At 41.4% G+C, this 72,089-nt stretch overlaps 1 protein-coding gene across 1 annotated transcript; it reads right to left on the reverse strand.

The window, feature by feature from the left end:
* Window positions 1-7,637: 7,637 nt before the first annotated feature.
* Window positions 7,638-47,041, reverse strand: LOC307250252 (synaptotagmin-9-like; the record flags this gene model as incomplete). Its single annotated transcript, XM_080027281.1, has 8 exons — window positions 7,638-7,715; window positions 13,129-13,258; window positions 13,670-13,841; window positions 14,727-14,847; window positions 27,959-28,499; window positions 28,797-29,014; window positions 29,740-29,915; window positions 46,894-47,041. 8 exons carry the CDS (start codon window positions 47,039-47,041, stop codon window positions 7,638-7,640), a joined length of 1,584 nt encoding a protein of 527 aa, XP_079883407.1.
* Between the last annotated feature and the right edge of the window lie 25,048 nt (window positions 47,042-72,089).

Here is a 72,089-nt window from a genome sequence, read left to right on the forward strand (position 1 = left end):
GAGTGGCAGTGGGCAGATCCAATAGTTTTAAACTTCAACAGACACCCGCCTCCAAGTGAGTGAACGTTTGCCAATTACAGCACTTCCAGACCTTCTGTACAAATTAAATTAAGTACGATGGTCTGGTAGCACCAGGCTATACAATATCCATGCAGTTAAGTACATTGTATACTACAGAATTCAGGTTGTGAATATACTGTATGTGAGAATGGTTTGTCTATCTGTTTAAACCTGTTTAAAGATAAAGAAGAAAAAACACAGCCGAACCGACTGAGGTAGTTTGTAGGTAGAGCTGTTAGCTAAAGCCTCCGCCTGACAGCATATCCAGCTGGGATCAAGCTGTGTCGTCGTGATCACATACATACTTTGATTCAGAGGATGTCTCCCTCTCTCCAAAAACATGTTTCCTCAATTCCTTTCTCCTTGCATCACCTCACGCCTTCAGGCCACACAATTTAAACCTCCTACGACAAAATTTGAAATGTTTATGAAACCGTCTGATGATGATCTGTGACAGCAAACGAGACCATCGGCCAATAGAACACTATTTTCATTTACTGTGGTTACTTTTAATGCCTTTGCTCGGGTCCTATTGCTGTGAAATCCCACAAAACAATTTAAGGCAGGCAGACCAAAAAAACCTGTTACCCGAAAGGTGTGGCTTCAGTTGCTCTCGGGAGCAACAGGAACGATATTTTCTGCCTTTTTTAGATCAAGGGAGGAAACAATCTCCTGCATGGTGTTGTGTTATTGTGAGGCAGCGCAAACAGAGGTTGCTGCAGCAGCCCCAGCACTGGACGGTATCAACAAACATAGACACTGCGAGAAAAAAAAGTGGGGCTGACTTACTACAAACACACACATACACACATTGAGTGCAATCAAATTGTATGCAGGAATGCAAAACATGGTAACGAACAAAACATTTGTCACTGCAAACTTTGAAATTTGTGCTGCGTTCACAGGACTATTTAAAGTCTCATTTAAGGTTGGTGAAATGCGTGTCTTCTATTTCATATCTACATGAAGCAGTATCCAGCAGTGAGGGGTTCCCACCTGCCCCAACTTTACCCCTAATTTCTGTACTGATATCACCCCCCCTGCAAACAACGTGACATATTTGTTGTATACTGTTAGATAAGGCTATTTCTACCTCCCACTTTTTTCATACAACTATTTATACTTTGATCTTGCACTATTTGTACCCTCTTCACTCACACATTGACATGTACAGTAGTTGCACTGCACATATCCACAGGTAAGGACTAGTTAATGAATTAGTTCTCAGGCTATTTTTGGGCCCGGCGAAGAAGTGTATAATTAACGGAACATATCACTACAATAGGCTCCTTTGTGTTTTTTCTGTGGTTGCCATGGTAGCATGTTGAACCGTGGTGGTATAAGTTGAAATAAGTTCAACCATCCGCTGCTTGTTGATTATAATGCACTTGTGAAGTGAAGTGGCCTGTTTACAGCACAATAAACTTGTCTCTCTAAGTTCTGGTTTTCGGATCAGTCTTCTGCAGCAAGTCATGTCGGGAAATACAATTTCCACTGACCTTGCCTAAGACATGTTTAGGCCAATAGGCTCATCTCTCTCTCTGAGCTCCCACAGCAGCCATCACGTGAAGAGTACAAACTATCCACAGAGCAACACTTGCCTCTCCAAAAAAGTGCTTCGCAACAGCTTTAGGCAAATTACCTTTGAGAGCTCAATTGGGATAAATTAGGTGGACAAATTAGCAGCATATACTTTAGTCTGAAGCCAGACGCCTCGCTGTTGGATCATTCCTTGTGCCTGTAGAAAAAGTTGATTTCAATCAAAATGCACTTTTTTTTCTTCACTAATGCGTCTTCATTTTTCAACAGGGCTCAGACCTGAAACACGCTCGGCATATACCCACTGTGTCAGCGTTCTGTCTAGTTGTTGTTTTTTTAATCTATGGCAGTCTCATCATGGGAGGCACTTTTGGCTTCCCCCGGTGCCTTTGTACATTATGAAATTAAAGTGTCATCCCATTGTATTGCTACCACAGGAAGCCTTAGACAGAATATCATCTCGTACATCAGTCACACTCCACATCGCTGCTGCCGCTTTACTGTCACACCGTTGGCTCTCTCTCCCGCCCAAAGAGACTTGTTCCTGCCCTCCTTGCATTGTCTTACTTTCAACCACAAGACAACGAGGGAAATCTCGTTGAAGGCCTCATATATTTTTCATATTCATTTTATTCTCATTTTACTGAACTGATTTGGCAAGGGGGCTTCGGCTGGAACAAAATAACAGAGGGTTATTATTATATTTATATATATTTTTATATGTTATATACATATTTTATATCTATGGTTATTATAGGTCAAACAGCAAAGTACTTGTCTTTGTGCAGCACTTGTCAGTTGTTAATTCAATCTCCAGGTGACTTTTTAATGGTTCACTGTTTTAGTACTGCAGGGTAGCTAGTTGGTTATTCCTTGTAATATGGTACAGTATTATGATAAGAATGGGATTAGAATGTATTTTCTGTCCAAGATTATTCTATTGGGAGTTCATACTTAGACAAGCAATACAAAGGTTAGACTAAATATTTACTGCAGTCCGCCCCCCCCCAACCCAGTCTCACAGTGAAATGTGTAATAGCTACGTTGGTCCACATCGCAAAATGTAGAAGTTTCACAATAACCGTTCTTTATTTCCCTCGATAGTCTGGCAGTTTATACACCGACCCATTTGCACCCCAACCTTTGTCAGATTGTCTAGCAGCCCAAGTTTACCAGCGTCTGTTTCACCTGCCATGTCCAGACTTTTGATTCTCTACCTTACCCCCTACAGGCAAGTTTCCATGTCCTGAATGCCTGCCTGGTCTTGACTTTTCATTGTCTTTTGAGTCATTAAATGAGAACTTTTAACTGCCTTTGATGTCATGCTTTAGGGCAGTGGTTCCCAACCTTTTTTGGGCTGTGACCCCATTTTGACATCAAAAATTTCTGGGGACCCCAGAGACATTTTTGTCTCTAATTAGTTTTTTGATCCTGATTTTTATACCGTGTTGCAAATGCAGAGGAGCCAGGATTAGTGCACAAATTGACTTTCCTGCACATCGTTTTAACCATTTCGATAGCAGCTGGCATATTAATGTCTTAGCAAGTGGTCCGAACAAGGTTATTTAAAAAAAAACTTAAATGAACTGCCACATGATAGGGGCCCAATCACCCTAACACCCCCTCTACGAAGATCATGAGCCAGTCAATAATTTCTTTTTAAATAATAGTTTTTGTGTTCTTCAAAGATGTATGCCAGTGTATTGAGTCAGGGATTTTTTTTTTTTTTTCCACAAATTTTTACTAGCATTTCAGGCGACCCCATTTAAATTCCAGGCGACCCCACATGGGGTCGCGACCCCCAGGTTGAGAAACACTGCTTTAGGGCAAACTCTTGGCCTTCTAAATACTCTTATTCTCAATAATCAGTGTAGTTAGTTGGCTAATTAGCCAGACATGCTTAAGTGTACAACTGAAATCGGTTCAGATATACACTTATCCCATTTCTTTTTGCTTTTGCTTCTTTGTTTGTTTTTTTATTGGGAAAAGCATCAGTAAGCTACAGCCAAAGTGTTAGTCGGATGGTTGAACAGCTTCTGAATCGCCATCTGCCTACACATTGCTAACTTCAAAATATACTAGGTTTGCCTAGATGAAAAATAGCAGGATTCACAGCTTATTTTCACAAACTCTCTCTTTCAATTCACTGAACTTTTTCAGTTTAGTGTGTATTCATACTGTTTTAAAAAGGGGACACACACCAACCTCCACACTAATGTTTTCTTCCTCATGACCAGTTAGCTAATTAATATTGATTGATGTTGATATATTGATTGCATCATGCCCTTAAGTCCTAAATGCGTCATGGTGTTCAACAACACCATCACACCAGTCGCAGATTGATATTTGTCGAGAATCCAATCAGCCGAGTAATCAGCTGATTGGAAATTTGAATCATTAAAGTAAACCTTTGTGCTGCACTGATGAGCTGTAATACTGTGAGTTTTGACTTGCTCGTGGCTGCAGCTGTTTGTGAAGCTCACACTGTTGATCAGACCAGGCTGAACAAATGCCATAGGTCCAATCAATCATACAGTATACCTTTACGAAGGAGCCTTCAGAGTTAGAGTGAGTGTCAACAAAAGACTGACAGGAATGTATTTTTCTACCTTCATAAAAGGCCTCTCCATCTCAAAGTCCTTCCCTGATGAAGGCACGCACATTCAATCTTTTCCTCTGACAAATTAATGCTGTTCTGCTTGTTGCTACACATGAAAAGAGAGAGCAGTAATTTTATGAATTGAAAAAGAGAGAAAGAAGAAAAAAAAGTTTTTGTCTCCACACACACACACGGAATTCAGGAATGTGTGGGTAGAGGGCGATTCAGAAGCTGTTCAACCATCCGGCAAGCCCTTTGGCCAACGCTATTTGTTGCTTTTATTCTGGGGCAGGAGGGAAGAGTTATCCTCATTGAAGAGGCCGTTAGTTGGTAAAGCTGAGGTCAAAACAGGGAGCAGTCTGAGAGAGGCATCACCACAGGGACCCACACTCTAAAGTAAGGTAGAGGGCAGCGCCATAAATCAACATGCCACTGGAGAAAAATGTCATCCCCGCCCTAAACACTGAATAAACTCACCTTGAGTTACCGTGGAAAACAGGTTAACTTTATTAGAACATGTAAATGCTGCCTAGAGAATCTTGATGATGTATCCATAGTTGGTGGCAGATTTTGCTGCAGTTGCTTGTGAGACTGGATCTGAGAGACTGGAAATGAGACACTTGCAATGCAAAGGAACAGGAAAGAGAGCATCAGAATTTCGTAGACTCATGACTCATGAGCGTACTGCTATCATGGAAATCCAGGCCCAAATCTAGAACAATGTAAGGTCTGGCGATGGAAAATAGACCTTTCCAGGAGTGAGACCGAAACACACACACACACACACACACACACACACACACACACACACACACACACACACACACACACACACACACACAATACACATACTATTCTCTATTAAATAATAAGATTACTTAAAAAATGACTATCGGGCAGTGGGAACATACAGGTAGACACCCTCTCATCAGAGCAATAAACAAGGTGATGTAATTTTCTGTTCATAGGTCCAAATCATTAGAGACCGTGTTTTTATATTAAAAACATCTATTTTGAAAACTGCCAATCCCATGTCTACTTTCCACCAGCACACTCACAGACACGTGGACGTTTATTCCTTCCAGCATTTCGGCTGCTACGAGGTTCTGTCTTCGCGTTGGCCCCCTTTGAAGGTGTGTATTCCACAGAAAGTGTCCGTGCGCGTGTGCTGTCAGAAGCACTTCATAGGTCTTTCAATCACAGCGGCCTGTCGGGAGAACTCGCAGCACAGGTGTGAGGTAGATACAAAAGGCCAGAGGCGGGATATGTGTGTGTGTGTGTGTGTTTATACCTTTCTGTCTCTCTGTATCTCACATTTTCTCGCTGTATCTCCCACCTCTCAAAAATCAACCCATGCTCAATAAATATATATATATATATATAGAAATATTTATTAATAACATCTGAATGGACAATTTTACACAGCCTCCGTTAGGTTTGTCATACATCTCGTGTTTACAGTTTGATTAGTAACTCACAACAGAAGAGAGTTTTTTTTTTTAAATGGCTCACATAAAAAGGATGCATGCATTGTACCTACAAAACACACACGGGAAATTTCCATTGAAATTCGGGACAGTGTCCAATACAAAAACTTAAACCATAGGCCTACTTGTATTTATCAGAACTTAAAAACAAAACAAAAAACTGCAGGGTGTGGTCTGCAAGGCAAAGAGCATTAAGTCGCATTTCAGTATAGGATTTTTTTTTCTTTTGCAGAATGGAAACAATAGTCAATATATTATTTCAATGGAGATGGAGAGTGATCTTTCATTATTTATTGGACTTTTTCTAAATGGGAGACTTTACAAAGACCCCGTCAATTGTTCATTAGGAACACTTTTAGTCATACAATAAAGCTTTGTCAAGAGTTTCAGACCTGCTGTATCTGCAGTCATCTTGAAATCATCAAGGAAAGTAAAAACATTTCCAATTCCATCCATGAGTTTTGCTTCTAAAAGTATTCCCCTGTACCCTCAGAGTACTTGCTGAGATCTGAAAACATCACCACAGCATTTGACAGCTAAAAGAGCCACACATTTGTCATCCACACATTTCCACTAATATAGGGCCTTCTCAAACCACACAGTCTGAACCATGGTTCGTTTAAGATCGTTTTTGGTTTACCATTGCAATCAAGCAAGTGCCTTTAAGATCTAGGTATCCCTAAATGTAATTTACTGGTTTGTAAGTGGCGATGCATATGCGTTGTTATTGCTCTCCCACTCAAAGATCCTCTCTCTTATTATCTCTGCAAATAATTTATAATTGTCTTGAGTTTTTTCCAACTGACTGACTTGATGTAAATTGAGGGACCCATATGTGCTCCCACGGCTCATTTGTTTTGTTGCCTTGTTTTGTCATAGCCTTCCTGTGATTGGCCGAAAGTCAGAAACAAACATTCAAACGAAGACACTGTGATGTTGTAGTGATGTTGTCCCGCTACTATATATTTCTAATGACACTTTAATGTTCTTTGGGGCATAAAGGGGGAAGTTGTATTTAATCACATTACACTTCCACCGTAGCCACCAACACTTTCCATTATAATGACCACACCCTGTTAAAAAAAGTATGACAATTGAACATGCAGAAAAATCAAAGACTCTATGTTCCCTCTTTCGGTTGTTTTAACACCTTCCCCGAGCGTTGTTTTTATGAGAAAGTTGCCGGTAGAGGTAAAAACAAGGTCAACACATTAAGAAAATGTATGTTGTGCACTTACAGTATGCTCTGGCTGCGACAGAGCTGATAGGCAACACACTTAATACATACAAAATGCACGAGTGGTTTGCATGTTGGAGACAACAGCCAAACGAATGAGCTGAAACTTTGTCTATTCCGAAATGTCTCATACTGTATCTATGATAACTATGATCACTCACACAAATCAAGGGCTACAGTTTCACACGTTGGTCTAAAAAAGAAATGGTTTTGGTCCGTAAACTGCAACACTTGACATGTAAGATAATATCAAACTGGTAATACTGTCAGTACAAAACTCATTCTGATGAATAAGTACTTTGAGATGTACAGTTGGAATGTAGTTGAGGGGTTTCTGGTTGTGAAGACACAAGAGGAAGAACAGTAAGAAGAGGGGGATAAGCCTTTTGCTGCAGTCTTCGCTCTTAAGCGGACGCACCAGTTTTTACGTAATAGCTGGTTAATGAAGCGTATATTACTACTGGAGTGTCACTTGTTAGTTGCAGGTTGTAGCCTACTGTATGTTTTACCATTTCAGTTGGACTGCAGGTCATCCATCATTCTACCACCCTGAGGGGATTTGTATATCTTTGTGTGTGTGTGTGTGTGTGTGTGTGTGTGTGTGTGTGTGTGAGTGTGTGTGTGCGTGCGTGTATTCTGTGTGTGTGTGTGTGTGTGTGTGTGTGCGTGTATTTTGTGTGTGTGTGTGTGTGTGTGTGTGTGTGTGTGTGGTCGTTCATGGCGATGGTGGTGTCTTCAGAGAATTGGTGGATCCTCCTTGGCTTCCAGTCCCCACCGTTCCCTGTCCGACCCACTGGAGCAAAACGGAGAGAGGGAGGGAGGGAGAGAAATATTTTAATTTATAAAACATTTTTCAAATTCAAATCTTCAAATCTATATTTTCATTTACACCATTTCAATAAAGTTTTGCCCTTTTTATGAGGTCCTTTCTAAAACCGCACGACTCCCAGAAGCACAATCACATTCCCTTACATTGACTTCCGGTGGATTATTTTGTTTCTAGGTACAGTTTGTAGAAGGTATTGGCGTTTTTTTCAGAACAGACTTGGTAGAAATGAAATATATGTTATTCATACGTTTGGTTTAACCAGTGTATAATCGCTATATATATCTACATGTTGCACCCTGATGTTCCTACAGTAGAAAAAGACAAACTTAGGCGTTTTTATATACAGTTTGTATCAGAAACACACTTGTTGGAAGACGAAGTGGCAGTTTTGTTGAATAAATATCTAAATACATCTTCACTTCATCACTTGATATTTGGGAAAGATGGAGGCCATTGTAGATGATGCCATATTCAGTAACTTGCTTCTGTAAATTCTCAGCACTACAAACTTAAGCCCTTTAGAAAATATTTCCAAAATGCAGATCAAACGCCTTTTTGATGTGTGTCCAAGGCAAGCGGATAAGCAGCCGATAAAAGCGAATCCCACTAAGAAAAAGGGAGCCAAATGCGAAGGGGGAAAAATCATCTCAGGAGTTAAATGATGTGCTGTCATTGTACTTCACTGGAAGTTGTTATTTGGGTTTTTGCAGCTTCAATGGCTTGTGTGTGTGTGTGTGTGCGTGCGTGTGTGTGCGTGCGTGCGTGCGTGTCTTGAACGCGCACACATTTTTGGTCCAAGCGGATGGCACTCGAGGAAAGGTCAAGAGTGGCAATATAAAACCGATTTAAATGATTTGGCGCGGGTCAACTGGGCATTTTGACATTATGTTGCTGCTAAATGAAAAAGGTAGGAGGTCACAGAACCATCAGAGTAATCGTATAGTGCAGAGACCTTCCCAGTACATTTGAGCCCAGGGTGAATACGAGCATCTCACCGTGGCTAAAGGTGGCTGAACCTGTCAGAGCGATTACACACATTATCCAGGCGTCATGGCAGCCGTTTAAGGCTTTCAATTTAAATAGATCACTGTCAAAGAATCGGGGATGGCAGCTTGCTTCACTGACTGTATGTAGAAGTATATACACCATGCAGTATATAGAAAAAGCAGATGAATTACAAAAAACCTGTCCAGAAGCCCAAGTTATGTTCAGTTATTGTATTGCTGCATTGGATTGTATTTTCCTCAATGTTTAATCTGATCATTTCCGATTTATAGATATATTGATATTGTAATAATACGTTATCCTTTGTTCAGTGATTGGTGCTTCTGTTAAAACCGTTTCCACAAAGGCCAACAGAAGTAATTGGTAGCTGATGTGTAATTGATACCATTAATCAATAACAACTGCAGTCCATTTCGGTGAGCCAGTTCTGTTGGCCTGTCATTGTGCATGCTGCGCACACATATGCGGCTTCTTTCTATTTCTCAGCATTGTCCAGTTTACTCTCTTGGCATTTTGCTTTGTATAGAGTTGTATTGGAGGGGGAGAAGGGATGTCTGGCCTAACGATCTTGCTAAGTGCTTGCTGATCATTGCTAATGGCAGTAGCAATAGCAATACATTTACAGTTCACATAAAAAAAACAAAGTTGTATACAGTAAATGGTACATATCCTTTTCTGTGGAACCGAGGATGTTAGAAAAAAAAGTCATTAGTGAAACACAGCTAATGAAGATATCAGTTGGAATTTCACTTTGATATTCTGGTGGCCTTAGGGCAAACTATAATGTCTACTGTAAACATGTCTTCAATCTGCTCTTATCAACTTCCCTGTCAGAAAAGCTACAACATGATTCAGAGACGAGTGACGATCCTCTGTGCTCCGGAGTTAACCGGCCCTTAAGCAGCTTGACCTAGCAGGTTACCATGGCAATGCATTTGAGTCTGAGCCAGCCCTTTGAGACTGAAAGAGCCAAGGATAAGAGCTCAAAGTCGGCCTGCAAAAAACGCTTACCTCGCCTCAAGGACCCTGCACTGTGCCTGTCTGTTATTCAGCCCCTCTCCTGACAAAGTGGAGGCAACTTTCCTTTGTTTTTTTTCCCCGCTCAGAAGCAGTAGAACTGGCTCGGAATGACTCTGGGGAATCCAAAATCATTTTGCTGGTCTTGGTGTTGGGCATGTGCGTGTGTGTGCGTGTGCGTGTGCGTGTGTGTGTGTGTGTGTGTGTGTGTGTGTGTGTGTGTGTATGTGTGTGTGTGTGTGTGTGTGTGTGTGTGTGTGTGTGTGTGTCTGTGTGTGTCTGTGTGTGTGTGTGCGCACTCGTCTATGTTGAACTTGTGGCTGAAGACATCAAGTTGGTGAATTATTAATGCTCTTAGTCTCTGGTCAGAGGGTCAGTGAGTCTCACTCCAACACTTCAGAAAAAAACATAAAAGCCTCAAATGGATAGGAAAACCAAATGTGCCTGTGCATTTTATAGAAAGTGTGTGGGTGAGTGTGCAGATCGTTTAAATAAACACAAATAAGCCATTAATCACATGACATCCAACTGGGGAGTCTGACACATCCTCAGTGTGAGTGTGAGTGTGTGTGTGTGTGTGTGTTGTAGGAGAGCTCTTCTAGCCTCATCACTGTTGGCAAAATCAGGGTCCATGACCTTCCAGCAATTCTGCAGCTCCTCTGGTAGGGATAGACCCAGTGTGATAGCCAGTGCTTCATTTAGCCAATACTTCTGCCGTGCTCAGTTGATCACAAAGTGGCTTACTGGGAGAAGTGGGAAGACTCAATCCCAGCGTTCCAATACTCATACTTTCTGCTATTTAGTATGGTAGAACAAAAGATTTAGGATGTACCAATACATGTGGTCAGATTTAGTATGCTTAAAAATATCCGGATGTCTACTACATCCGTCCGAGATTTTTAGTGTCAGCATTCTATTTTGGCGATCCTGATAACAGTGCACAGTGCACACTGAGTCCGACAATCCAGTGTTCACCGGAAGTTTCGTCACATCGACGGAGCCTCCATGAAATCAACCGGGGATGCAAGATCAAGGCACAATGTTTTGATTAAATAAATAAGTAAAAGTATCCCATTGTATGACTACTGCATCCTACCTAGAAAATGCAGGGCTTGTATCAGGATGCAACTAAATAAAACCATGGTGAAGTGTGGTCTAGAAAGCGCCAAATGAGTGTTAACAGAACGTTGTATACTGTATGTATCAGCAAAGCACGGCCATACACTTCATTGGTCACAAATGAATGGGCATGACCTAAATGTGTGAAAGTCAGACTAAATGCTGCTGAAAAGAAATGATAAATGATATTGATAATTTGGAAGCTGGCTTATATAAAATGAACTACATAATCATTTTAAACTCTGAATGGAGTGCCAATCTGGGTTAATATGTATATTGATAGGGATTTTTACGAGTTCAAATTGTTCTTATGGAGAAAATACTTATATATAGCAGCCATCATTGCCCAGCATTAGTATCACTTTGGGAGCAGCAGCACTTGTAACTTAAAATCAGTCGTCTGGATGTTAAAATGATCTAAATAGCCACTCATTATATGGTGGGTTGGCCTGCTTTTAGATGGAAATGTCATTAGGGTATAGCTGAAGAGAGAATCAGACGTGTTCATTAGAGATGGACTAATATTCCTCTCTCGTAATGAGCATCACCAGACATCCACTGCTAAAATAAAATAATGAAGCCTGGAGAGAGGGCTTACGTCAGCAGCCCTCTACACGACCAACGCCAACTGCTAACAAGCTTTAGCTCCCAGCTAGCTCAATGATTTTTCGAATCCTTCAAAAGAGAGGGAAGGCACATTATAGTAGATGCTAATGTGTGTCATGGCTGGGTGTTAAATTTACCAGGACTCTCCTGACCCCCTTCAGCTGAATAGCTTACCAATCGATTTAGCGTTGACGACTCAACACACATTTGCATGAATCAGTGCAGCATCTGTTTTAGTGTGCTGTTTTTTTAATGAGTGTGGGCTGGGAATTCAAAAATAGAAACAGCTCAGTGAATGTAGCCACCTCTGTGTGTGTGTGTGTGTGTGTGTGTGTGTGTGCGTGTGTGTGTGTGTGTGTGTGTGTGTGTCTCTCTCTGTAGGCTAGGTACATGTTTTAGTATGGTCAACTCTTTGTTTAATGATCAAAAACCTACTAAACTATCCCACCAGTATAACCTGTTATTTGTAATAAGTAGCAAATGCCAGCATGCTAACAGGCTAATATGTTGAACAGTGTTGCCACAGTTACTTTGAAAAAGTAATCTGATTACTGATTACTAGTTACTCCTTAAAATAGTAACTTACTTTACTGATTACTTGATGTTAAAAGTAACTAAGTTAGATTACAAGTTACTTTAAACGTTACTTTACAGGCTTTGAAACCCATATATCTCAATTTAAAACATGCACATATTAAGAATCATTGAAAATATATAAAATAAAGCTTGTAGGCTAGTAGCCTATAGGCATACTGTTTTCAAAATAATAAAAATGATGGTTTGAAAAATATAATAAAAAAAAAAAACTTTTTCCCCCCATGAAAATAAATGCATTCCTCCTAAGTGCAAAGACAGTAGCAGTGTCTTTAACGTTTGTTTTGCGCCACAGTCCAGCTTAGACTCGGCCGTAATGCTGCTGCACACACACACACAGACACCACACACACGCTGCATGTCAGAGACGAGGGGCGCAACCAAAAACACGAGGAGCAGTTGGAGCGTTTAGAGACACATGCGCGGACATTTATTTACATTAAATCGCAATCGCAGTCATTTGTGCAGTTATGTAAAATGTTTCACTAAGGAAAATGACAGAAAAAGTAACGCACAGTGACTTTGATGAGTAACTTTAATCTGATTACTGGTTTGGAGATAGTAACGCGTTAGATTACTCGTTACTGAAAAAAGAGGTCCGATGCCGGTAACGCGTTACTAAGTAACGCGTTACCGGCATCACTGATGTTGAACATGGTAAACATTAAACCATTTAGCTTAAATGTGTGTGCGCTCAACAACAAAAACTCCAGTAATAAAACAAAGCCTGTAAACGGGCATGTTTCTAGCTACAGTGGGCCTGCTTTGTTTACATACCAGTTTACAGCTCCTAGGCTATCTATTAACACTGCATTCTTTTTTAGCGCACACACAGTATGGACAGGTAGTGGATCGTGAGGAAATATTCACAGATTATGACACCTAAATCAGAATCTCCTCTTTCCTCTGGTCCTTTGATGATTGTATGAAAAGGATACAGTAAGCGTGTTGTGTTTGCTTTATATTAGTGTTTCTTATGCTCCCCAGTTTGAAACATTTACAGAAATGTATTGAACGGAAGCCGACCATACTGTACCTCTACAAGTGGGTGCCAGTGTGCAATGGGTTTCCGTGGGTATGTCAGCATCTCACTCCAGTGGTCCCGCCCCAGGCTCTCGGCCTCACTGCCAACCCTGCACACTCCGATCACTTCATTATGGCCCACTCTGGCAGATGGAAAAAAACAGAACACGAGGACTTCAGAATATTTAATCCAGTAAATTTACTGTAAGGAGATCAATCAATCAATCAATCAATCAATCAATCAATCAATCAATCAATCAATCAATCAATCAATCAATCAATCAATCAATCAATCAATCAATCAATCAATAACCTTTATTTTCACTCGAAAGACACTGAGGTTTCCCTCATTTACAGTGACGACATACACAACAAACACAATTACAATCATAGCATATAATGAGCAGAGAAAACAGAAATAAAATAGGATAACAATTTATATATATTAATTTAAATCGAATAAATAAATAAAGTATATACATTTAAAAAAAAAGAGCAATAATAAAATAGGATGAAATACTAGATGAACCCTATAAATATATGAAGTGACTGACCGATCGTAGTCCATGACAGCTATGAGAAGGCTGATCTGGTCGATGTTCTCAGGAGGAACATCAAACACAATGGCTTCATTGTATACCGGGTTCAGAGTGTTGCGCTTGGTTGACGTCTTCCTCTTCTTTAGCCTCCGGCCTTCACACATCAGGGACACTTTCACATAAGGATCTGGAGACAAATATATATTCAAAAAAAAACACACACACATACAATCAATACAACCTGACGCACAATACTTCACGGACAAACATTATCCAACAAACTAAGAAAAGCAATCAAGTAACATAAGAGCAACCTTTTTTTAAATCGTGAGATAAGAGAGGGTAACTTCATATAATATTTTTTCGATCATTCCATTTGAATGCAAAGTATTTGAACCTACTCATTCCAAGATCTGTGTGAACAGGACGTACAGCTAGAGTTAAAATGTCCTGTGACCTGACATGTTAAAGTGCAATGTTTAAACGTCCGCAGACAGCAGAGGTACCTAGGTTTTTGCAGCAGAGCTTCATAAATAAACAACATATATGCTGCTCCCTTCTGCTAGTTAAGTAGGCCCATCCTAACTTTTAATATAGTACGCAATGATGAGTTAAAAAATACATAGCCAGTGATGAAAGTGCAGTGCACACTGATCTATACCGGGTCAAGAGGATTCAAGTTGGGGGGAGAAGCGTGCATTATATTCTGACAATAATCAAGCGTAGACAAAATTGTTTATCGTACAATGGGTTTTCACCTAGCAGTAGGTATTTTTTTTTTCTCTATACAGAAATCTAATTTTGAACTTTAATACAGTATGTCTTAAAAGTGAGTCCGGAGTTTTGTAACTTTCAACCGTTCCAATTGCAGCACCTTGAAGGGTGTGGACATGCACAGAAGGCTATAACATATGTCAAATGAAATAAGGATACCAGTATATATTGGCCACGGTAAGCCTTCAAATAAAATACTGTATTGACTAACACTAATAAAGTCCTTAAACACCTTCACGTGTATATATTTGACTACGTACTTCTCTGTGGGAACATAATATTATCCTTCAGCCCCCACCTGAAGCTCCAGTGATGTCCATGGCTTTGAGATTCCTGGCTTTGATCATGGTGATGGTGAGCCTACCAGCCGTGGGAAGATAGCACAGTGAGAACATCAGCTCTCCCAGGTCCACATTGTCCTGTAAGAAAAAAAAAATATTACATTTCTATATGAATACTGTTCATTCCCCTAGATACGTTACAGAGAGAAGCTGTTAAATCCTGTTTTGCTATGGCTGATCCAAGGGGGAGGTAAAACCATTAGAACGACAGTATAACATAGCTATAACCTTTAAAGGTATCATATTTAAAAACAAACATGTTTAAATCTGTATTGTGTACATCATGTACTGTTCATAAGAAGTGGATACGAGACTCCAGGATTTGAGCCAATGCAACTGAACGAACATTGCTCACCACCTGTCTAACCAAGGGATGTGTCTGCCTGGCCCCATAGACATTACATTTACTGTACATTGGTACAATGTAACACACATACAAAGGGCTTTTCTAGGCTTTGGGAAAGTTTGTTCCTGTATAAATCCCTAATGGTTTAGAACATCATAATGTAATATTTAGCCTTGTTTGGGGATTTTCTTTTGGGGTTTATGACTTGTAGAGTTGGCCACTGGGGCAGACTTGCAGTGACATATCCATCTCTCTTAATGTTCTCCATACATGCTTAACATCCATGTTGTCCACCAACAACAGCCATGGATCAGTGAAATAGCCAAAAATGGTAAGCAGTAAAGTGTAACCTTGTAACTCCAGAACTCTACCTGAGAGGCATTGAACTCAATAACCTTGCGTTGCTACATCAGATAAAACAGATATTTGTTACACAACCCAAGATAAACCCAGGTTGTTTCCTTTATTTTCAAATCATCAGCTGAAGCCAAACGCAGAGACACATATAACTATCTCATTTAGGTTCAAACTAAAACCCTGAGCGTGCCAGTTATGACTCGACATCATTGTAAATGAGGGTCACCCCTCAACAGATCTTTCGAGTATAAATAACGGTTAAATTAAATGACATGAAATGATCAAGGAGCGTTATACACTGTGGGACTGTGGGAAAAAACAACAAGGACTTTGGTTAGGCAATCAAAACACTGAAGAAAGAGTTGAGCCAAACCCTACATGTCTGTGGGTATAGATCCAAGAGAAGGCACATTCTAATAATATACAAGAGTCTTTGCACCTCAGATATGGATGACAGATGTAAGATTTCCACTAGAAGCCTATTGGAAAACCATGGAAACCTATTTAATCACGTGTGCGATGTGCCTCAATGGCCTGGCATGTTTAAATGGCCCTGAGCATTTAAATGATATGTAACCTGCTCATGTTTTCCTACAAGAATAACCCTGCTTTCACGACTGATCCGACACCAAAGCCTCTCTCCCAATTAACACATTTGAAAATAACATGTGAGGGCGTGAGAGTATACGTGGTGCACAAACACGCACACAGTTGGTTACAGGGGGGGAACTCTGATTGCTACTGTTATGTTTTTTTACCACACACAAATCTTCAATAGAAAAGTGAAAGGAAAATAGGCGGTTTTGAAAGAGAAAAACCCCAATTGGCACCTGCAAATACACGCCATTACAGTCAGTTATCTCTCTACCAAAAACCCTCTCTCTCTCACGCCTCTGAATTCAGTTTCAACCAACACAGTTGCAAAGCAGGTTAACAGAGTTATCTGATGCGTTGTCTTCATGCATTCTGTCCAATCTGTGATTAATAGACAGACAATTTTAATGCTTTTGTACTTTGTCTGAAGCAAACCAATTAAAGCCACTACGAGTAACTTTGTCCGTTGGCGGCCCCTTTGGACAAAAACGGTAATATTTTTACAACGCCAGCTGTCGTAAAGCTGTTTTCTAGCGCGTGCCGGCCGTGCGAGTGTCAAATGATTAGGACGCAATAAAGTGCATGTCCGTGTGTTGAAAGTGTGAGGGCACCGGACTCTTTTCCGTGAGAGTGGTTGGTGACACTGCATCAACTAATGCCAGTCAGTGACACACACACACACCTGATTGCAATGAGTTGTTGCAGGTTCACTAACAACTTGCACAGAGCTGAAAGATTCCGTGTCCTCACAGAAAGCAAATTAACGAGAGACGGTAGTTTGTATGGATCACGATGAGGTAATGTGTTTATGTTGTTGTAAATAATGATAATTTCAGATAAATAATGGTTATCTGATGATGGTGAAGCAAAGTAAACTTTGTTGTAGTACCGCTCATTCATTTAGGAGTAAACACTGCAGTCTAGTTCGCTCCCGTGAAATTGTGTACACGTTGCTTGGCAACGCCCTCCCGCCTGTCTATCACTCTCCGCTTTTCTTCATTGCATTTTCTTTTTTTTCTTTGATGGCCCTGTTATCAGTCATTATGACGACAAATAACTGTCTCAAACAAGGCTCCCGCTCCCCTTCCCTCACCTGGAGGGATAGGCTTCTCAAATCGCATTGCTGCGCTACACTGAAATCTGCCACCAATACGAATATGTGCCCATGCGCAAACCAAAAATCGGACTGCGTGTGCAACCAGACCAAATGCAGTAATAAAAACTATATAAAAACGTCTTTCTGTGCACTGATGGTCTCGTTTGCTGTTAAAGGTAATTTATGACTATCAGAGGAAACATGAGGCTGTTTTAAAGATAGATGGCTCTAAGCTAGAAAGCCCAGTTAAAGGTCATCTCTTGGGAGTTCACGGGAGAATCATTGTATCACTTAGACATCAATACTTGCTCCTCCTGAAGCTGATTAGGATAAAGTGGAGTCAGTCTAAATGGACAGAGCACACAAACACACACGCACGCACACACACACACACACACACACACACACACACACACACACACACACACACAAGGAAGCTACCGCCCTGGGTCGCCCACTGAAAATCTAATTGGACAAAATTAGTTGATTCATCACGGATGTCAGTTTCTACATGCCCTCAAAGCATGTAAAATAACACATACGCACGCTCACACACACACACACACAAGCAGAGCTGTCCAGGATCCGTGGCATTCCGCTTGTGTGTGATGCGTTGATTCATAAACAACAAGCACAATCCACCTCTGACACTGATACTGCATCACTGTTATGACCCAGCCTCAGGCATTAATGATCTACAGCTTACTGTGTCTCCAAGGCGTTCAGAACACGCTTATGAACTTTGGCACAGTATAGTAGAGGGATTCACCTACTAACACACACAAACAGGCAGGTGCTCATATAAAAAAGGATGGCTGTGTAAACCTCTCCGCTCCCAACTGATAACGTGATACCCACACAAACTCTTACAACACTCATAGCTGTTCAGACGATAGAGTGCCGCTCACTTCTCTTCCAAGCACTCAAACCATGCCTGCGGTGGGGATTGTGGTCGCTTGTTCTCGGCCAATGAAATTAGGCCGATGCTCTTAAGCCCCCCAATAATGCAGAAGGAGAGAGAGAGAGAGAGTGTTGGACAGTCCATCTTATCCAATACTAGCACCTTCACTCCCTTAGGAGAAGCAAGGCTTCAACTGTGAACAAGCCACGCTCTTGCTAACCCATTCTATCTCCTCACAGTCTCAATCTTTTTTCCCCATCCTCCGTGTGTGTGTGTTAATGTGTGTGTGTGTGTGTGTGTGTGGGTTTGTGACTGGGACCTATTACTATTGATCATGGATACATATCACGTTACCTTAAACAAATAAGACCATGCCAGTCACTGTCATTTCCAATGAATCCGGAGAATTGTTTTCTTGAACTATATTAAGTAAATTATCTCATTAAATCGATTCTTAAGAGGGAGACTGACAGGAAGCTTATAAAAAAAATATATAAAATGGGGTCAGCATCAAAGCAGAAGGTATCATCCTCTGGTATTCCCTAGCATGGGTCTTGCTCCAAAACCACTGTATTCTACTTTCTCCTGCCTCTTTAATGACACCATTTGCCTGGTAAAAACTCATATCTTTCAAACACAGTTTAAAAGATGTTGGCGTACCTGTTGAACATGTTTAGTCTCCAGGCCCAAACGGAGCAACCCCTGATGACGTCGTAGTGATGTCATCAGGGTTTGCTCAGCTTGGTTTTTCAATACTTCCCGACACTACATAATACTGAAATGGTTCCACAATCAGTACACGACAAATCTAATTACGACCTTGTTAGTCATTGTGTGCACAGATGAATGATTGCTGTTCACCTTTAAATATTGTTTTGGAGGTGAGACAAAACACTTTTCGGGCTTTACCGCTCTCTACACGCCAAAACAAATGGAATCGAAAATAAGAAGGGAGCCACAAAGCTGTAAGAAGTTGTCATTTTTTGGTGAGATTATTTTTTTTTCTATTTTACTGTTAAGTGGCTACGAGGATCTTTACATTTTTGTTGTTTCGAGCTGCACCTTTGGAAAAAGAAAAACGATAGTGTTTTCACGACACCAGCCCCAAAGTGCATGCCGGTGTATCTGTTTAGGAAGAGAGTGAACGAGAGACCACAGTCGGCATTGTCATGAGGTATTGTTATATTTGACTATGTCAGATTAATAATGGTTATACGACGATGGTGAAGCAAAGTAAACTTTGATTTAGTACCATTCATAAACACAGGATGTTCTGGTCAGCCAGTTAATGCCGTAAATCATTTTGTCTAAGTTCCCGGAAGAGTATACCTGTCCAAAGGCATTAATAACTACATAAATATGGAATTGTTTTATCTTACCGCTGAAGGTCTCGATTGCTGGTACAGGTCATTAACATGTTTCATGAACATTTAAAAAGTTCCTCGTAGGAGGTTTAAGATTGCAGCTTGCATAACTAAAGAACTGAAGTGAGATACCAGTGTGAGGACAAAGAGCAGGCACGACAGTTTGTTCTGCTCACTTAAACAGTGGAGATCCCGTTACACGAGGGCCAATCAACAGTACAATACAGTATATCTGCCTGGCTGAACACGCTGGAAGTAAATAAATCACTGGCGAGGCTGAACTTTAGCTGTATAGATGGATAGGCTGTGTCAGAATCAGGTTAGGCTGCAGGATATTTTATCGCTCTCAGTAAAGAATAGTGAGACAGCTCCTCACAGAACTGTGTGGGTGGATGAGTTGTAGTACATAAAGTATAAATACATGACACTGAATATGCTTTCAAATATTTGTTTTAAATACTCCAAATGTATGAATCTAGCTCAGATGTTGCAAGTACTACTGTCTCATTAATGGGCATATCAATTTAACAATGCTTATCTTATGTTATACTGTATACACAATGGTAGATAGAAAATAGTGTGATGTATAGCATATCAAAATGTGTCTTCTAGTAAATGTGCAAACTAATTCTACTAACAACAATTCATTAAAACATTACCACTGTATTTCAGAAATATGGGTGAAATGACTGCAAATAAACCAATCCACTGCAATCATTGATATCATGATAAGCCAGATCAAATAGCAGGTAGCTTTGCTGAACATAATGACCAGAGAACAGGGTGACACAGCTAGTGAGGAAGTGAGAGCCGAACCTACACGCTTATAGTAAACATACAAAATGCACCAGCTAAGACAAAGGAAATAATGTACCCTTGCTTCATCTGTATACAGGTTCTACGTGTGTTTGGGTCTCCCACTGACTCAGTTGACCATAAGCATCCAGAGAATCACATTTCTCGATAATGCCAGACCTTTTTATATGGTACCATTTGTCACTGTTGTGAAATGGGAGCCTCCTTTACCGAATTTAACCCACGCACACTGCGCACACACAGGCTGACCCCATATATCAAGACCCTTATTACCAGACAACCAGACTGCAGTCAATAGTATTGACTGGTTCCTGAAGGAGCTGCAGGTTACTGTGTGTCTGAGCTCTTCATCGCATTTGCCGCCAAAAAAAATCTCAAAGTGAGGAGGACGGAGGCAGGAAGGGCATGTAGCAATATGATACATGTCCAGCAGCTAATTGAAGCAGGCAATCTGGGGAGTCTCTTGACATTCCAAAAGCATCTTCACATGATAGAGAGCAAGACAGAAGGGAACTTTTCATTGTCATTTTTGCAATACTGTATACTAACGGGAAGAGCACAGGGAACAATGCATTTATGATGTGAACGTGAGCTGTACTCTTTGACCAATCAGAGCGAGTTTCCAATTATCCGTTCTTATTGGCTGTTGGGACTGTCCAGTCCCTTTGGCACTGACGTTGTTGGTGTACAGCGTGTCAGGGAGGGACCAAAGAGAACAAGTGGAGCGGTTTAGGTATTTGGATTCAAATCTCTATCCCAACTGCTATTTTCTCCCCAAATCATATACCCCAGCTTTAAGTTCTTTCTTTATGAGTTTACAAACACCTATACTATGATGTTGCATTTCATTATGGCCTTTATGATCCCATTTATATTGTCAAGATTCTTTGCCTCTGTTTAGTTTTTTGCCTTTTTTCCCGTCTGCTTGTCTGGTTTATTGCAGGGTTGGAGCAGGTGTGTTGGAGTCAGTTCAAGCACTCACAGCTGCCAGCAATCACCAATCAACCGCCCTTCATATACCCGGCCCGACCTTCCAGGTACTGCCAGATTGTAGTTTCAGTTCACGCAGTCAGTAGCGCTATCTCTCATTACCTACCTGTTTGCAGCTCCGTTTGCATTTTTGCCTCGTACTCATTCTTGTTGTTTTTCCTGCCACAGCTCTCCCGGTCTGACTCCCCCATCGGCTCCAACCTGCACCAGCGAGCACTTCCCTCCCGGACTCCTCTGCCCGCCTGCTCTGGTTTGCTCTCGCCCAAGCCCCTGGACATTCTCCGGTGCTCTCTCCCTGGAACCCTCCCAGGACAGTTGGATTTCCCCTGGATCCCAGCCCAACCCCCAGCTGATTTTTGTTAGATAAACCTTCTTAAACTGGTACTGTCTCCGTGCCTTGTCCGTGTCCTCCATGTCCAGCCGTAACATATATGCCAATGCCAGAGAAGCATCATGGGACTATAAAGTGTATGACATATGCAGGGCAGAGTTGAGCAGGAGTTGTTCGGAGCTAGTAAACATACACGTGGTTCCTGCAGATGAATTTCAAAAACAGTTTCAGAGATCAATTTGTGTGTGTGTGTGTGTGTGTGTGTGTGTGTGTGTGTGTGTGTGTGTGTGTGTGTGTGTGTGTGTGTGTGTGTGTGTGTGTGTGTGTGTGTGTGTGTGTGTGTGTGTGTGTGTGTGTGTGTGTGTGTGTGTGTGTGTGTGTGTGTGTGTGTGTGTGTGTGTGTGTGTGTGGAATAGCATTGAGGTGCCATTTATTTTTCAACACACACTTGGGTTTGGAAGTTTAAGTTAAAGTGCATCAAAGTTCACAAAAGGCATGTGAAAATTGTAAAACTGTGAACAACAATTACTGATCTTTTAATGACTTCACTCCCAACAGCAACAAACCTTAATGTATTCTTCTACAAACATGCAGCTCAGACATGTGTACAGTTCAATACATATGGCCAGGGATAACTAAAGGCTCCTTCTGTGCCTGCAGCAATGATTAATGCACACGGACTGGAGACTGGACAAGCACAGAGCCCTCGATCTGTAAACCCAAGGGAGCTAACCTAGTTCTGCTGGGGACAGCCTGACAGAGATATGGTAGAACATTCACATATTTACATATCTTTTGCATATCCCTTATGCAACATGCTGGGACATGAACACAAATCAGGTTCGAATCACTGTATTGTCTTTGATTTGCACATAGGCGTACATTAATATTGATACTGGTGAAGGGTCAGTTTCACTCTGAGCATTACTCAAATATGACTAGGTTTAAAGCTAATCCTTTTCAAGCTCACATATTATACACTTTTCTGTCAATATTATATGGTCTTAGAGGTCCCTAATACGTTTTTCTTTAGTTGTTTGCTGAAAAAAACGTTCAGATCATTTATTGTAGTATGCCTCTATACCCTGATGTTCAGCTAATCTCATGATGGCCTATTTTTTAAACCGTAAATATACAATCTTTGAGCTGCCCCTTCCCCTCTCTGGAAGCGACGGGTCCATAGCCTGTAGTAGTAGCCTGTCCACAGTACCTGTACTGAATTAGTTAGCACGGAAGCTAACGGCTAAAAATATCACGAAAATCAGTGAAAAAAATTAGCTTCAAAGTTAAACTTAAACTCTATTACCTTCCTATGCTTTGTCTTGCTAAAAACAAGGCTTTGTCAGACTGCTGTGGGGAATATAAACAGCGTGTTATGAGCAAAAGCTGGTTGCTTGTCCCAAAGCTAATAGCTATACACCAGGCAGTCAAAAATACCAATAAAAACAATTATTTTAGTTTCACCGTTTAAAAAAAGCACAAGTAGCTTCCTATCCGTTGTTATTAAAAATGAGGCATTAATAGACTGCTGTGGTTAAGATAAATTAGTGGAGTATGAGCAAAAGCATTCTGTGTTGGTGTATGTAACATTCAGGCTTTACTATGGGCATCTTGTCGCTTAGCGGGGAAAGCAACATGGCTGTTGCTCGGAAAATTTTCGGGGCCGTGGACCAATAAGAAATGGGGGGGGGGGGGGGGTTATCATACGGTGGACGTTTCTGGTTACTAATGTGGGGGGAAGCATGGGCATGTAAAGAAAATATGGGGATGTGGCTGTGCCGACTGTGACGTAATAGTCGGCGAGAATTCTGACTCGAGTATATTGGGGGGGAGGGGTGGGGGTTTCAGAAAGGGGGAGAGTGAGAAAAGGAGAGATTGTTAATTTTTTTGATATTTTGGCAGTCTCTAGGCACACCGTGGACCCATGGATATGTTAGAACACATTTAAAAAGTGCATTTAGCATAATATGTGACCTTTAATGTATTTGGGGATGTTAATTCATGATCTGGTTGTATTCTTTTTACTTACAATAAAACAGAAAAGAGAGCTAATCCCTGCCCTCTGTAAAAAGAGAAGAGAGCCAGACACAGTGACATAATGACAGTTTTCTCCACTCAGAGAACGCTGGTTACTCAGTGTGACTCTCCTTAATGAATAGCTAACATGGCCGTTAGAGATAGGAGTTATAATGAATTGAATGGGTGTTAAATAACAAAAATATGGTTATGATGTGTTCATTGTCCACATTGCAAATTCACAATCTCTTACAAATAACAGAAATAAAAGAATACCTAATTTTAATAAGGTTAAAGGAAAATGCCTTTTCATTCTTGAAGCTGGGGTATGTGATTTCTGATTGGTCAAAGTTAATACGAGCTGTACACTTTGACCAATCAGAGCGAGGCTCCGATTCTCTGTTATTATTGGCTGTTGGGACTGTCCATTCACATTGGCACAACGTTGTTGGTGTGTAGAGCGTGTCAGGGAGAGACCATAGGGGAGGGACCAAAGAGAACAAGTGGAGCGGTTGAGGTATTTGGATTCGAATCTCTATCCCAACTGCTATTTTCTCCCCAAATCCTCCACCCCAGCTTTAAAGAGCCAATCGGTACGATAGTATGTATCTTCAATTATAACATATGCTATTGATTCAAATTGCAAAAGTGAATTGGTGATACATGTTTATTCTCTTGCTTTGTAAGAACAAGCATCACAATGTTGCTTAAGGCAAACATATTACATTTCAAATATATAAATAGTTCAGTAGTCTGCATTTCTGATTAAACTCTGTGCTGGGTAAAATTGATGGGAGGGTTATATTTAGAATGTGGATTTTTCAGACTTTGACACAAGAGGAAGGACAGCTAATAGTTCACAAGTGAGAGGCCTCAGAGGAGGTTCTAGCCCATTTATGCTGACCTTATTTAGCTGTTAGGAGTCTGTAAGGTGTTAAAACAATATAAATGAACCAACACAATGTGTGTGCGTGTGTGTGTGTGTGTGTGTGTGTGTGTGTGTGTGTGTGTGTGTGTGTGTGTGTGTGTGTGTGTGTGTGTGTGTGTGTGTGTGTGTGTGTGTGTGTGTGTGTGCTTGTGTGTGTGTGCGTATGTGTTAGGAGATGGTAGCGTCATCCCACTGGATCTTTGCATGACTATAGTTAGCGATGCAATAACCGGTCAGGACAGGCTGAGTGCTGACCCAGCTAACGATCATTTTCTGGTTTTGGGCTTTGAACTGATTTGCTTCATGCACAGCAGCAGCTAGTGTTGTTGGTGTGAGTTTCAAAGTCTCTCTAAAAAATGTGATACATTTTTATCAAAGTAATACAACAAAGAGAAAGCACAAGACAGTTTTAAATCGGCAGAAAATACTGCTGGCCTCATTTCTTTGTGAAAAAGAAATTCACTGGACCTTGTATCCTCCTCAGCCTTGACATAGTTGTCTACATGACTTGAGCACGTGTTCTTTCAAAAGGTCTTGTTGTGTTCAGTTCAGGAGTGCATTTCTTAATAAAAGGAACACACACAAGGGAACACGGTTTTTTCAAAGGCAGAATAATATATTTATAAACAGGCCTTGAAAACGTTGGATACAAAGTCAAATTCATATCACCGCTGAACAATCCTCATTATATATGATTTCTACAACTGGGAAAACATGTTAAAGTTTGTCGAATAATATTTTATTTTATTTTATTGTGATGTTCTGGAATAGAAGTTGGAGAATTGTACTTGTCTGTGTGTACTTGTGTTTTGGTTTTGTGCTTATCTGTTGTATTTCTGTATTTTCTTTTAATTATTTTCCTATAATATAATAATAAACCTACCAGGGGCCGCGGATCAAATGAGCCTTTACGGCTAAATCTGGAATATTTACATGTTGGACTCTGGCGCTCATGTTGATTAATGTGTATCATCCCTTTTTTAATAAAAGAAAAAGAAAATAGCAAAACATTAAAAAAAACAGACACAAAATAAAGGTGGAAATAATTCTAGTTCCTCAGAAGGTTGCAGAAGGAGTAGAGCTTCATGATGATCATCAGTTTGCAACCAGCTCTGAGGTAGAAAATAAATACTCCTGGTACACCCTGGTGGCTCACCCAGTATGTGTATGACATTAAGAGTCCTTGTCACATTGGCCCGGGTTTGACTCCAGCCTGAACCATTTCCTGCATGGCATCCCCATTTCCACTTTTCACTAATCTATCAACTAAAGGTTAAAAACAAAGAAACACCATATAAATGCCAATTAGGCATAGAACTAGACGCAAAGCCCTGTACTGACTTACACTCACATTCTCATACAAGTCCTCATTGCCTGTTTTTATTGTCGCAAATCTATTTTAATCAGTTCCAACAGCTCTCTGCTGTTACTTTATCCTCCTACAGGGAACGTTTAAATGTTTATGAAACAACAGTCTTATTGTTCCTCTGATGATCATAAATGACCTGTAACCGTAAACAAGACCATCAGCGAAAACCACAATATTTATATATCGTTGTTAATGCCTTTGCTCTGGTTCGATTTCCCGGGGGAACTTGGACAATACAATAAACGTCGGGCAGAGCGGAACATTGTGTGTTTACCAAACGGTGCTAAATCTAAGTTAACCTTGCTTCACCATTGTCATGTTACAATTATTAATCTTTTATAGTCACATATACATCTCTTTATTGTACACTCGGAGGTCCCTCTTCCACACGCTTCCTAAACAAATGCACATAGCAGACACTGCATTTGTCCAAGTGGTTGCTAGAACCAACAACGACTGAACGTTTGTATATCCATTTAAATGAATGGACAACTTCACAAACTACAAATTTGATTATGGAGTAGGTTGCATGTTTGTGTGAAAATTTGCTGAACAAATTCAAAATATGTCAATCATATTCTGGGATGTGTTTGATGTGACTTTGCAGATGGTTATTCCAAAACACTGCAATTCACATAATTCAATAAGGAGAGCCTAAAATCACCATTGATCCGACCAGCATTGGTGAACAACGCTCACAAACGTGTGAAGTCATCAACTAATATTATCTCAAAGGATTGCAGTTCTGCACTTAAGCTTTATGATCCACTAACAGTGTTTACACAGACCACACAAAATGATATTCTTATTCCAAAGGCTCATTATATTAGCCTGGAAATCCAGAACTGTCACTGGCAAATTTAAATTTGCTCAGCGTGTTGGTCTGTTCACGATCCATTGGAGCTCATTAACAATGTCGGAAAATTCTGACTTACCAATCAAATCGTTCTATCTGATATAGGCGGGCCCCTCTGGGGCTCTGGGGCGGACGTAACCGAGTATGTTGTTTGAATTTAAAAAGGCTTTGGCTTCGAAACTTAACGTTTTGGAAGAAGGCTCTAAAATCTTTCATTAGCAAGAAAGAATAATGTTCTGTTTTGCCGATCAACCACGGCAAAAGTTTAATTTTACAGTAAACCCTGTTGTTCGCTAAACAAACAGGGTTTAATACGTCACCTTGTTCATTGCTCTGATTGGTCGTAGTGTTATCCAATTATGTGCAGTGTTTTTTTAAATGCACGCGTAGGTGCCACCCCTTGAGTTGGTAAGGTCTATTGATCGTGGCCAGACCCTCTATCGTTCTAGATATGGGTCTGGATTTCCAGGCTATCATTATATTTGATCATGCACACACAATCTGTATACTCTTAACTGAAGCTGATTGTTGAAAAAGAAGAACTTCTATCCCAAACTCATCTCCAACAAACTGCAATTCTCATTCAGCAAGACATGAAAAGCATGAGGAATTCCCTGTCAGGAGGATCTAACTTTCTTCACGATCAACTCAATGTACCAACGCTGTAGATTTATCCAAGTTAATAATGCAACATAGACAGTGCTGCAATACCTCCAGTCAAACCCTCCCCAGTTGTGTGTCAGTCTAGATCTGGGTCACTATCCCCCAAGTGTTTCCCACTACTTTCATTAAACATTAACTCTGTCTAAGTATATTTTTATGTCTATGCTTCTTGGAACCACTCATGAGTTCCACTTGGGGGAGAATGAGATACAAGTCAATTGATATACCTCCCCCCCTCTCAGCTGTTTTGAAAGGGTTTCAAAGTTGTTGTTTTATGCTCTTTTTGATTGTTTGAACAGAAGCCGGCAAGACTGATGTAAATATATGGGATTTGGGCTTGTGTGTGGATACCGCACGTCTGCCAGCTAGAGCCTCATCTGATACAACAGCAAACATGTTGCAACATGCTGGTAAGTTGATCACTACTGACAACCATGGTGCTCACAGTAAATAAATGGGCCGCTTTACTGTTTGAATAAATATCAGTGGTATGAATGAGAAGGAAAAATAGGTCAGATAGTTATAGAACCAAAGAAAAGTATGGGAAAAGTTGGTATCTCACCGAGGTTACATATTGTACCTCCCGGCACAGTTTGGTCTCCCGGGGAAAGTCGGCGAGATCCAGGAAGTTGTCCACCACCACTTGGCCAATCAAATCGTGGCGAGTGAACCGGTCAAAGTCGTAGACGCTGAAGTGCAACTTGCGGCTGGACAGCTCGGCGTACGCCACAGGGAAGAGGAACACCTCGTCGAACACCGGGTTGAGTGTCTTGCGGTGCACCTTGGTCTGGTGCTTGGTCTTGCGGTCGGGCAGCAGGTAGATCTTGACGTAAGGGTCGGAGGTCCCTGAGAAGTCCTTGGCGGGAAGGTCCTGGGCCTTGTGGATCTTCACGATCAGCTGCTCCAGGTCAAAGTCAAACTTGAGGACGAAGAGGAGCCGCCCACAGCTGTCGGTGCGGCGGCCGTCTTCAGCGTCCATGGAGCGCTGCTTGTACAGTTCTGGTTTGATGCTCCCCAAACCCGACAGAGACTCCTGCCGCTGGAACTGAGCCGGGTTGAAGTCCGGATTGGACAAGTTCATCTGACGGCGGATGGAGTTGTGCCTGTAACAAAATTGGATTTTTTTTACTGTGAAGCAACTGCTGAAGCCACTGTGTTCCCTTATAGCTATAGTGCGTAACTTTTTCATATAAATGAATGACGGTTACATTCAAGCCAATCGCCAAATGAGTTGACACAAGCTGATAAAGCCTATGGGCTCCACAAACTATTTCTCAGTATGGCAGTGTTTACAAAGGGATGTAGTTGTATCTGGCAGGTTAACTGTGTGTGTCCGACTGTGTTTGACATGCCAACATCAAAAGTTTGACAGTAGCTTGCGGGGATTGGTGTGTACTGACCGGACAGACGAGGTGGGCTCAGTGATCTGTCTCTGGACCCTCTCCCTGGCCAGAGTGTGGACCTGTTTTTTCTCGGCCTTGGCCTGGGCCTCTAGCGGGATGTCAGGCGATGTGTGGCTTATCTTCAGGGCTGACTCTGGAACAACCACAGCCGACGGCGGCCCCCAGGGCTCCTTCACAAAACCATCCTCACTGTACTCCCTCTCGTCCCCATCCAACTGCACAGAAGAGTGTTTACAGTGTCAGTCAAACCTATTGTAGAAAATGTTTACTCAAAAAGAAGATGTAATGTAAGGGGCCTTGAGTTGTAGCGCTCCGGAAGCCCTATACAGACAAGGAATCAATCATTGTATTTACATCAGAATTCTGACTTTAAAGTCAGAATTATGGATTTCTGAGAATAAAGTCAGAACTCAATTTTGTTTCTTATGTGTGGCCCTAATCCTCTTCCGTAGTTAAGGGTTTCTGTAGTAGTGATAACAAATTGTGTATTTCTATTCAGAATGAATACTGTGCTAGGTAAACTAGTACATCTTTATTAGAGACATGAAAAAATTCAGGCAACACCAAACTTCCCTGCAGTGCGACTATCTGAAAGCCTCTATTGTCCTTTATCATTTTAATTAAAAAAGATATTCAAAATACCCTACCCTACCCTGTGTGATGAGTGAGTCAGTAGGTAGTACAGGTAGCGTATCATGAGGTAGATATTCACTGATTTTGACAAAAAGTGACTTGACAACAAACATTGTCTAGAATCGCTGATTTCCACCTTTAAAGAATAGTTTTGAGAAATAGGCTTATTAACTTTTCTGTATGTATATAACGCTAATGTCAGGAAAGCAAACGGCTCATCTCAAACAATGAGCCGGGGATTACTGGAACAGTGAAGTCAAAGAAATGTTGCTTTGACATTTGACTGTGAGTCTGAGCTGCTGCTAACCTCTGCCAGGACAGGCTGCTGGTCTCCCCCAAGGAAGTGCGCCCCCTTGAGGACATCTGGGAGGAAGCGGTCGCTCAGAGGCACCCAGCACAACTTCCATGAGACGAAGAGGGAGACGCTGAAGAGAGCTAGACCACAGGTGGTCACCAGCAGGGAAAGTAGGCTCACCGATACATCTAGAGAGAGAGGGGAGGGGGAAGAGAGCGAAACTCAGTAAAATAGGTGTCATTCATGTGAAAAATGATTGCATAGAGATAAAACCTGGGTCCCTTATGAAAAAATACTGTGTATTCATAATGCTGAATAAGAAGAAAAAAAACTATTACATTTCCTTGCCATACGGCCGAAAAGAAGTTGAAAGGAAAATAATCGTCCAAATTATTATCCATTAACCATTATCCAAATGAATGGGAACAATTATAGACAACAACCTAGTCTACACTACAATACAAAACTCGCTGTAGGCCGTCAATGATTTGGCTGATAATGATATGTTTGGCAGTATCCTGTGTTCATGTATCCATTGTTTATTTTTCAGTAACGTCCTGTTGTATTTCTTTTCATCACAAGCTGTGTAAAGCACAGGGAAAAAGAGAGTGACTTGAAGCCTTGTTGGGTGTCTTTACTGCTGTGTGTACCATGTGTACAACATCTACCTTTCTTGTGATGTGGAATCTTTGAACATGAATCTGCTAACAAATGAATTCAATTAGCCTTATAGCAGAGGAAGCAATGTCTTCAACACTAGATGGGCCTGCCCAATGTAAAATACAATTCTTTAAAAAGCCAGAAGCTGTCAGACTGGCCCACTGACAGAGGAACACAGTTGCTAGAAAATATGTAAATAGTGCTAAAAAAGAAGAAGTATGGGATAATTTCTGTCTTCCCTTCACTTCAAGAGCAAAACAGTAACAGAGAGAGAGAGAGAGAGAGAGAGAGAGAGAGAGAGAGAGAGAGAGTCGTTTGGAATCAGACTCAACAGAGAGAGAATGGTATGCAAGTGTTTGAATGGTATGCAAGTGTCTGAATGGTATGCAAGTGGACTGCGTGTCCTTGTTGGATAGAACAACCCTGAAGACACCACGATATATACTGACAATATCACCGAGCATTCGAGGTTTTTCACTCATGGCACACAGTCACATTATCAAAATTTTTTAATAAATGCCCTCTGTTTTAACAGCTGGTTCATGTCATATTCATATTGCTTTTGGTTCGGGTTTTCAACAGCGTTTCTCTTTATAATGTGTCTTCAGTGCTAAGAGAGCTAAGAGCATCTCTTAATGGGACAGCAGAGAGTGCTTAGTGCTTGAATATAATGTGAGATATAGTGCATGAGCTCATTTAATAGATGCAATTAGGGTGCAGTCCTTGATGTCAAAAGAAAATAATATCTTCATATAATAATACCCGATCCAGTGAGCTGCTGCTTTTAAAGGTTCCCTCTTGGAATGCCCTTCAGAGCAACTTCAATATGACCATTCTCCCCACTTTTTCTTCTTTTAAATCTATGATTTCTGGTTTTCACCATCACCACTGCATTTGTTTTAACTGAATTAATTTTTTAAGCTCTTTTATTGTAATTCTTTATTTCTTTTGATCTTTTTTATCTTGCTAGGATTTTGTGTTTCTCTGTTTTATTCTGTCACTCTGTTGTTATTGTTGTTGTTGTGTTTGTTGTGCGCTCGTCGGCGTTGTAAATGAGGGGAACCTCAATGCCTTTCGAGTTTGTTTAAATAAAGGTTTTCATTCATTCATTCATTCATCTTTATTACACACACACACACACACACACACACACACACACACACACACACACACACACACACACACACACACACACACCCACATGAAATAAGGAGGAACTCCTGGTAATTAACTGAATATATGGTCAAAAGGGAGATAGCCTACTAAACTGCAATTTGGCAATCAATGCTACATACACAAAAAAGAAGGAAGGAAAAGGAAAACACATGTATTGCAAAAAGATTAAACATAGAAACCATGAAATGACTTAATTACACATGAATCAGATCATCCGTTACCAAAACTAGGTATTCAATATATTTCCCATTATTTTTGTTTAATTCAGTTTACTAAAATGTAAAAAATCATATCTACAATACAACAACGTGTGAAAAGCTTACAAAGCCATTATTGCAGCTCGTTGCCTGCTCATTACATATAATCTACACAGCCAGATTTAAAGATAGGTCACCTAGACAAGGTATAGAATCTGTAATGAAATGATGCAAGATGAGGGAGATTATAGTGCTGAATGGCATAGCAACAACAATCAGTGGCCTCGCCAAGCAAAAGCAGCTAGCTGGCTGTGAACATGGGCATATGTATGGGGGCTCAGGATCTGCTCCATTCATTCACAATGCAGAGCTATGGGCACTGTGATGATGTCATCGGCCAGCTTTGATCGGTTGTCACAGACCTGCTGTGGCAGAGCTGATTAGGGTGTGCGGCTAACAGGACTGAACATGTCAGGCCACAGAGAGCAGTGTAGCGACAGTTCTCCTGTATAATTCAATGTCGATCTATCCACACAGATTAAAACACATCCTGTGCATGAAAAACATCTTGTGAAAGGATCGGGTCTCGGTGCTACTCCATTTAAGTAAGAGAGACAACTTTAAAGAAAAGTTCACGTATGTCAAAAGGGATATTATGTAAAGATATTATAGGTTATTGTGCTTCTCCTCACTGTACCATAGTGTCAAAGCCCGATCTTGGAAACAACTTCAAATTAAAAGAATGAAATCTATCCTTTTTTAGTCTGTGGTTGATGGAGGCCACCGGCTGCAATGTGTTGTTGGAGCGTTTTAATATTTCAACACTCACTCCTTCTTGACAAACTTTGCAAGTAAAGCTCCGAATGCCCCTCACAGGTTCATCAGACCTTAAATGTCAGGAAAATGGCACCAACTCATTTTCTTTTTTCTTTTGGCCCACTTGGGCCTCTCCAGCCAAAGCTTAGTTAAAAAGGTTAAGCTGCTAAATGCCTGTTGCTTACTTGGTCGGTCTGCTGTTGATGCTGGACAGTGGGCAGGGAGTGTAGTAGGGTGGGTTTATAAGAGCTTTTTTTGGCTGAAAAACACTGCCAACTGCAGTCCGCACCAGTAGAGAAAAATAAAATTGTTGAGCGGACAAGTTCTGAGAGTTTTGCATGATTTTTCTTTTCTATAACAGGGTTATTTTGCGAGGAAAGCTCCTTAATGCATCGTTATATACATAGGACATTAACATTGGTAATACCTAAAGGAGTGTTACTATTTTTGCATGCACTGTGTTGTACAGTATACGCTCATTAGACTTTGAGCACAGTCAGCGCTAAAAATCGGTGCAATGAGGCAGGTACACAGCAGGCCCTCCTGTGTGCAGCTCTGACCCGACTACCAGCTGGGATGAATTGAAAAGCAGTGGAAATGTGGATGTAGATGTACATACAGCATGTGTCCTAACATAGTGCAGGGCTTGTGTTCTCAGCCAGCACAGACAAAGTGAGTGTGTTTGTGTAGCTTGTTCCACTGACCCAATAGCTGGCTTTAATGTGCCGAATAGATGATGCATTTTCTAAATTTAAAATATCAGATTTGACATTAGAAATTAAATTACAGCTATTACTTCTCTTCTCAACCTTAGTTTTGTCTGAGGCCACCTTAGTTCCTTTCAAACCACATTCCTATTTAATATTTTACAAAAAAATAAAAAAAAATAAAACACTGTTGCTCCTTCTTTGATAAGTTGGGCTTTTTTATGGGCAAAACACTCCAGAGAACCATGTGGCTATTCAATTACCTTTTGTTAGAGCCTTTTTTTTCTCAAGCCACAGGGTGTCTCTGCTTTTCACGTCCCCCTTGCAGGGTGCAATCAAGGCCTGTACAGCTGCCGGCAGTTAATTGAATTCAGTGTCAAATAATCAATGAGCTCCCCTCCTCACAAAAGGAAGTCAACACTTATAATTAAAAATAAGGTTAGAGATGTTCTGATTAGTCGAACGTCTGCGGTGGGGTTGCTTGAGTTTAAGTGTGACTTTGCATAAAGGAATAACTAATAAGTATAAAGTGTGTAATACCGAAACACAGCTCTGAATTTAATGTTGTCAAAATTAAGCCGGGAAAGAGAGCTCACTGCAATGCCTGCATTACCACAAAAACCTATGGCTCATCAGTTATATGCTGTTTTGTGCTGGTGGGCTGCCATGCCATATCTGTGCAGGTCTTTTATGGTTGTCTGATTTGTTATTCGCTGTATACAGTGTTTGTTAAGATGCTTTTCCAAAGCTTGGATAAAACTATAAAGAAGTCAAACATAAATAATTTGGTCCCAGTCCTTGTCCTCAAAAGCATTTTCTCTTATACTCAAACAATAAAACTTCATCTAATCTCATCAAGTATGTAAGCTAGATATATTTGTTAAAATCAAAGAACAGCCTGGCCATTTTCCCTTGTTATTCTAACAGAAGTAGTGGCTGATGTGGCCAGGATAATGCTGCTCATTCCATCTCGTCTCCATGGATCATTAACTGGTGAGAACGTGCAGCTTAAGCGCTAAGTGCTTAAGTGCATTCAAAATGAGAGGCAGCTTTTATCTGCCACTTTTCGTTAAATGAAGGACCCATTGTTTTAAAAAAAAACTTCTAATAATATACAGCGGACACGGTATGAACCTGCCACCGTTCTCGTTGCCTTTGAGCCATATGAGATGTGTCAACACCCAGTCAGAGAAAGATATCAAAGTCAAGACATTAAACGTCCATCAATACAAATGGTTTTTTGGAAGCCTTGGCAAAGCCGTTCTCTTGCCTCTGAAGTGAATCAAGCTTCAAACCTCCAAAAAGTGAGTATAGACACAGAGATGGCTGCTTTTATTGCAGCATTGCTATAGCGGAAAGGTCTATCTGTAATGAACCTCAACATATGTATCAACTGAAGCAGAAAGAGACACAGCGTTAACTATTGAACTTCAATGTCCCTTGCCGGTTTATGCATGTTTCATTTGGCATATGTGTTATTGTGACATGCACTAGCTCTCATACGGTCAGGCACACAAACACATTTGTCTGCTGTCAGGGGCTAGGAGGGTTAGCAGGCAGGAACACATATTTATTCATTAACATTTGAGAGTGTGAGTATCCATCTGTCTTGTGCGCGGCTTCATTCTGTATTTATCACTATACGGGTCAACAACTGCAATGAGAAGAAAGATTGCCTATCTTCTCTCTCTCAGTAAAATCTAAATGCACTGTTATGCCTAACGAGGAAGTGTAATAAGTATGGATATATGGATGTTGGCCTCCCTAAGGCCACAGTGACAACTCTGGTTAATAAAACATTGTAGTTGCTAAGGGATATGAAGCTTCACTGTATAGCATGATGTGCACAATGTATTATTTATAAGATTATTGGCAAAGTAACTAAAATGAGGATTGTTTGTCCTGACCGATAACCTTGTCTCCACTGTGCTGTGTTCCCACAGAAATGAAGGTAATACATAGCAGCTTACTGATTGCAGATTTATTTAGTGTCCTGTCTTTTCATATTTCCTGCTCTATCCCTCTTTTCTCTCTCTCTATCTCTACCACAACTAGTTCTTTTTGCCTCAATTTTCATCAGAAGTTGCTTTCCTCTGGTACCACATGCCTGCTTCTGCAGATTGCTGTTATTTGAAGTTCATGTGATTGCCGGTCAAGAATCAAGGACATAAAAGACCCATACTAACAAGACTGCCTCCTGAAATCCCAACATTGTATCAAACCAGTTCAAAGATTTTGCAGGGAAACCCACAGCAACCTGCAAAGATGTGAAAAGATTTCAGAAGTTAGGCCTGGGACACACATCCTGCGTCTACTGCACGTCTGCGTCTGCCTTTTTTTTCCGGCGACCATGTTAACACACTACAGCGGGGACACATCCAACCTCCGACGCCTGATGGAGGCGTGCCTGCAGTGACACACCACTTCACCACAGGAGGATCGCCTTTTTTTCGAAGAGACGCGCGTCTCTCTCGGGTCTCTCTGCTTCAACTGATAGAGAAATACTCGGTTGACGTATTGACTTCATACCAGCAGCTTTAGCTGTAGTTTTACCATTTCCTGGTGTCATTTTCAAAATAAAACTTCCCACAAGCGCAAATGTGAAAAAAAAGTCAATGAGGCACACATTCATATGGGAATTATGTATGGAAACTCTGTAGAAAGACAAGGCCTTTAGAAGCAGCGCTGCAGCACCTGCATCAGCTGATACGTTGCATATATGGCCGAAAACAGCAAGGTGGTTACCAGTGGAAACAGGCTGAAGCAGGCACAACACAATCTTGCAGATCTGTTTAATGGGCTGCGCCCTGTACTGCACATTACTGTTGCCTTCACAGTTTTGGGGCTTGCTGTCTCTCTGGCTTCTATTGAACTTTCTTTCAAATCTGGCATAGCAGACAGCTGTTCCTCACCTTGGGAGGGATGAATTATGAAAAACTAAATGTCAATTCAGTTTGACAATCAGGTGAACCTGTGGTACAAAACAATCTTTCCTTTCAAGATAATGTTGATATAGTGGCCCCTGATTACATCCATTGCCATTTCTTCTTAAATACAAATGCTAACATTTTAGAAATCTTTTCTTTCCACAATAACTGTGCATGGAACCTACAGTATGGTGAAGGTTAGGCAAAGACTGTGGTTAAAAAAACGTGGGAAATGGACATGGAAAATAAACCATGGATTGGGGATGATGGCTAAGATTGTAAAATAGATAACATGTTTGATAAATTGAGTGAAATACTGAGCTAAAAATAAGGGCTTCGGTAAGCAGACGAGACACAAACGGCTGTCCACACTCACCCGCCACCAAGACCTTTACACCTTTACTTTTCACCTTGCTGCATAAAGGTCACACTACTTTCTGCATTGCCTCTGCACATAATGTGCTGCTGATCTGTCTGATATGAATTCCAGGGGATGGTATAAACAAAGACTACCACACAAAACCTCTTTGCACTCCGCTTAGTTTTTTTTAAATTATTAACTCAGTACGTCATAATTATAACCATGAAAGCTATTGGCTTCAGGCAATAAAAAGGATAATCTGGCCTGTTTTATTGATGGTTTTATTTTTTTTGTTTTTTTCACTACTGTATCATCTCTTTGGTTGCAAGCATAAATGGTGATTAGTGGATACCGAGGTCCCCGTGCCGTGCCACCTAAAGAACTTTTACTATAGCGCCATCACACCCTCTGTTTAATCCCTGAGCAAGGCCAGACACACCGATCAGAGACTCACAAGATACTTGCAATGAAGCCTGTTTATTCCTGTTTACTATCCACTACACCTACACAGAGAATAAACTGCAATTAAACTACTGTATTGGTGCAAACATTAAAGATGAATAGCTGATGTTGTGAGGAAACGGAAGGTTCTCCGTGAGAATGGTGACTGATTCCCTCACTGCAATCTGGTGTGTGGCACTGATTGGCTGATTGGACCCAGGTGTGAGGAGATGATATATGCCCTGAGATCCCAGTGCTCTGTGCTGCTCATTATCTCACCTTAAGAGGTAGTGAGAGGTTGTTTCAAAGTGCTCTCTGTGTTAAGTTTTTCTAGTCTTCTGCTTTACTTGTGTGTTTCCGTTCAGCTGCTTGGCAGCGGTGGTTTAGTTTGTGCTTTAGTTTTTCTATATTAAAAGGTAGCCTGTGTGGCCCTTTCTAGCCTTGTGCTTTTTGTTTTCTCCCCCTCCCCTTCTTCGCGTTAGCGATTTAGTGGTTATCCCTCCGGGGATAACTTTAAGACACCCTTTGGTCCGCACCTGTGCCCCAAACCCTCCCCCCAGTCCTCACAGAATGAGCAGCCCAATGCAGGGCACAGCGGACCCCACTAGTGCTGACAGTTTAGAGGTCCATAGGCAGGCAATTTCGGCTCAAGGAGCCATGTTGGGCTCACACGACCAAACCCTACGTGCCATTGTAGAGCAACAGGCCTCGCAGGACTGCATGCTTCGGGAGATACTGGCCCGTTTACAGCCACCTGGGCCAACCCCTACCCAAGCACAAGCACCTCCAGTTCCACCCCATGACCCTTTTGTAGGCCAGGAGACCAAGCTGGCAACCCCAGCCCGCTATGACGGGCATCCAGGGAGGTGTAAGGGATTTATAACCCAATGCTGTTTAGTTTTTGAGTTACGACCCTCTATGTTTAGCACCGACCGAGCCCGGGTCGCATATATAATATCCCTTCTTTCGGAAAAGGCCCTTTCATGGGCTACAGCCTTGTGGGATAGGCAGACTCCAGTCTGCGCTGACGCGCCCCTCTTCATGGCGGAGATGAGGCGCGTGTTCGACCACGATGTTAGTGGCCACGAAGCAGCCAAACGCCTCCTTAGGTTACGTCAGGGCTCTGCAAGCGTTGCAGAATTTTCAATTAAATTCCGGACTTTAGCTACGCAGTCAGGTTGGAACAGGGAGGCTCTAGTGACCACTTTTAGTCATGCCTTGTCTGAGAGAGTTCAGGATGAGCTCGCTTCCCGTGAGGTTCCAGATTCACTTGAGGATTTAATCTCATTGGCTATTAGAATTGACAACAGAATTCGTGAGCGCAATAGAGAGAGAAAACAAGCGTACACCCACCAGATGTCTGAGGAGTTTAGCATCCCTTGTGAAAGACCTACCCTGCCTGAAGGGTCCCTTAACAATGATGATCAGGAACCCATGCAAATAGGACACGCACGGCTTACTCCCGTGGAAAGACGGAGGCGTATGAGCAGTGGCGTGTGTCTATACTGTGGGAGTGTGGGTCACTTCATTCGCCAGTGCCCCTCAACGCAGAAACACAATAAGCAGGGAATCAGGGTAGGCGTGTCAGACCTTGGGGAGGTCTTGCAGAGTCGTAATAATTCCCCTCCCGTGGTCAGTAGTTGCACCCCTTTGCCCTTTGAGTTATTATGGGATGGACACTGGCGCACCTTCTCTGCATTTGTTGATTCAGGAGCAGCAAGTAGTTTTATGGACTCAACCCTGGCCCGAAAGCTCAATTTACCCATTTATGATCTTCCTTGTCCACTCGCAATTAATGCAGTGGATGGGCAACCATTGGGTAGGGGTAGGGTTGAGAGGGTCACCTGCCCGATTTTCATTCGCATCGGCAATCACACGGAAGAGATTAAGTTTTTTCTTATTGATACACCTCAGTTACCCCTCATTCTGGGACAACCATGGCTCAAGGAACACAACCCTCACATCAATTGGAGGACTGGGAGGGTGATGAGCTGGGGTCCAAACTGTGCATCTCACATGATGGAATCAGACTCTGTTCAACGCCAACCTGTTGGATGTGAGCCTCCTCCTGCCACCAGTGCCTCTGTCTCAAAATCTCACAGTTCAGTAGGCCTTCCCTGTGCTACCCCCAGTGACCACCTGACTCTCGGGGTTATTGAGACCTTGACTCCCTCTGATTCTTCGCCCTCTGTGTCTCTTCTTGCAAATGGGGTTCCTGCAGAGTGCGCTGAACTTAGTGAAGTCATTAGTAAACATAAGGGCCGTCCACGTTCGAGAAATCAGAGGCTTAATGCCTTATCTCTACGATTCCAGTGTTCAGATAGTGACAGTTCTCCAGAGCCCTTTGTGCCCCTTACCCACATCTGTGCCCCACTGACTGGGGAGATTGACACAGTGGTTCAGGGGGCTCAACAGCAGGAGCCGGACCCAGGAGGGGGGCCCCAAGGCTGTCGGTATGTTCCGGCACGAGTACGATCACAAGTGCTTGAGTGGGGCCACTCCACACACCTCACAAATCACCCTGGTGTTCGTCGCACTATTGGTTTTCTCAAACGGAGATTCTGGTGGCCCCGGATGGGTAGAGATGTGAGCGAGTTTGTGGCAGCTTGCAAAATTTGCACCCGAAACAAGACGTCACAACAACATTGCCGCCCAGCCCCAAACTATCGGGTGGGTCAGAGGGTGTGGCTCTCCACAAGGGATCTCCCACTGCGGGTAGAGTCTCGCCAATTGCCGCCACGTTTCGTTGGTCCCTTCAGGATCATTCGAAGGATAAACCCCGTCAATGTTCGCCTCTTGCTTCCTCGGTCCATGAGGATTCACCCCGTGTTTCATGTTTCCCGCCTCCAGCCAGTCTGTTCCGATCCACTAGCCCCTCCAGGGAGGCCTCCACCCGGGGTGGGTGGGGGGTCCTGTTGGAACGTCAGGTGCCGTTCCTTAGAGGGGTGGTCCTGTGAGGAAACGGAAGGTTCTCCGTGAGAATGGTGACTGATTCCCTCACTGCAATCTGGTGTGTGGCACTGATTGGCTGATTGGACCCAGGTGTGAGGAGATGATATATGCCCTGAGATCCCAGTGCTCTGTGCTGCTCATTATCTCACCTTAAGAGGTAGTGAGAGGTTGTTTCAAAGTGCTCTCTGTGTTAAGTTTTTCTAGTCTTCTGCTTTACTTGTGTGTTTCCGTTCAGCTGCTTGGCAGCGGTGGTTTAGTTTGTGCTTTAGTTTTTCTATATTAAAAGGTAGCCTGTGTGGCCCTTTCTAGCCTTGTGCTTTTTGTTTTCTCCCCCTCCCCTTCTTCGCGTTAGCGATTTAGTGGTTATCCCTCCGGGGATAACTTTAAGACACCCTTTGGTCCGCACCTGTGCCCCAAACCCTCCCCCCAGTCCTCACAGATGTATTGCGTCATCAACTCTCATTACCTTTCCATCCTACGCATAATTTGTTTTTTTTTCATTCATGACTATTAATAAAGGCTATATAGGACACCGATGTGATGTGATCACAAAAGCCCACATGATTCTTTTTTTAGCAATGCTAACTGTGTGAATCAAGGGATGGCAATTCTAGATGGCCGGACGAGCAATCTACCACTTTCATATTGAAATATCTCAACAACTCATGGATGGATTGCCATGCAATTTAGTAAAGGATTTGTGTCCCTTTGTAAGGATTAATTGTAATAACCTTTGAAAGCCTCTAATTGTCCTTCTTGTTCTAAAATCAGGTCACATTTTTAATCCGTCAAATACTTTGGTTAATTACCAATCTGACGTTCTAATTAGCCTTAGCTGTACATTGTGTTTAGTGCTAACTGGCTGATGATAGCACACTGTCATGAGTTAAGACAGTGAGCATGGTCCACAGTGTGTTCTATACAACAGTCAGCTTTGCTAGCAGAAGCAGCCAGTGTGGCTGTTGACTCCTAGTCGTGTTATATTTTCACGCCTGTTGAAGGATTCTGGGTTATTAACTTCAGTTAATGATGCAAAACAAAACGTTAATCATAGGAACAATCAACTCTATTGACAACTTATTCCTGGAAGGTATTCCATTACAAACAAGATGAAGCCACCTTCAGGTAAATAGAATTATCCAAGGCGGATCAGGTAAATAACGGCTATAATTGTGAACAAGTTATTGTTTCCTGCAGAATCCAATGTCTACTGTCAGAGAGCTGAGGGCCAGAGAGCCATTCCATTACACTCTCTGATGGAGTGTAGTCCTTCCTCTGAGGAGCACAGCACCGAGTACAGGTCAATAAGCTGCAACAGCCTAGCAGTGGGTCGATAAGACACAAGAGCTTAGGTGAAAGGGCACGGATGTGTAGGTCCAAAGGAATGCTTGGGGGATAATGTCCCGGAAACAACTTTTACAGTGCGGAGAGGAATAATATGGGGATACTCGTGCAGGGACAAACCTGGTGGAATGTACAGTACTTCCATGGGGAGGATCCAAGAGAATGTTGTGGATAGGTGGATTTCAAATTAAGAGGAGAAAGAGGCCATTAACTTTATTGAGCTCATTCAAGAATATCACCAGGGGCTCAACGTTATCCAACCAAATATCCAATGTTATGTTGCCTGGCAACAGTACTGTGAAAATGCAATCAAGGGTGTAATGAAACCTAACCTATTTTCCTCAACATTTAATCAATCCTCATCTTGGAGACCAAGAAATGAAAGTGCTCTCCGTGTTTCAACTTTCCAGGGGGATCATTGTTCCTGAAACTATGACATGTAGCAGTCTCTTTTGCCTTCCACTGTAAGAATAGGAAGCCATCAAATTTCATTCAGGGGCAGACATTGTTGTGTGGTACCAGACATAAGCATGCCAAGATGAGTTTCCACATGCTGTCAGCTATGAGTTTGCTTTTTCTTTGCGTATGTACGTTGGGTACAACCTTTGTGACCAGAAGCCATTTCCGCCAGCTGTTCTGAAGTTCAAAATTAGACTTAGTTTGTTCAATTAGTGAAAATGTATGCATCATTCCATTCAAATGGGTTACATCACACAACGTGGAGTTCTACAGATACTAAATATTTTCACCCAGGAAGTGCCAGATGGAAGTGTTGTACAGGTAACTGAGCAAAATGAAAAGTAAATAACCCGGAATGGGCGACCAACACACCTTTTATGTTTAATAATAAAGTAATTGGTGAAGATTTTTAAATATTTTTTCACAAAAAGACTATGATACCTTAAACTGTTAAAGGTGCTAAGAGGAACTTTTGAATATTTCTGAAGCAGTCTTTCATTAATTTCATTTAATTTTTCGTTGGATGATCATAAACTACATGTAACAGCAAACGAGACCATCAGTGTTGCTATTTTTATAAAGTTTTTCTTAATGCCTTTGTCATGGGTACGCTCATCCAGGAACAACAGCAGGCGTAATAAAAACACTCCCACTTTTGTCCAAAGGGGTGCAAGAATTGCTGTAACACAAACTCAGGTTTCCTCAGAGCACCTATTAAGTAAAGTCAATAATGTTTAGGTAAATGACAAAATATCGTTGATTGGTTATGCATAATTGGATATTTCTCTATCAATAAAAACTGCATGAATACTAGCAATGACGCACTTAGTTCTCCATGTATGTATACATCCATGTCGAAAGCCATACCTTATTCTACAGAAGAATGTCCGTTCAGTTTATAATATTAAAAAGTAATTTTGGAATTTAGGTCACACATTGACTTCCTGCTTAAATATTGGATTACTTTTGATTGGACAGAGGAACTGATGTGGCCTCGCAGCTTTCCTCACAAATTTGTATTGTAGCCAAGTGTTTTAGCAGTCAATACAACAACACTGTGCTCTATGGTAAGAAATAGTTTGTTTGACACAGCACTTCGATATACAGTCCTGATAGTCACGTTAATTTGACTGAATGCAATGCGGGAAAACACCTAGAGAAACGCTTGAAAATGGGGACGCTTTTGCATCACATTACCATTATTTTGCATTCCAGTAGCATAAATCAGCATAGATTTAGCAGCTTGAGCAAATCTGTCACTGACCTAAATTGTCATGTTTACGTCATGTTTACATGTGTAAAAACATATTTATTTCAAGGCTATGTGCATTTGATAAAGAAGCAAACTGAACATTTGTTACACAGGTGAGATAGGTCAGTTTGGGTGAGACCGGCAAATGAGGCCAGGAAAAAGGCCCTGTCACCAATCTAGCACCCACAGCTGCTGCTATCATGGAGGTCCAGGGAGGTGCAGGCTGTACATCCAAAAATAGAGGAGTACGTCTTTGCACTTGAGAAGAGATTTCACAGAGGCATTGTAACAGGCACATATAGGTGATTTGATACAAAGTTACAGAATAGTGTCTGACAGTAATAGGCTACACAGTAAAGCCATGATGCTCTTCAGTTTAATCTCAGATAAAAAAAAAAGGTTCCGCCTGTTTTGCTCAGCCCCGTAAGACATTTTACTATTTAAAGTTGAAGTAGGTAAAACAACGGTGGATTGAGCATATGACCCGCTAATGAAGGCTCCTTTATTTACGACTTGGCTGTGGCGACTTTCCTGCGCTAAAATCAAATGCTGAGCGCACAGTGAAACATTTTATGTCAGCTAGCTGGGGTGTGTTCCATGTACTCAATAGGACCAGAACATCTTGACTCTGAGTTTTGACTCATAGGTTGTGCTTTCCATTCCATTTTAAAATTGGTGAAAAGCTCATTCTACTAATTGATCTCTTTGTGCACCTCCATGTTTGAAGTTCCAGCTGTCCCAGTACAATGGAACACAGCATCGGGCATGCCCAGGTGAAGCTTGTCACTGCCCGATGCCACGGCCATAACGCTGCAGACTTGCTGTTATGTGTCCGACCTGCGCAGCTACTTTATATTATATCTTAGTTACCGCGTGTGATCAGGTGTTTGGTCTTCCCCCAACGGAGCCTTCAAGGCAGCGCTGGTTAAGGTTAGGGTTTGGGTTAAGGTTAGGGGATAGGGCCTTCAAGGCAGCTCTGGTTAAGGTTAGGGTTAGGGCTACGGTTAGGGGATAGGGCCTTCAAGGCAGCTCTGGCTAAGGTTAGGGTTAAGGTTAGGGGATAGGGCCTTCAAGGCAGCTCTGGTTAAGGTTAGGGTTAGGGTTAAGGTTAGGGGATAGGGCCTTCAAGGCAGCGCTGGTGAAGGTTAGGGTTGCTGGGGGCACAAAACACCATCAAGCGTTCCATGATGTCATACAGTCGACACTGTTGGGTTAAGAAAGGAACTCTGGAAGATGAGGTCCAAGGGGCGTGCCTACATTTAAATCAAAGTTGCCACTAGATTTAACCTGACTCGAATATGATGGATTGCAACTTTAAGCTGTGTTTATGAGGTTAATAGCTCAGTATATAACAGTATCTGCAAAGGATATTTCACATTGTGATTTTGGAAGTAGATTGTCTATTGTTTCCTTCAGCTGTTCAACCAAGAGGTAATATTTTGTAAATCACACATGCTGAGAGTTTAATATCAGCTCTTTCATTCACCAGTGAGGGGAGGTTAAACAGAAGAACCTTCATGAACGAGTGAGTTAAATACATGGTGTGATTACATACACTGGTTCAACTTAACAATTTAGTGTTCAATATTTTGTTTGAGGTCTTTGAGGAGTTGAAGTGGCCAACTTTTCAATAACTTTGATCAAGTTAAAATGACTAAAACTATAACAAAAAGTGAAAATCCATTATGTTTTTTTACAGGTTTCTCTTCTACGAACAAAGGCAACTGCGTTCAATGAAATGTGCAACCCAACTGAAACTGCATGTTGAACGTCAATCGTCATTAAAAAAAGCGATCTGCATGAAGTATGTTTTCAAGGCAGATTTTTCAGTTGATAAACACTATCTGTTTACCAGAGTGTTTTTAAAACGTAAGAAAATACCTATGATTTTGCAAATGATTACTAAGTATAAAAGATATATGAGCGTATTAAATGATAATGGCCTACAGTAACAGCTACTACATGGTGGACTATACGTTTAATCACAATTGATTAGTTCTAATTCATACCTAAAATTATAAAACACAATTGTTGTACATTTGCAGTGGATGAAAAGATACACATGTGGACCAAATTGTGTGGCTGTTATGGTTCCAGTATAAAACATTCATTCCTCCTGTGGTTCTGTCTGTCAGTGTGAAAACACTTGTTGGGGGGTTCTGAACTGGACGGGGCCTTTCCCAAACTGTTGCTTCCACAACTCTGAGTATATAAGGAAAGCAGCAGCAGGGCTCCAGTCCCTCCATTCTAGACTAGGAGGGAGAGTTGTTTGTTGTGGATCAATCTGTGTTTGTGTGTGTGTGTGTGTGTGTGTGTGTGTGTGTGTGTGTGTGTGTGTGTGTGTGTGTTTATATATATAGAGCTGTCTAATACAAGAGGAAGTGGGTCACAGCTCGGGGGAACTGCGCTGGAAGCCTGAAGTTCCCCTTTATCATACATGTTTAATGATGGATTTTAGCATGTTTAAAGGCTGCGGCCCAGCCACAGCTGCCATTGACAACAACCAACATGCATGTAAACATTCACACACACACAGACACGCGCACACACATACACACACAAAGGTTGGGAGAGAAATAAATCCACAAGTACGCCTCCTGTACACTTCATATCATATGCATGAGAAATAAAATCTAATAACCTACATGCTGTGATATATCCCTTGTGCCCTATAACACACATACACACACACACGCGCACACACACACACACACACACACACAGTACCGAACATTCTATCAAAGATGGGAAGACCTTACTTATTTTGTGGATCCTCACAATAGAAGAAAACAATACAGAATATATTCTAACATTCAGGGACCAATGACCATCCCTCAGTAGCTATTTTTTTTCATTTTTTTTGTTTTACAATATGGTGCGTCTTCTTACAGTGCAGTTTTGTATAGTACAGTACAGGTGGAGCCTTTTTTAAAGTTTCAAAATGTGCCAGAATGTGTTCCAGACATCCTTCTTTGCTGTCAAGCCCTTACTGGCAATTGCAAATATTATGTCTAACTGCCAGTATTGATTAACAATCACAGGCTCCTTACCTCCACTCAAAGACTGGGAGTGGATCACTGTGCTATTTGTTTTGCTAGATCCACAGCTGCAAAGTGCTGGGAGCTATTGGGAATATCGGGGTGGGGCTTTTTCTTTTATTCTTGATCACTATTTTCTCCCTCTAAACCAGCCAAAATACTATGCACAGTTCTAGAGAACTGGCAGACAATCACACAGATGTGAAATGCTGTGTGTGTTCTGCTGGTGTTAATGGATGCAAGCAACAAGTTTACAGATCACACTCTTCTCACATTGAGATGGAACAGCAAAACTTAGCGCGTGTGTTTATGCCATTTATTTTTTATTCCAGAGAAACAGGTTTTTCTCTTATTTTCTAATCAGACTAGTAATCACTATGGGAATACGTAAGTCATTCTGTAATGTAGACCTTTGCGCACATCATACATGCAAGCATCCTTTAAATCTGCAAGAGGTACGATACGATTTTCTTTACATATATTGTACCGTACGATTTTATTATAGGGCAGAATAAGGAGTAGCCTATAAAAGAAACGTGTAGTGCTTTAATTTGGTCTATTCAATTCTACATTCATTTGGCCTGTGTTACTCTTCAATCGAAGCTTCGGGAAGTTCCGGTGAAGATGTATACACTTGTGAAAAAGAAATAGCTGTTCTAAAAATGAGTTTTTTTTATTTTGGATCAGCCCACTGCTAATCATGGCGACCTATCAATTGAACCTATAGCCTGGCTGCAACTGCTTATTTTTAAGATGTTGTTCTGTGGGAGAGTTGTTTCAGTAAATAAAACTTCAAACTTTTGCCAGCGGATAAGATTGCAATGTGGAGCCCGAACCTGAGTCCGTGTAGCGCGGTCGGGCCAGGTCCCTGAAGTAGTAGATGAAGTCCAGGCAGTGGTCATCCTGCACCTCTCCCTTGGAGCACAGGTCGGAGAGCAGTTCCAGCGCCTTTCGACAAATCTCATCCTCGCGTTCTGCAGGCATTGCCCTCCAGCATCCTCCTGACTGGTCTGCCACACCGTCCGCACACACGCTCTGTCACAAGCTCACTCACTCACTCGCCGACTCGCAGCCTCTTTATAGCCTACCACTACCACCAGCAGCGCAAAGACGCACGAGATGGGAGAAGCACCGCGCCTATTATTACACTGCCTTTAGGGTTAGGGTCTGGTGCGCTCGATGCGTCCGCGTTATTGCGAGATTCCTGGGGTAAATCCGAAATGAATTTGGAGGAAAAAGCTGAAGGATAAGAGAGTGGATAAGATTTTTTTTGTCGGTTTCAAATAAAACCTCCTTTGCAATGTTGTTATTGTGAAATAAGCGCTCCAATCAAGCGCGCTCTCACTCTTTTTACATTCTTTTCTTTTACTTTCCTCCTTTCTATCTCTCTTTTTCCCCCTCCTCTAGCTTCTGTCCGCGGTGCTGATGATTCGCTATTCAGCCTCCAGGCTTCAGCAGCGCTCTGGTCAAGGTCCTTGAATGAATTCTCGGCTTTCACTGCGTGCGCTCTCAATAATTTTTTTCTCAATGCAAGACAGACAGGAAGCTCTTTCTCTACACCAACCCCTCTCCACCACCATCGCTCTGCTCTACAAAGCTACAGCCTTGTAATACAGAGTTCTGCGTGCCAGCCGAACATTGCATGCATGATGCACCTTTATACATAGGCTAGGCCTACTCCTTTGCCAAATAATGCATTCACACTGTAGGTTAACTGTATGTTCTGGATATTTAAGAATCATATTATTTCACCAACAAATGCTTTGAGTAATTTTGAATTTCATATGTTTAACAACAGTGTAATCAGCACATAACCTACTTGATTTAATCCACTTTGACAAAGTGAATTTGACACCCAACATTCCTTTTTTCCACATTAAACAACCCAATAAAACCAATTTATCAGACAAAGACGATTATATTATTATTAAACACATGTTTGCCTTAATAATCTCTACCATGTATGCCACTTTCCTCTACAGCTAGACTGCATGCAATCTTCGGCAGGCACGCAGAACTCAGCATAACACCTGAACCTTCAGCCCCCCCATCACTGTGCAAATGTCATGTAACCCCTCCGTTTCCTCTTTTTCCTCATTTGTCTAATAAGCAAAGTCAGATGGAGTTCCTCTCTCCACGGGTAAACATTCATGAGTAATGAAGTAATATCCCCATGTGCTCCAGGAAACACCTGAGACCCACGTGCACGAACCTGACCTTTAATGATACAAGTAATGAAGGCTGAGGTAGAACGACACACAATTGTCACATTAAACTAGCCGTGGTGAAGGAGCTAATGAAAGCCCACCTGCTGCAGTCTTTCTATCTTTTATCTATCTGTGTGTGTGCTGTGTGTGTGTGTGTGTGTGTGTGTGTGTGTGTGTGTGTGTGTGTGTGTGTGTGTGTGTGTGTGTGTGTGTGTGTGTGTGTGTGTGTGTGTGTGTGTGTGTGTGTGTGTGTGTGTGTGTGTGTGTGTGTGTGTGTGTGAAGTCTTAAAGTGGATCAACAAATAGCTCCAAGCATCATAAAAATAACTTGACAGTGAAGCTTCTCTGTAACATCTGTTGGCACTGTTTCAGTCGCATAGATATACAGTATAAGCCTGGAATGTCTTTTGTATTGGCGTAATTCTGTGTGGGATCTGGGATGGGCCACTTAGTTAGCCTGTTAATCCAGACCCACATCTAGAACGATATAGGGTCTGGCCACGATCAATATACCTTCCCAACTCAAGGGGCGGCACATATAGTGTGCATTTCAAATACCACTGCACGCAATTGGATAACACTACAACCAACCAGAGCAATGAACAAGGCGACGTATTAAGCCCCGTTCATTTATCGAACAGCGAGGTTAACTGGTAAATAAAACTTTTGCCATGTTCAGTTTGCAAAACAGAACATTCTTTTTTCTTGCTAATGACATTTTTGAGTGCCGTCTTCCAAATCGTTAAGTGTCGAGGGCGAGGCCAAAGCCGTTTCAAACTCAAACAACATATCACCGCATCCATCTTTGTTATTTACTATCACGGCTTCGACAGCGCATGCCCAGCACTGTCGTCGTCCGGTTACGTCCGCCACAGAGCACCAAACATAGGGCTCTGGCCCGCCAATATCAGATAGAACGAGGTCAGAATTTTCCAACATAGTTAATGAGCTCCAATGGATCGTGTCCAGACCAGACCCAGACCTGTGTTGTCTTTCATGTACAGCATGTGTTCTTAACACAATACATACCTAATTCTATAAGCTAATTTATTAAACCAATTACTTTTTACTGAATTACATACCGTAACCTAGTTTTTAAACAATTGCCTGCAAGTATTTCAAAACACTCAATGAGAAACTGATATTGAGACAGTGAATGAGCAAAACAGCTTTGTGTTGAGAGGAGTGTTTCATCAGCGTCTTAGCCTGAAATAAACCAAGAGAGCTTTGAATGTTGCTCTTTGTGGTGTAAAATAAAATATAGACAATAGAGATACAATGCAGGGAAGAAATAGGCATGATCATTGGGAATGTATGAACGTTTTAGAAATGGTGAAAGAACCAAAAGTGTCTCCTTTAAAGCACTTTGAATAGTATGGTTGTTGAAAGAAAAATGCTTAATTCTTTCTTTCCATAAATTCTATAAATATATATTTTTAAATGTCATCCCATTTGTTGGTTGTAATAATAAAAGTGTATTGTCAACGCTAAATCATATAATATCTAGTAGTAAAATGGGAAATAGTAACCTGAAAGTAACATGAAAGGAATGGTGCTGGCAATACAACACACTTCTTAATTGATCAGTTAATATCAAATGTGAATGGACTTCTCCCATGTCTGCATGCGTTTCATTTACGTCCAAGGGCATGCAGATTAGATTTTCCTGAGATAGGCCACAGACACGAACAAAATAGTCCGTATGTGCGATAAAGTATGATAAAAACCATCAAAACAGACATTGGGAAGGATTGTACCTGCTCCGCCATTGTAGGCGCAAAAACATGCACCCCTCTGTCGCTCTCTGTGCGTGCACCGGCAGTGAGACGTCCTGGATTGTAGCATTCCCTCTTCTGATTGGATATCAGGTTTTTGGATACTCGACAAGTTTATTTGTAGAGTGGGTGACTGAGAGACCTGTGTTATGAAGTGTGCATACTTTATAAGTGATCACTAGAGCGATTTAACACATATATTAACAAAAATATATTGCTCACTTCACCTTTAACTAAAGTTCTCAAAGTTCATTAAATAATGTTTTTATTTATTGTCTAGCAGTAATGCTAACGGACAGGCTTCTTATCCATCATTTTCTGAACCTAATTATAAGGATGAGATATGTCTTGTTGTGTATGGAGATGCTCAAACCCATACTGTCATACAATAAGAGATATTTGAAAAAATCCATAGCATTGCATAAACAACTGACCTGCTTGAGTTGGTATAATATTTATTATTAAAATTTGAATGTCCTTAAAGCCACTACGAGTAACTTTGTCAGTTGGCGGCCCCTTGATGAAAGTGAGGCAAAGTAAACTTTGTTTTAGTAGGCTACCGCTCATTCATTTAGGAGTAAACACTGCAGTCTAGTTCACTCCCGTGAAATTGTGTACACGTTTTTTGACAACCCCCTCCTCCCGCACGTCTATCACTCTCCCTTTTAGCTTTTCTTCATTGCATTCTCTTTTTTTTCTTTGATGGTTCAGCCCCGTTATCAGTCATTATGACAACAAATAACTGTATCAAACAATGCTCCCGCTCCCCTTCCCTCACCTGGAGGGATAGGCTTCTCAAAAATAGCGTTGCTGCGCTACACTGAAATCTGCGACCAATACGAATATGTGACCATAGAGCATGCGCAAACCAAAAATCGGACTGGGTGTGCGACCAGACCAAATGCAGTAATAAAAACTATATAAAAACGTCTTTCTTTGCACTGATGGTCTCGTTTGCTGTTAAAGGTCATTTATGACTATGAAACATGAGGCTGTTTTAAAGATATCCAAATGTTACTCGTAGTGGCTTTAAATTTTCCTCATACAGGTTTATACTAGACTGTTACTCATTGGGTGTATCTCAATCGAGCGGCCACAGCCTACGAAGGCTGCATTTGAAGACCGACTGCGTCATAGCGGCGCGCAAAGGCTTGTTCCATTTCGAAGGCTCCTTCATATGCGGCCGAGAAATGCAGCCTTCGTTTCACGGTTTTGAAGGGTCCAACAGATGTGTCCTTTGCGGCCCAACATATCCCAAAATTCATTGCGTTTTTTTCAGAGATGGCATAAAATAAAATAAAAAATAACAAAACAGCAACGTGTTGCTCCATCTTCTTAACTTTTATCTTCCTTTCTTATTTTCTTGTATTTTTTTTCTTTTCGTCTGGTAGGCAACTTCTTTTTCTTTTTTCCTCCGTCTACAAGGCTGTTTCCGTTGGCAGCAATCAGGGTTGCTAGGCAGCACAGGAGCGGCGAGTCGTCACGCAAGGTAACGGCTTGTTACGCAAACCGGATATGCTCGTAAACGGAGACCTGCGGAGACCGTCTTGTTTAACAACGCTCGTTCGGCCTTCGAATCGGCCTTCACAGGCTATGGCCTTCATAGACCGCGTAGACCCTTAAATAAGACACAGGCTGTGTCTTGATTCAGAGACCACGCACTTGGTAGGACGCAGTCTCGCGGTCTATGAAGGCTATAGCCTATGAAGGCCGATTTTAAGGCCGGTTTTAAGGCCAACGAGCCTTGTTAAACGAGACGGTCTCCGCAGGTCTCCGTTTACGAGCATTTCCGGTTTACGTAACAAGCCGTTACCTTGCGTGACGACTCGCCGCTCCTGTGCTGCCTAGCAACCCTGATTGCTGCCAACGGAGACAGCCCTGTCAGCGGAGGAAAAAAGAAAAATAAGTTGTCTACCAGACGAAAAGAAAAAAAAGTACAAGAAAAAAAGAAAGGAAGATAAAAGTTAAGAAGATGGAGCAACACGTTGCTGTTTTGTTATTTTTTATTTTATTTTATGCAATCTCTGAAAAAAACGCAATGAATCTTGGGATATGTTGGGCCACGAAGGATACATCTGATGCAGCCTTCAAAACTGCTTCAAAACCGTGAAACGAAGGCTGCATTTCACGACCGCATATGAGGAGCCTTGCAAGGAGCCTTGCAAATGGGACAGCCTTTGCGCGCCGCTATGACGCAATCGGTCTTCAAATGCAGCCTACGAGGCCGGTTCCAAGACCGCAACCCCTGAATCAAGACACAGCCACAGCCATTAAGTCCCTTAGTGACATATACTCAACATCCTGGTGTGGTTGTCATGTGACAGCCATGTGACTGTGACAGGAAGTGACTTCCCAAAGATTGCAGTGTGACAGGTGCACACAATTGGAGAAATTAGCACATTTTAAAAGCTTGTGTTTTGTTACTAAAGGTGAGTTAAAACCCTTTTAACAATTTGAATGCTTTAATAGGGTGTCCTGTATTACCTTTACCTAGTCTGACTGTATTTCATAAACACATTTATATAGAACAAGTTAGGAACCTTGGCAACTGGCCACTGGGCAGGTAAATCATTTATAAATAGACTAAAAAGCACTTGAACATGTATTGAAGCTTGTGGTATGCCCCTGTTGTTGTACAAAAAGTATGACATTTCTTGGTTTATCCTAACACACTCATGGGGATATGAACTAAACTACTTTGGTCTTAAGCCAAACTGTTGTTGATGAAAGAGTTGATTGGTTTCCATTTGGTCAAACAAGTATGCCGCTATAGTCTTCTCAATAACCTTAGATAAAACAGGCACAATAGAAATATGGCGATAGTTAAAGATAACATCATGATGTTCTGCTTTAAAGACCGGTGTAATGGTTGCTTTTTTTCCAGTTGTGAGGGAATTTGCAGGACATGATGGATAAGATGGGTCCGAGGTTTTATCAACATGGAGCTACATTTTTTTAATGACACTAATGTCCAAATTATAAATGTCTTAGAATGTCTTGACCAATCCAATCATCATTTATCATGTGCCAGATGATATATCAGTTTATATAAATTAAGTCCAGTGTGCCACCCTCCCTTCCCCTCCCTTGGCCCACTTACGAAACCAAACCCTGCACCCATGGCCTGACCTGAACTGGATCCAGTTGTCTGGTAATAATAGCATCAGTGAAATGAATTGAGCCTTTACCAGCTCTCTCTTGTACAGATCCACAAAAGATTCATGAGCTCTGAATGAAGCTGATCAACCTATTGGAGGCACAATCACCTATTTTCTCTCACAGTTTGACGGAAAGTGATTTTTCTTTCCTCCCCAAAAAATCTATTGACAGATTATGTTAGCCATTATCTGCTAGCCAAATGATGTTGTTGACGCGGCATTGTATAGAGGCGATTGGAGTGAAGCCGCTTTGGTAACTGCTCCCGTGTGACACCACTTAACCTTTGATTTTCTGATAACAATCGGTGGTCATGGGGAGGTCTATTTTAGATACCACAGCATGAAGCTGCTGCCAGCATACACAAACATATTGACACACTGCTACTGGGATTAGGCCAACTGCCAATCCACTATAGCGATCGCTTGAGATAAAAGATGTTACCTGAGTATGAGCCAGATGATGAAATACTGTCAGTGTGTGTGTGGGGGGCGGGGGGGGGGGGGGGGTGTATCTATGTACACTTGAGCATGTTTGTTTCTTCATTTCCATGTGTGTATGACTGGGGTGTGTATGTATGTATGTATGTATGTATGTATGTATGTATGTATGTATGTATGTATGTATGTATGTATGTATGTATGTATGTATGTATGTATGTATGTATGTATGTATGTATGTATTTATTATTCTTTCGGACAATTCCACACAATACACAATTTTCTCTTGCAAATATTCATACATCATACTTTGTGTTGTCCGAAGGGAGACGGTATGTATGTATGTATGTATGTATGTATGTATGTATGTATGTGTGTATGTATGTGTGTGTTTTGATTTAGCATCATTTGGTAGGATTGGTCCAGGCTGGGAGCCAGCCCAGCTGGCTTAGGGAAACAGAGGGCATCTGTGCAGCCTCCACACCGGTCACTCTGTTTCTTAAAGCTTCTCAGAAAGGGTCATCTCCATATTAACTCCCCCACTGTGGTTAATGGGATAATCACCATGAATTTCACTATCCTGGGCTCAAAATGGTAATCTTAATAGAACTGGTACATTTCTTTTTCTTTATCAATATACCACATTATTACTTTACATGCTGCAGACTTCTGGCTTTCAGTACTTACATTGAAGGCTGTGCTTTGAGGAACTATTGCATGCAATCATTGGAATGTCCGAGTCACACAGCAAGAAGTAATGGCATTTAACTGAACTGAGGCCGATGCAATTTGCAGAATACTTAATGCACCTTTACCATAAGACACACATACATAGTCTATTATCCACAGCTTGCATTTTGGTTGACTGTGGTCTCTGGTAAAAACTGTCAGGTTTTCAGAGTGCCAGCATCTCAAAGGTAATGCTATCTATTTGCCCACTAAAGCTACAGTCATTTATCTCTTTGGCCATTTGGGCAGCAGCAAAAGGTACATCCAGAGCACTGTCATATAGTATCATCACCTTATAAAGTTGTGTAGGTTAACAAGTCAACTTTTGCATATTTACACACACAAACATTGGTATTCATGTGGAGCCATGGTCCAGGCTGCCTGTTGAAAGTATAAGTCCGATAACCACTCTCTTCACCAACTCCTGAGGGAAATATCTGACCAATGACTATGGATATTCTACCATGGATTCTGTGTCTTAACTGGTCCCAGCAGTTCTGCACCCATTTACTCAATGAACACACACAATCAGAGATAGACAAGGTAAACAGTGCCAGCTGTCTATCTGTCTTTCAGCTCTGCGTGTGTGTGTGTGTGTGTGTGTGTGTGTGTGTGTGTGTGTGTGTGTGTGTGTGTGTGTGTGTGTGTGTGTGTGTGTGTGTGTGTGTGTGTGTGTGTGTGTGTGTGTGTGTGTGTGTGTGTGTGTGTGTGTGTGTGTGTGTGTGTGTTACAACACTGTCAATTCTGCATAATAATTGAAATGAACAGTGCAGCTCTGTGGTCTCAACCACATTTCGAAAACAAAAGGTGCCAATGGTACCTCGACTCACTCACTCTGTGTAGACAGAACATAGTTTTCTCCGTAATTTCTTGTGATTATTTTCTGCATTCACAAATGTATATCCACTGATGTTCTGTTTGTCTTGTGTCTATCTGTCAAGGAAGGGACATTTAAGAGACGGGGAGGGCGGAGAGAGAGGAGAACAGTGTGCTAGTATATTCAGAGGTGGCTGGGAGTCGCTGAACAGACAAGTGAGTCTTTGAAGGTCTTGGCATTTGACTGCAGGACGCAAGATAGAAGAGAGAAAGATGTGAGGGGAAGAAGCTAAATCGTTTTTTTCATTTTACGATGGAGATAAAGTATTCAGAAACAACCCGTGGACCTTTTCAGAGCATTCATCAGTATATAGAGCATTTCCTGTTTGAGTCAGACCAAATATCAACAAACCTAGCTTTAAAAAAACGGTCCTGTTTGTATTTTTTCAGCATTGCACCCTGTTTTGTCCCACTTCTCAAGAAACACTTCTCTAATGATTGTATCACTCAATGGCCGTTATATAATCACATTAATTTAACTTTAAACAGTGAAAACCATGGAGCAAAGGGAAGAAAAGGTGTATTCAGAAATGCTAGTTTTATGCTATTTTAAATATGATACCTATACTGACTTGTGTTTTATTGAGAATGACAGGGGTGACAATGTATGGTAGCAAAAAACAGCCATGGTGCCAGCCACCCGATGGTAAGGAATATACCTGCCAGAAAAAGTGTATGCTGAACTTGCAACAGTTTCAGAAATAGCAATGATCTGTACATAATAGGACATACAGTATCTAGATGGATTGTGTGACTACTGTATATATTAAGAGCAGAGCTGCCATAATGAGCTGAAAAATGACAGGAGTTGAAGAACCTTCCAATGACATTCAGGCTAAGCTCCTGGATAGATTGGGATCCTTCAAACTACTTTCTCTGCAACTGTATTTATCCACAGACACAGCCAATGCAACTCACCTGATTTCAGGAGTTCACCATCAATGTGAAAGGAGAATAGTGACAGCGCAGTTGCAATGGGAGATATAGGCTGTCTATAAGAAAGCCTGATCCGCGCACTGTGTACTGCATTGCCAGGCCCTTGCATCCGAAGTTTACGGAGCCAAAGCGACAATAGTTAGTTCCGAACACAGTTTAGACCACAGGAAATTGTATGAAATCAACAGGATTACAGTTACGGTTGATTGGCCAGCTTTGCAAGGAGTTGGGTGCCATTCACGACGCACTACTGGTTCACTCTGAAATGGAAGGTTGATGATGCATGTTACTGGGAGGCTGATCCTTTTGCCCCATCTGCAACAGCTTCAAGTAACCCTACTGGTAAGACAGCGAGTACCCATGCTATCACGGGTGCTTGTAATGGAAAACCACCTTCAAAAAAGCGAGTAGAATTGAGGACAGTACAATAGAGTCAGTGGAAAAGTGCCATTGTGAGTTGTCTTTCTCAACTCTGACTGCAATAAAGCATGCGGAAAATGGCACTAGAATCTTCCTGTCAACCATAAGTTAAATAATTTTTGAAAAAGACAAGTTGTGAACAACAAACACAAAAAAACGCCCCACCAATTCCCGGACAAGCTGCAGTCATTGATTAACAAGATGTGTTCTGCAACTGATTTAATATCATTTGAACGATGTACTCGGTGTGATGGTGGGGGGATGTAAACATGAACAGCTATCTTTAAATAGTCACAAGTATATGAACCAGTGGGGTAAAGGAGAGATTTCTGATGTATCATCTAACAGTATAGTTCCCTCAGAAAAACAGAAAAGAGTCAAGGGATTGTGAAAGCTTTTTAAAAAACTGCTGCATGTCTGGCAGCTCTTTCTTGGGAAACTCTTCACAGCTGTATTAAGAAGTAATGGGTTTTACATTACACTAACACATTTGGAGAAGAGCAGCAACAGTCCCATTTACTTGGAACAAACTGGGTCGTAGGAAGCAATACAGCTGTTCTGACTGAGCGGGCGAACTGACAACAACACACAATTTTAAATGAAGAATCCAAAGAGTATTTGTTGTAGAATTGTTTAGAGCATCTTTACATTGTTCTTAATTCTAATATTAACATTTAATTCAGTGGAAGGGCTTCTGTGTCATTTGTACTCATTCTAACTGCTGGCCTTGAGTCAAGGATGAATGCAGAAGATTCACTTTTTCCCCCCAGACTATCATATAACTGTTGAGGGCAATTTCCTAAACGTGTGTTTAATTGGGACAGAATTTAGCTTATCAAAGGTCTTAATCTAAATTAAGCTATAGGTGCAGACTTGAGTTGCTTCTTTGACTTTTAAATAGGTTTTTCTGCTGTAGCCCCATCATTGTAGCATTAAATTATTAAAGGGGTAAATCAAAGGCAAATGGCAAACGGGGGGGGGGGGGGGGGGGCAATCTGTTGGTGGTGCACGATGCGGATCAGAGGACTTTAAAGCATGTTGTGTTTCTATCTTTTCCAGGCATGTATTGTAGGTGTAAAAAAACTTCCTGTAAGATCACTAATTGACTGCAACCTTGAAATAAACTCTGAAGGGAAAGCCTTACCAGAGTGGCTAAAATATTGTAGGGGGCAGATGCAGAAAAATATGTTCAGTTTTTTACAAAATGTTTTATTTTTAAAAGTGAAAAACAAACAAAACCAGTTGACTTGACATACCTTAACTCTTAGTAACACAACCTAACGCCACATAATGTGCACACAGCTACACCCTTAACAGCCAACAGCAACTGCATACTGTAAGTATTACTATCTAATCAGTATATCAGGCCATACAATTCCCGAATGTTAATATTTTACCTCCCCCAGAAAATTGGAGGTCAAGTTATTACTTTTAACAAACTTAAATGTTCCATCATCCGCGCCTGGTATCGTTTTTGGCTTAACAATGTCCCTGGGGCTCCGGCACAGGACTTGTGGCTCCAATGCTTACAAAGAAACCTATACCATTCAGAGAGATCTTTCAGAGAGATGATCCAAGTGGCGTATAGGCATCCTGTCCGCATGAGACGGCCTTCAGCGCTATCAAAAGCCATTAATGCCTCCTTCTATCCCCTCAGACTGCAGACGGACTTGGACAATAGCCAAAGCATAACCGTTCAATAGCTATTGACCCATGTCTCCACTTACAGTCCCCTACAAAAGTATTGGAACGGATCGCATCTGGATCTGATAGACAACACATAAGATAACATTATTTTTAAAAGAACACCACATTTTAAGGTGAGCAAAAGTATTGGAACAGATCAACATAAAATAAATTAAAGTGAATAAAACGTAATATTTTGTTGCAAATTCTTCTCTTGCAATAACTGCATCAAGCCTGTGACCCATTGACATCACAAAACTTTTGCTTTCTTCTTTTGTGATGCTTTTCCAGGCTTTCACTGCAGCCTTTTTCAGTTGCTGTTTGTTTTGGGGGGGTTACTCCTCTTTAGCAGGTAAAATGCATGCTCTATAGGGTTTAACTCTGGAGATAGACTTGGCCAGTCTAAAACCTTCCATTTCTTGACCCTGATTAACTCCTTTGTTGTTTTTGCAGTGTGTTCTGGGTCATTATCTTGCTGCATCATGAAGGATCTTCCATCAGTTTAGTTGCATATTTCTATGAATTGGCAGACAAAATGTTTGTGTAAACTTCTGAGTTCATTTTGCTGTTGCCATCATGTTTCATCAATGAAGAATAATGAGCCCGTCCCAGAAGAAGCCATGCAAGCCCAAGCCATGACATTGCCTCCACTGTGTTTCACAGATGAGCTTGTATGTTTGGGATCATGAGCAGATCCTTTCTTTCTCCAAACTTTAGCCTTTCCATCACTTTGGTAAAGGTTAATCTTGACAACAACACAGTAACACATGATAGCAGCAGCAAAATGAACTTAAAAGTCTACAGAAACATTCGGTCTGCCAATTTAAAGAAAGATGCAACCAAACTGATTGGAAGATCCTCCATCATGCAGCAAGATAATGATCCAAAAAAACTGCAAAAACAACAAAGGAGTTCATCAGGGGCAAAAAATGGAAGGTTTTAGACTGGCCAAGTCAAACTCCAGACTTAAACGCTATAGAGCATGCATTTTACCTGCTAAAGAGGAGACTGAAGAGAGTAACCCCCCTAAACAAACAGCAGCTGAATGAGGCTGCGGTGAAAGCCTGGAAAAGCATCACAAAAGAAGAATCCAAGTCCCCTCGCTCGTCCCTACGTCACCACATTAATGCACTGCCTTCAAGCAGCGAGTTATCTAGAATCATCTCAGATCCATAAGTGTGATGAAACAAATTTAAAAACCATCAAAACAGACATTGGGAAGGATTTTTACCTGCTCCGCCATTGTAGGCAAATAAACATTCACCCATCTGTTGCTCTGCGGTTGCACCGGCAGTGAGACGGGTGCCGGTTTGTAGCGTTCTTTCTTCTGATTGAATACCACTTTCGGGATCCCAGAGAGATGCAGAGCGGGTGACTGAGAGATCGGAGGTATGCAACGTGCACACTATATACAGTCATATGAAAAAGTCTGGGAACCCCTCTCAGCCGGGATTATAATTGACTCTGCTTTCACACAAAAAAGATAAAAGTGGTATGTCTTTAATTTACCAGGAACAGCTAAGTACTGGGATGTTTTCCAAACAAAGATTTTTTGAAAAGCAGTATTTAGTTTTTTGAAATTAAATAAAATGTGAAAAACTGGCTGTGCAAAAATATGGGAACCCTTGTGGTCTTGCTGATTTTAATGCATGTAACAGCATGTAAAACTGAGGACTTTAAACACAAAATTGGTTGGATTATGTTGTTAAGCCTTGAACCTCATATAAAGGTCTGTTTAATCATGATAAAAGGTATTTTAGGTGCCTAAATGCAAGTTCCACTTCTCTTTGACTCTCTGCAGAAGTGAGACAGAATGCGATCATCAAAACAGCTCCCAAAAGATCTTAAAAACAAAGATTATTCATTGTCATGGTTTAGGGGAAGGCTACAAGAAGTTTTCCCAAAGGTTTCAATTGTCAATTTCTACTGTAAGGAACGTTGTAAGGGGATGGAAGGACACAGGCACAGTTGCAGTTAAACCCAGGTCTAGCAGACCAAGAAAAGTACAAGAGCGGCATATGCGGCGGATTGTGAGAATGGTTGCACACAACCCAAAGATCACCTCCAAAGACCTGCAAGAACATCTGGCTGCAGATTGTGTATCTGTACATGGTTCTACAATTCAGTGCAATTTGCACCAAAACATCTGTATGGCCGGGTGATGAGAAGGAAGCCCTTTCTGCGCCCACGCCACAGATACAGTTGCATGGAGTTTGCAAAAGCTCATTTAGACAAGCCAGCTTCATATTGGAAGAAAATGCTTTGGACTGATGAGACAAAAATTAAGTTATTTGGTCTTTATAAAAAGCAGATGTTTTGGTGCAAATTGCGCTGAATTGTTGAACGATGTACAGATACACAATCTGCAGCCAGATGTTCTTGCAGGTCTTTGGAGGTGATCTGTGGGTTGTGTGCAACCATTCTCACAATCCTCCACCTATGCCGCTCCTGTTTTTTTCTTGGTCTGCCATGCCTGGGTTTAACTGCCACTATGCCTGTGTCCTTCCATTTCCTGACAACGTTCCCTACAGTCGAAATTGACAATTGAAACCTTTGGGAAAGCTTCTTGTAGCCTTCCCCTAAACCATGACAATGAACAATCTTTGTTTTTCAGATATTTTGGGAGCTGTTTTGATGATCCCATTCTGTCTCACTTCAGCAGAGAGTCAAAGAGAAGTGCAACTTGCATTTAGGCACCTAAAATAGATTTTCTCATGATTAAACAGACATTTCTATGAGGTTCAAGGCTTAACAACATAATCCAACCAACTTTGTGTTTAAAGTCATCAGTTTTTCATGCTGTTACAGGCATTAAAATCAACAAAACCACAAGGTTCCTATATTTCTGCACAGCCAGTTTTTCACATTTTATTTTATTTCATACAACCAAATACTGCTTTTCAAAAAATCTTTGTTTGGAAAACATCCCAGTACTTAGCTGTTCCTAGTAAATTAAAGACATACCACTTTTATATTTTTTTTGTGAAAGCAGAGTCAATTATAATGCCGGCTGAGAGGGGTTCTCAAACTTTTTCATATGACTGTAAGTGATCACTGTATGAATATAGAGCGATTTAATACTTATATTAACCTAAATATATCGCTCACTTCACCTTTAAGTCCACGCTAAAACCGCCCTTTTCTCTTATTTCTTCTTTGAGTTCTTGTATAATTGCCTTGTAAATATGCCCGACACATTGAATTATCACGGATGATTGAACCCAATAAACTAATAATATAGCATTAGAATAAGCTGGTATGCTATGCTATGCTGTCTTTTTCTATTTTTTATTATCTTTTGCATTTCTGAGAAAAAAGCTTAGACACATCCAAACATGTTCTCCACTATCAGACCCAACCCACACGCGATTTGATTTGAAAGTTTTTTTTTTATGGCCTGGAGTGAATTTATGATGTCATCCGTAGAGGATTTGAATTAGATTTTCCTATTAGCCATTCACCGACTGAACCAAGACATCTGCTTTGAATCTCGCCTGGTGCAATATAATTATCTCTGAGTCTGTCTGTCTGGCCCATGTCTTCCTCTCCTGTCTCTTTTTCTTTTTCTTCGAATATTACATAAGAATCAGAAGGTTAGCAAGTCAGTGACAGTTGCCAATGGGTTCATACTTACTTCTCCTTACTTCCATGTAACTATGAAAAAAATGAACACCTCCTGAAGGACACGGGGGACTAAAGCTTGTGTTGTTTTGTCAGTGTATGGGGTCAAGGATCACTCTTTGGTCTCTGCCTGTCTTTATTTCTCATTGTAAAGAAAATGTGGTCCTACTCCAGTTATACCCCTTTATGAGCATGAACAGATTCTTCTTTCCCGTAACATGTATATTTCATTGTCAAGACTTTGAGTGTATTTCCTGCCACTGATGATCATTGCTTCTCAAGTAAAACATTAGAGACTGCAAGTCAAGGGGGCTTTTAAACCATTTAAATGTTTAAACATCTCAAAGTGTGCACATACTCCATCATCTTAGGGCTTTCTTTACAGCATGTACACTTTGCACGGCAATAACAATACTTGCCTTCTAGTATGTGGGAAGCACTTCAAAATGTATAGCCAGATCGTTATCGGGGGGTTTCACCCTTGTTCAATAAGACAGATCACCAAGATTTGCTGTCTCCATTTACAGACACTCAATATATTGTCAAAAGTGCAATAACGGATGATTAACATAATTCTTTAATTAATGCCCAGTTCTTTACAATTATCTTGTTTTAACACTCATTTGACTGAAATGATGTGAAACAAACTCAAAATTGTCAGGTGGGAGGGTATTTGCTCATATAATGATAAAAATTTGATGATCCATTACTCATTCTATTTAATGAGCATGTTTCTATGAACATGGTTTTGATCTAGATAAACCTTTCAGTATGTGTTGTTTTAGTATAGGATTATCATACATACACAAAAAAAAAATTAGGTAGTAAAAATATTTTTTTTTATATTTTGCACTTCATTTATGTTACTTCACAGTGATGGAAAGGAATGGAAGTGGTTGTTCAGAGCAGTAACTTAACGTTTTTCATACTGAACCTAGAAATGTGTGGATTTATAGGTTGTTATTTCTGTAAATTAACTTAACAACCATACCTACAGATGTGTCGATTTCCTCTTTAGTTGACATCGCTGTCACTAGTTTTCATCTATGATGCAAGGTGCCTAGCTACTGTATATAGCTATATAGGTAAACCATGACGGTGTGGCAGTGAGCCAGGCTGGCGAAATACCAGGACCTTGAAACTGAAGCAGCTAAAAATTACAGGCTGTCATTTTTAGCTGCTGTCAGCCATCATTACTTTAATTATTTACACCAATGTTCTTGGGTAAACATGTGATCTGTTAAGTGACAACAAATCCCACTAAGAGGAAATATACACATATCTTTGACGCAAACCATGTCTATGCAGCTTGTAAAAATCACATTTCTCTCTTGTGGAACTCAATGGTTGTCAACAATCCATTAAAAGCACATAAGGAAGCCATTTATTTTGATAGTGGGTGACATTTTCATTTCAGTATGAGCAGACTGAGCATACTTTATTCTTCTCAGCTTGTTATACCAGGATCTATACTGTAGTATAACAGTTCCCCGTGCAGACGTACTGCCAGATGGACACTGCAGCTCCTGTCTAGAGACTCATAATACTGCTGGAGAGCTTTTAATGAAAAAGCTATGCAGTGAAGAAAAGTGTCACTCGAGTGCATTATGTTTGTCTACTGTCTGTGTTTTTAATTACTTTTTGATGATAGGCTAATGTGTTTTGTGGCTTTGAGTAGGTAGCTAAGCTTTATCAGATAATGGCAACACAGACACCGCCCTTCTTATGTCGCACCACACACAAATTAGAAGAAAAAGAAACTAAAAGAAAAACAAGTCCAAATGAATCATTTAGCTTTACATACCCAGGGAAACTCCACCGCATGCCAAAACAAAAGGACCAAGCAATCACTGTTGATAGCTCACATGTCATGAGGTGGAAGTTAGTTGTGCATTTGCTGATATCTTGGGTTTATATCTATGTGCATGATTTAAATTATTCAGTGTACATTTTAACCTCATGGTGAGGCACGTGCTGTTTGACCTATGAGGGAGGAAGTGCTCATTTACGATTTTCTTTTCTTCTTCAATAATTAGATATATTCTTGTTTGCGCACAGCATGCCCTGCCGAACAGATATATATCGATTCAACCTAAGTCCGGGGATTGGTGCTCCCAGGAGATGCCTTAAGTTCTACCCTCCCTACCTCTTGGTTTCTTCCCGCAGAGGCCAGCACACTGTGAAAGAACGCAACCACGGAAAGTTGCATACACAATCATGCATGCACACTCAAAAGTCCGGTTGAACAGATACTCTGACTCAGACGTCAGGTACTGTATACGGCCAAAGTATAGATATAGAGTTGGGCTGGATACCATATGGAGAACTTTCACATATCTTTGTATCAGTCATTGGCCGCGTTTCCCAGAATCGATCGTTCTTTGGGGCCAAAGAAGGGTCGAAAGAAGGGTTCGCCAAAGAACGAGCGTTAAGATACGGGTGTTTCCCAGATGGCTTCTTTGGTGCCTTCTTTGGAGAACGCGTAAGTTGAAGCGAAAGAGGCTCTTTGGTGGGAGCTGTCCACCGCGGTCGTGCTGAAACTGAATAAATCGATGCCAGGCGAATCGATCACCCACCTCTTTATCAGCGCATAAGTCACACACAGCGCCCCGTGGTCACCCCCACACAGGTGGAATTAGGCTTTGCATGTATCGTGTGTGTGTGGGGGTGTGTGGGTGCGGGGGGGGGGGGGGGGGGGGGATGTGGCAACAAGTGTATCCAAGTAGTAATCAAGCCCATTAGCGCATATATACCCCGTGGATAGGCACACACATGTGAGAGTGGAAGAAAGCGGCAGAAAAAGAAACAAGCGGGCACCGTCGTTTACCGCGGAGGAGATGGGCGTTAGTGGACGAGGTCTGGCAGCACCGGGCAGTTTTATTCGGGGGAACAAGGGGCAAAAAGAACATCACGGTGAAGAACCGTGTTAGGCAGGCCATAGCCGAAAATATGTCCCCCTCCATCCCATGTGGCCTGCGTGACTGGCGTGCTGTGAGGAAGAAGTGGCAGGAGTTCCAGAACCAAACAAAAAGGAAGAGTGCGAAGGTTTCACTAATCAATCTCCCTTCGTTGCAGGTGATGCAGACGCCCAGGAAAGACAGCGCAGAGTAACCCCTCCCCCATATGGTTTCAATAAACTACTTTGGTTTCCTTTTCAACCATGTATTGTGTGGATCATTTTGCATTGAAATGAGAGTGTCAAACCTATAGCAACAAAAAGTCCCAGGCAATTTGTAATTTATCTAAGCGTAGGTTAATGACGTGTGCGTATTGTGCGCCCTTTCAACAGCATTCCAGTGCCAGACTTTCAGGTAAAGCACTCGGACACTGCAGCAATACTCATAGTGTGCAGGACGTTACATGTAGCCGACATCTGCTGGTTCTGTTTATTTATTTCAGCCTTCAGGCCTGAGAGTTGATATGAGTGATGTGGTGGTTGTGGGTTTATGGTTTAGTGATCAGTGCTTGGTGACTGGTGGTAAAGGGGTAGGGGCTGGGGGTTGTTGGACCTCAGAAGAGGTTGATATGTTCTTAAAAACGCAGCGCAGTCAGAAGCTGCATCTCCGGGGGGCTGAAGGAAAAATTGCATGTGTGTGGAGACACCAGAGTGATCAGCCGTTGGATCTCCGCACGGCCGGGGCAGTCGGTACTTTGCCTGGACGGCCCGGTCTGATAGCACGTCCAGTGGGGAGAAGTGCCGACGCACGTATGCATTTATGTAAACCGTCTGGCTTCGCGCACGGCGAGGCTGTTGTAATGCAGCCATGGTTTCTCACACGCGCGGACTTTGGCAACGCCTTTATAGCAGGTGGAGCCGCTCTGGATGAGGTTCAGCTGAGTTCAATTAAATCTGTTTCCTTGATATCTGTCAAATGCCACAGGGTTGTGGATGTTTTTTTATGTGTAGTACTATAAACTCACATGTGTGTGGAAAACGTAAACGTGTAATTCATTAAAACATTTTTTTCTCTACTATTAGTTTATGTTTATTGCGCCAGGTCCGCATTGAACATTGTTTTTTTATTTCGAAAAGTGGAGGAAATAAATTTCCCTGACGCAGCATGATCACTGACGATTTGGTCGCTAAGAAAGGTTGAAAGAGTGGGTCAGCGCCGTCGTACAGTTCCATCTTAGTGAAAGTACTACTTTCGCTAAGAACGAATCTGGGAAACGCATTCTTCTTTCACAGCGTTCTTAAGAGCGCTCCAAAGTAGTACTTTGCCCAAAGAGGCTCTTAATGATTCTGGGAAACGCGGCCATTGACAGTAGCAGTGTTAAAGCAAACCTCAGTCATGGGTTTGTTTTAAATAAATACATGTTGATTTGCTTACTGGTATTCAATCCAGGTAGACATTTATGTAATTGTTTTCCAATAATTGCCTTTTAGGAATGTAGGCCCCCTGTCCCACTAACGTTCTCAGCACGTCCCCTGCTCATAGTCAATATGAGAAAGCACTGCCAGCTAAATCCAGCCGCGATTCTCACAATGGTAGAAGGGACAACGCCGGGCATTAGATCATCATATGCCCCAGTTGTTCTTCTTCCTTAATAAAAGGGAAAATGAAAGGTCTTTGATAAGTGCAGGCAAGGTCATATCAAATGTAAAGTATGCAGGAGGTGTGATGAGATAGGAGATGAAAGTCTTCTGTTCCATTGTGATAATCTCATAAAGATCCAGTACTGAAGTCAGAGAGGTTGGACTGTTGCGTGAACTTGAACAGTAATAATCAGAATCCATTCGAAGCTATTAATAGGCCACTTTTCAGTTTTTCCTTTGAGATAAGATTAGATAATGGAGGCTCACCCATTCATTAAAAGAGCAAAGCTCAAGAAATGACATGGCTTGTTATGCTGCCTACTACATCCCTTCTACAGGGACAATATATTATGTCATGAAAGGTTATTCCTGTGTATTAGCAATTTGCTTCAAACCTATTGGAAACCACACAAGAGAACAATGGTCATATTTTACCTTAAAAAAATGTATTTCCCCTTCCAATAAATAAGATAACATCTGCTCTGAGATATCATCCCACTGAAACACTCAACAGAGTTCAATGGACACACCTGAATGCACAGCACACTTCAGTGAGCTGCAGTCCCTGATGATCTTGTGTGCGTGTGTTTGTTTGTTTGTTTGTTTGTCCTTCAACGAGTAACAGCCCTTGTTCATCAGCGGGGTGTGGCTTCCTGCATATCCACAGTGGAAATGAGCTCCTAACAGTAGCACTTTACTGGGAGTGCTTGGATGGTCAAGATAGCGGACCCTTGTGGAGCTATTAGCATCCATGAAGTGTCATTGTGAGGACCTGGCTATGTTTTGCTATGTTTGCCGTAGCCAGCCAGTTAAGCCAGCAGAGAGACTTGATGCATAATTTGGCCCCACTGTAAGGGACTGCAACTTGTAATGAGTAAAGTTTTCTGATAAGTTGATTATCTACATTTTAATGCAATGCACAAGCTCTTACATCAAGTGCAAGCAAGTACCAGAGCGGGTTCAGTGTGTGTAGTGCATGTCTGGTCCAGAGCGTAATATAATTATGAATCCATACATGATTGCATTATCTTTTAAAATATATTCCCTTATAGATTGCTGCTTTCATTAGCATACAGTATGTAATAGGTTGACTGTTTTTGAGCCATTTTCATTATATATCAAATCAGAATGTTTACACTCTTCAATGACCTTATAATCATTGTCGTTGTGAACATTGTGATCCCCTCAGAAAATCTGTAACTTCAATATGTACGCATTTTTAATGAGATATTGGGCTAATTTGCATATTTTATTACATTTTTGTTATCTTGGTGAGCACAATTTTATCATTAATGAGATGACGAACGGACCAATGCTTTGTTCAAAGGGTAATATTTGAAGGCATACAGAACAAAGCCGGTGAAATGAATGCAAGTCTGTGTTCTGCAAGGTGAGAAAAAATAAAAGAAGCTTACTGTCCCCAATTAGACGTCAGACATTGAAAGCAACATTTCCCCTTTGCAGAAGAAGGTGTTTTGTCTCTCGCTTGTGTAGCGGTGCTTGTGAAACGGCTGAAAAGGTCATCCAATAAACCTCCAGGTTGTGTCTTGCAGCCCCTACCCGTGGAAGCTTTAATTGTGTGTGTGTGTGTGTGTGTGTGTGTGTGTGTGTGTGTGTGTGTGTGTGTGTGTGTGTGTGTGTGTGTGTGTGTGTGCGTGTGCGTGTGCGTGTGCGTGTGTGTGTGTGTGTTTGTGTGTGTGTGTGTGTGCGTTTGTGTGTGTGTGCGCGCACGTGTGAGAGAGGAGAAGTGTGTTGACCTTACATTCCTTCACCTGTTCATCTATACACCTCACTCTAGTCTCTATAGCAACTATTGTCCTCCTTCATAACGGCAGCAACAGTGGACCTGTTTGTTCTTCAGTGCCTCTGTGCTGCACAACATAGAACTTACCATCCAGACCCCGCTGTCATTAACTTGTTACTCTGTCTCATTGTATTCCTTTGAGATGTGTACATCAACTGATTAAAAAAACAAGAACAATTGCTGACAGTGTTCCTAAGGTTCCACTGGGTGATTGGACACCACTCTTCCGGCACATCATGTTCCCAGCACACTGCACTATACGCCGAAGGTTTTTTCTTATATTAATAGCTGAGTGACATAATCCTGTCCACTCCTAATGCACGTCCCATGTCTCCTGTCTCTCTGTGGAGCCCGCGACCGGAGGTGTTGCTTCAAGACCATCTCACATGCGGTGGTAATGGAAGACGAGCGTGGACAAAACAAGTGAGCAAGTGAGGCGAATAGCAACATCACTTAGGAAGGGGTCATCTTCAAGAAAGGACCTGTTGACATTATTGGACAACGTTTTGCAAAGATAATGAAATGCAAACACTGTCTTAACTTGTGTTGTTTTAACTTCTTCTTCTCAATTTTCCCACCACTAGACGGAAGGGTTCGTAAGGTTTAGTAAGAGTAAAATTCATGGACTTTTCCAGTGCTTTCAAGATAGAAGTTCAACTTCTTCATGAACCACAAAGCTATACATACTGTGTAGAAGAAAAACATGCCTTCGCCTTTGACGTAATACATTGTCATTGGCATGTTTTGTCAAATGTAACGGTATTATAATAGGTATATTGTCAATCAGCAAATGTAAAGAGGTGTGTACAGTGTGGTATTATATAAGTTATTGACAAGACAATTGTGTAAACTACACAGGACTTTGTTGACGATCCCAATGTCAGTGTGGGCAACATGGAGGAAATCTGGCATGTTCCAGTGATGTGTTCAGATTTCAGGCACATTTTAAACTTTGAAAACACAAGAAAAAAAAATCCTCCAATTTCCTGTGATTTTAGCACCGCAGTGTTGAGGGTTTTACTGGAATGGAGCTGAAAACAAGACGCGCACCAACCAGTAGCCGACCAAAAAATGCCCTGTTGATGTGGAAAATGGCAAGGGGCGCATGAGGCAGTCAACTATATGCAAATATCCGGTCAGGACAACAGTGTAATGATTAATGACTTTTGTGTGTGCTGTATAGGTCACTTCATTCCAGCACCACAGACAGCTCTGGAAGCAGCACATCCCAAAGCAAGACCGTCTTTGTCAGCCTGTATTAGGCGTGTGACGGCTCCTTTTCTTTTCAGAGACAACAGGACTTTTGCACAAGTCATGTAAAATAAAGTAAGCTGACCAAGTGAGAAAAAACCTTTCGCCCTGTTTCATTATAAACTTTGTCCCTGTGTCGGAATAACTGATGTATGCATGGAAATATTATACAGCAATGGCAAATGATCCCTTTTTTCCCCTTTGTTAAAACAAAACACCAAATGACGCAGGTCTGGAACAAGGTTCATGCCTTTCCTCTCCTCATGCCAGGTGTGAACAACTCTACTTCCTGTCTGAGAAAGCATATTTCTGATTCAGCTGCAATGCCTTGGGCTTGAATTATTCTGTTAAAGGTTCAGTAAGCGGAATGGTCAGTTTAGCTAACTTCCTGTCAGTGACTGCAGTTAGCAGTCCCCTCCCTCATCCACGTCACCACATTAATGCACTGCGGTCATCAAGCAGCGAGTTATCTAGCATCATCTCAGATCCATAGGTGTGATAAAACATGATAAAAACCATCAAAACAGACATTGGGAAGGAGTTTTAGCTGCTCCGCCATTGTAGGCGCATACACATTCACCCATATGTCGCTCTGCATGTGCACCGGCAGTGAGAAGGGTGCCGGTTTGTAGCGTTCTCTCTTCTGATTGGTTATTAGTAGTGCAGAGCGAGTGACTGAGAGATCGGCTTTATGAAACGCGCACACTATAAAAGTGATCACTGTATGAATAAAGAGCGATTTAACACTTATATTCACATAAATAAATCGCTTACTTCACCTTTAAGTTAAGGAGCATACTCATGCCACTCCTCAAATGTGGCACATTGCTCAAAGGTAACAATGTATCCTTGAGGAAAGTGACTTTTTTCCCACAATAAATAGTAGTAATAGTTTTTTTACCAATAACTCTGACTTGTTCTAGCCTCGGCAAACTCTTAATGATCTGTTGCTTATTTACACATACCGTATAGCAGACATGAAACCAGAACAGCATTCATTTTGAGTTGTGTATTTTTCAACTGAATTAAAATCCAATTGAAGTCCAATATTCACTCTTCCCATCGTTGGTCTGATCTCTGTTGTTCACCAACTCCTGAGGGTAATATCTATCTTTTTAGCAGTGTCACGCTTTTTCACCAGCGACTTGCTAACTGTGTGTGACTGGCACAGGAGGTGTCTACAGAAGGGTTCTAGAGCTTTTTCTTCTGAAAGCAACCGCCAGTTGCTGCTGAAAGCCAAGTTATAAAGAGCTTTGAGATTGAAACCTAAACAGGACATTTGCGCAGGCAAAACAGTGAGCCTAAAAATTATGAAACTGCTTAGTGCATCCCCCCCCCCTCTTAACATTACACATAGTCATTCAACCCATTCATTAATTCATATGAGTGACTCGGCTAAAACAATCTAGCAGATTGGGTTTGTCCTAACAAGCAACAACTTTAAATATTACAGATACCAAATTGCACATTTTTCGTTATGGTCATATTGATATCTGCTGTTTCAATTTTAAAGTATGACACAGATGATAAGAAAGAGATTAGAAGTGCCTTGCAGTAACAAAAAAAAATCATTTTCCTGCAGATAAAACAGAGTGATGAAAAGAACTCCCAGCCTGAATATATGTCCATTCTTTGGGATTTTTGCATTCATTTTTTTTTTGAAGAATTGCATTATGGGGAATATGCAGAAAGACAGGGGGAAAAACAGTATAACGTTCTATCCTACATCTTAAAACCTATGTTGAATCACCTAGACTAGATTATACACGTTCTATTCTTGCACGCGGTTGCTTAGAAATGGTCTCTCTTTGAAGGACTGACCTAGTTGTGGTTTTTATCTTTTTTTGCTCCAATTACATCTTCACAAAACACATCCAACCCGCAAATGCAGACAAGACCAATTTACTTTGAAATATAAGGAACGTAGAGGCCCTGACAATGGAGAACTCTGCAGTGAAGTAACAATACATCGTACTTAAATCAGACCTAATTAATTTCTTTACCTGGGGTTCATTTGACATTCACCTTGTTGGCTTACTACACCAGGGAGCGTCCTGGTAATTACATTTTAAAAGAACAGAACCACGGGAGATCAGGCAACCCACAGAGTGAGAGAGAGAAAGACAGCTTACGTGAAAAAGAGAGAGGGAAGGTCAGAGAGCAACTGTGAAACAATGTTAGGAACATAGTTTTGTGCTCTGTGACCAGAAAGCAGATATTGTACATGTAGCTGTGTCGAGTGTCATGGAAGAGATTTGGTGATTTCTACAGAATGGAATAAGTGGACGGGAGTATAGATCGGTGGTAGGGAGAAAACAGACGTGAGACAAAGGCGCTCAAGCAATGCTGGCCACTCAGTGATGCTGCACAACATACACTGTTTTTTGACAAAACATTTTTTTGTCAATATCAGTGCCTTAAAGCTCCCATATTATACACTTTTCGGTACTATTATACACCATATTATATGGTCTTAGTGGTCCCTAATACGTTTTTCTTCAATTGTTTGCTGAAAAAAACTTTCAGATAATTTATTGTACTATGCTGATGTTCAGCTAATCTCACAATGGCCTATTTTTTAAAAAGAGCTGCAG

This window comes from Ammodytes marinus (genome assembly GCF_949987685.1).
Source record: "Ammodytes marinus genome assembly, chromosome: 5".
NCBI classification, from domain to species: Eukaryota; Metazoa; Chordata; class Actinopteri; order Uranoscopiformes; family Ammodytidae; genus Ammodytes; species Ammodytes marinus.